Source organism: Coffea eugenioides, chromosome 6 (assembly GCF_003713205.1).
Source record: "Coffea eugenioides isolate CCC68of chromosome 6, Ceug_1.0, whole genome shotgun sequence".
NCBI lineage: Eukaryota > Viridiplantae > Streptophyta > Magnoliopsida > Gentianales > Rubiaceae > Coffea > Coffea eugenioides.
Genome location: NC_040040.1, coordinates 46,422,307 through 46,494,395, shown reverse-complemented (window position 1 = coordinate 46,494,395; position 72,089 = coordinate 46,422,307). Strand labels below are relative to the sequence as shown.

Genomic DNA, 72,089 nt, shown 5'->3' with positions numbered 1-72,089 from the left:
CAGAATTTTCTTAAGCTTCTCAATGTGACATCCGAACACTTAGATTAACATGCAAGACCTTGGACATCATGTTTAGTGGTAAGTAACCGTATATATGAGCTCAGATTACATCAATTAAGCAATGAACAAGTCTGCAATTCTGATTCAGGCTCACGGCAGACTGCATAAACAAAATTCTAGCAGCCTTAAACTCAGTTTTTCCGGATTTTTCCCTGAATTATACGTGGATTTAGATGCTCCAGATTAACATGCGCTAGCTTAGCCTTTGATTAACATTTTTAGTTTAGAAATCGATATATAAAAACATCATCTCTCAGCCAAGATTTTCCAGGACTTAGTCGATCATCTACTGTGGTTTAAAGGTGACCAGATTTTTTTCTAAGTCCATTAGAATTTTTCCTAGCTAATCCCTACTCACTCGACCACTGCACGGCTTAATCAACCTTATAATCATTTTAGATGGAGCTCAGAATTCACCTCTCAGCTACTAAAGTCTCGGACAGAAAGTTTGCAAAGCTCCTTCCTCTCGGCTCTCACTTCCGAAGTAGGATCTGGTTGCAGCTGATGGTTGTTGGTCGAAGATGGTGATGGCCAGCAACTCCTACGACTTCCACTAGCTCTCCCCTTCCTCTCCTCTAGCTCACGAACAGGGATGGAAGGTATTGTGGCTCGGTTTCTTCCTCTCTACTCTGGCGATGATAACAATGTGTGGGTAGAGGGTCATCTGTGGTTGGAGATGTGCAGAAGTTATGGCTGATGCTATGGGGTGGTGCTGCGGTTTTGGAGGGTGGTTGAGTGTTAGCAGAGCTTGTGTGCGGCAGTGGTGAAGTGTGTGATTGGCCGGCTGAGGTGGTTGGTGATCATGCTGTCCGGGAGTTGTTTGGTTGCAGAAATTGGTTATGGCCGGGGGTTGTGTTGTGAGGCTGCGAGGGTGTTGTGGACATTTCACAAATTCTCCAATTAGCCACTCCAGTCCTTGGTCCTAATTAAGCTCCAAAAATTGTCCCCCAAATTGATTTGAACGCCTAATTGAAACGTTAATCATGCAAGGCTTTGGTTGTCGAAGTTTTAGGTCCTGAATATGATTATAGTACTTGTATTATTTTTTCCTGGAAATTTATTGAATACAAATTAGTATTAAGCTTCCTTTAACATTCTTGGTTGGTTAATTAAACTATTAAAATCAAGTTTGACCAATTATATAAACATCTAACATTTATGTTAATACGAGAAGAAAATTTAATCTAGCTCTACAAGTGTTAGCTTAGGTTAGCGAAACCAAGGAGTTCATAACTTAGAAAAATTTATATAAGTTTCCACGTAAACATGTTTTACGTACTTAATTGCAAACAAGTAAAAGTAGTACTAGGAATTATTAAAGAAATAAAAGGATGCAATTGACATACGAAATATTATTTATATATGCATTTTCAGGGTTCTCACAGTAGATGTGTACATAGGTATTCCAACCTGCTTTGAATCTTCCATTTCAAATCTTTTGTGCAGCTCCTCGGTGTATTTGGTTTGATTAATGAATGTTCCTTCTCGGGTTTGAACCACTTGGAGCCCAAGAAAGAAATTTAATTCTCTCATCATACTCATCTCAAACTCTTTTTGCATAATTGTGAAAAAATCCTTACACAAGCTCTCATTAGTAGCACCAAATATAATATCATCCACATATATTTACACAATTAAAGGATCACTTAAACTATGTTTAGTGAAAAGAGTGGTATCAACAATGCCTCAGTTAAAATCATTTTCAACCAAAAAATCATTTAAGCGCTCATACCATACTCTTGGAGCTTGTTTTAATTCATACAAAACTTTTGAGAGTTTAAACACATAATTTGGATAAGTCTCATTTTGAAAGTCAAGAGGTTAATCAACATATAGTTCTTGATCAATAAAACCATTTAAGAAAGCACTTTTAACATCCATTTGAAATAGTTAAAATTCTTGAAACATGCAAAGGCCAAAAACATCCTAATTGATTCTAGCCTAACTACGGGTGCAAATATTTCATCAAAATCTATCCCTTTTTCTTGAGCGTATCCCTTAGTTACAAGTCTGGCCTTGTTTCTTATTACTTCACCCTTGTCATTCAATTTGTTTCTAAACACCCATTTTGTGTCAATGATAGGATGATCTTGAGGTCTATCAACTAATGTCCAGATCTTGTTCCTTTCAAACTAATTTAATTCCTCTTCCATAGCTACAATTCAGTTTTCATCTTTCAAGGCATCAATGACATTTTTGGGTTCAAAAAGTGAGACTAAAGCCAAGTTATCCATCAATTGTTTGGTGGATGAACGAGTTCTGACCTTCTCGGATGGATCAATAATGATGAGCTCCTTAGGATAGTTTTGAACAAATTTCCAAATTCTTGGAAGATCATTGGGTGTACTAACATCCCTGTCATTGTCTTCTAGTGCTGGATTAACTTGAGAATCATCTTCCTTTGAATCATTTTCTGTTGAAGTAATGTTTTGGTCATTGATTGTGAGTTTCTTTAGTTCTTCTTGAACACCTGCATCATCATTTTCAGCACAACTTTTGAAAATATCACCATTAGATTTATCAAAAGTAATTTGTATAACTTCCTCTATAACCAGAGTCCTTCGATTATAGACTCTAAAACCTCTTTTATTTTTACAGTGCCCCAAAAAAATTCCTTCATCAGATTTTTTATCAAACTTTTCAAGATGTTCCTTGATATTTAAAATGAATCATTGCAACAAAAAATTTTGAAGTAACCAACAATAGGCCTTTTATCAAATATCAACTCATAAGAGGTTTTGTTCAAGATTGGTTTTAAAAGAACTCTATTCATTGTATAGCAAGCTGTATTTATAGCTTCTGCCCAGAAATATTTTGACAAGTTTCATTCACTCAACATGGTTCTAGCAGTCTCTTGAAGTGTTTTGTTCTTTCTTTCAACAACATCATTTTGTTGAGGAACTCTTGCAAGAGAAAATTCATGTGTAATTCCATTGTTATCACAAAATTCTGAAAAGTCACAAAAATGAAATTCTGAGCCATTGTCACTTTTGATCTTGATGATTTTCAACCCAATCAGATTTTGAACCTTTGCAAATAATGAAACAAAGTTTTTGAAAGTATCATCTTTGTGTGCAAGAAACATCACCCAAGTGTATCTAGAATAATTATCAACAACAACAAAATAATATTTTTGCCACCTAAACTAGCAGTTTGTGTAGGACCAAATAAATCAAGATGTAGAAATTCCAAAGATTTTGTGGTAGAGACACATTTCATGGGTTTAAAATAAACTTTAACTTGCTTTCCAAATTGGCAAGCATCACAGATTTTGTCCTTTTCAAACTTAATTTTTGACAAACCTCTAACAAGTTCCTTTTTGAAAATTTCTTTTAGCAAATCCATGTTGAAATGACAAAAACTTCTATGCCACAACCAAGGGTTTTCATTTACAACTTTAAGACATTTAAAGTTAGAAAAATCAACATTTTAAAGAACGACTATGTAAATATCATTAACTCTTTTTCCTTTGAAAATAGGATTAAATTTTGAGTCAAGAACAAGACATTCATACTTTTTGAATAACAAAAACAGATTTTTATCACATAATTGACTAACACTTAACAAGTTATAACACAGTCAACTAAGAGAACATTGTGAACAAAAGTTTGACCATCCTCACCAACATCTCCTACTCCAATTATTTTAACTTTGTTGTCATCTCCAAATGTTACTTTTTCACTTGATTTCGGGTTGAGCTTGATGAATTGTGATGGATCACCAGTCATATGCCTTGAACATCCACAATCTATGAAACATTTTGATTCCTTAATAATATTCATCAAATTCACCTACACAAGAGTTCACAAGATAATATTTGGTACCCTTTACTTTTTGAGTCCTTGAGAGTTAGTATTATGTCTAATTATCCGCATGCATTTTATGACATTTCTCATATTCTTCCTTACATAATAATTACTTTTCATGTGACCAATTTGACAACAAAAGTTACACATAGTCAGTGAATTACTTGCATGCACAGGTTTAACAAATCTGATTTGCCTTTTCTTATAAATGGTAAATTCGTTTGCACTAGAATTCAACATTTTCTCATGAAGGCCAAAATGAGGTTTTGTATCATTCTTTTGAAAATAATTTTGTTTCTTATGTTGAAGCAATTGATTAAAATCATCCATTCTTCTTTTCAAACTCCTTTGTTCATTTTTGAGCATGTCACAGAAGTTTGTTTTTCTATCAAGTTTTCTAGCATATGATTCTTTCAAGCTATTATGCAGTCTTTCCATAAATGAATTGATATCATCATTAGATTCATCATCACTATCAAGTTGAGAGTTACAAGTAGTTACATTATCATCACCAATGGCCATGAAAGCCATTTGGCCAGGAAAGCCATTTGGCCAGATTCCTCTTCTTCTTCGACTTCACCTTCTGAGTTGCAATCATTTCATGTAATTTGAAAGTTGTTGAATTTTGGTTTTTGTTCAACCTTTCCTTCCTTCTTTTTCTTCATTGGACACTCACTCACGTAGTGTCCAGGTTGGCCGCATTCAAAGCATTTATTAGTTTGCTTTTTATTGAACTCTTGCTTCCCTTTATTTCTTGAGTTGTTGAACTGATTTGGGAATGAATTGCTAGGTCCTCCTTTTCTGAATCTACTTTTGTTGAGAATTCTTTTGAAACTTCTTGTGATGAGTGCAATATCACTGTCATCAACTTCCATATCTTCTCCATCCAAGGAAGCTGAGTCATCTTCATCTTGCGAGACTTTTAGAGTAATACTCTTTCTCACCTTTGCATCTTCTTCCTCTTGCACCTTGGACTTGGGTTTCAGCTCATAAGAGATTAGAGAATTAATAAGAAATTTAATAGGTATGGAATTTAGATATCTAATTTCTTCAATGGCAGTCACTTTACTCTCCCAATCCTTGGATAAAACATTCAGAATTTTTCTATTTTCTCATCTAGAGAGTATTTCTTTTCCAGCACTTCTAAATCCTTAATGAGATCATTGAATCTACAATACATCTTATCAATATTTTCATGAGATTTCATCTTAAATGATTCATATTTAGTGATTAGTATTGATTTATTTTGTTCTCTTACATTCTCACTCCCTTCATAGATTTCTTTAAGTTTATCCCAAATCTCTTTTGCAGATCTACAGTTTTTGATTCTAATAGATTCATTTGAATCTAGAGCACTGTATAACACATTCATAGTCTTGGCATTCAAAGTGAGGTGGGTTCTATCATCACCAGTCAACTCATTTCTAGTTTTTGATTTTGGTCTGCGAGTGACTTCATCAACTATAGAGGTATCATATGGACTTTCATTGACAATAAACCACTACTCGATATCAATAGATTGTAAGAAAATAATCATTCTTTCCTTCCAACTCACATAATTTGATCCATTGAACATTGGGGGTCTAGTGACGGATCGTCCTTAAAAAAACATGGCATTGTTGGTTGTCATTTTTACTCCAAAGTTGATTGAGCTTAATCTTTAGAAGACCAAACTCTGATACCAATTGTAAGGATCGAAAACAACCTAAGAGCAGGGGTGAATTAGGTAGTTCTAAAAACTGACCAAGTTGTGAGTCACTTTTAGAGAACTTGTCCTCTTTTTCTAAAAGACCACACAATGGAGCAATTAATGAAAAAGTACAAGTGCTTGTGAGTAGAAGAGATGAACAATTTATATAGTAAGATAGTAAGTAAAAGAGATAGAATATCAAACCAAATACCAAACTCCTTTTGAGTTTGAATGTCACTTTAGTGAGCAAACTTTCTTCAAGTTGATCAACTTACAACCAATCTTTGTGTACAAAGGAAGGATCACTTCCTCCTTACCCCAAGCCACACTTGGTCAAGCAAAGAAGCTTTACTATCACTCGGATAACTCTCACAAAATTACACTATTGAAATAATAGAATCACACTAGAAAAACTTATCAAAATTTACACAACTAAGATTACAAATCTTTTTTGAAGAGTATTTTTCTACTAAAATCACTCTTGATCTGATGTAGTCTCAATGTGCAAAAGTTCTTTGAGATGGTTGACTTTGTTCTATTTATATGAGACCAAAAATTTCCTCAGTTAATGCTTCCAACAGATAAAAGGCAGTTGAAGAGTCAACTAGCCGTTAGTAGTGTCGGACGTCCGGTAGACCAATTTCTTGCGTCCGAACGTAGGTAGTGAGTTCAAGAAATTTTTTTGAATTATTTTGGATGTCCGGTACCTTCAATGTATGCGTCCGAGGGTAGCAAATGAAACTGACAATTCTTTTTCAATTCTTTTCGGACGTCCGGTGCCTCCAAGGCTTTACGTCCAAAATATCGCAATGTTTGTCGGACATCCGGTGCTCTGATGTTGTGCGTCCGATCGAAATTAGCGAACTTAGAAGAAATGACTTAACATCTTCAGACGTCCGAGGGTGGAGTTCTTCATGCGTCCGAAGTTGCGCAATGGTTGTCGGACGTCCGATCCAGTCTTTTTGTGCATCCGGCAGCAGCTTCAACATCCTTTGTACTTAATCTTTGAACCTGTTTTGCTCCATTTCTGAAAAGGTCTATTGAGAGAATATTAGTAACATCCTTTTGTTTTGTAATCATCAAAAGTTACGGACTGAGATTAACACACAAAATTTAACAAACTCAAAAAATCAAAATGCATAAAAATGGAATTTTTATGAATTTTTTGCTGTATTTTTTAATTTTCTATTATATATTGATTTTTTGAACCTGTTGTATTTATTTTTTTATTCAATTAATAGTTATTGAATCTTAAAGAAACAAAAAGGAACTAAAATATGATGTTTATGTAGGAGAAATAGCAATATAATAAAAAGTGACACAGGGTGTGAGACAGAAGATCCGTTACATTCAATTGATCACTAACATCCTGTTCAAGTGTTTTCTCATGCATTTCACCAATAATACTTGCATTTGATACTCTTCTACTTTCCGAATTGCCGTTGAATCAAGCCCTAATGAGTTCAAATTGAATCCATTTCGATCCAACGTTAACAATTCACCTCAATTCCTGCAAATATAACCACTTTGCACATTAAGCTGCTCAAATGAAACTCACAAAATTTAGAAATTTAGGAGCATGTTATATCTTAAAACATCCTAATTTGTGCCAAAAATAAGCACAAAATGCTACTTAAAAACACTCATAATAAACGCTTATCAAATTTTCTCACACTTAAATTATTGTTTGTTCTCAAGCAATAAGAAAAATGATCCAACACTGAAGAAGTGAAATTGAACATCAATTTCTCCCAACTCGAAACTTTCATTATGCAACCATTCATATCACCCTCAATACTTATCATATCATGCAAAAGAAAGATAATTATACCCAATATTAAACCTAACAAAGTCAATCTCTATATCTCACCTTGTCTCACAAATAATTAACCTATATAGTCACGTTAGAGCTTCTTCCTTTGATATGAAACGTCAACTTTACAAAACTTAAGAGGGACTATTCACTTTATTTCTCTTTTATTCATTCTTAAAAGTGTGAAAGTGTCTTTTTACGTGAAAATCGATATTTTTAGATGAAGATTCTCAATTACTCAACACTTTACTTATTTCTCCTTAATTCAAATACCTTTTTATGCAAAAGTCGATATTTGTAGATGAAACTCTCGATTACTCAGTACAAGAATTCATTAGGGCTCTCTTTTTTTTTTTGATAAACAATTTCCTCAATAATGTAGATATAAGGAAGAAAACACTTTAGCAACTATATAAATCAATTAGATGTAAAAACAAGTAAAATGAGAGATTTCATTTATCATATAAAATTGTAGGCATAATTTTCCTTATTTTATAAGATATACTTTTTCACATGCAATAGCAGTAATCACATAATAATTGCTTTCAAGTCGAGTGAATATTAACTTTTTAAATTACTTACTTCATCTCACTTACATAGCAAAATTTGAAACAAAAAGGGACTTAATCGTCATGCATCTGTGGATTCAAGTGAAGTAGATATGAAAAACTTGGGGCAAATGTTCAAATGTGGACAAGATTTTGAAACTTTTTTTACAGAGTTTTCCCTTAAAACTGGACAAAACTTCTTGCCAACAAACCCAAGAGTCAACAATTTTAAGCACAAAACAAGTTTCCAATAACATGTTCAAACATCTAAAGGCAAAAGTACCTTCTACTTAGGACATTTCTTCCCCCACACTAAACATACGCATTGTCCTCAATTTGTAGGGAAAGAAAATAAAGAAAATAAGAACAAGTTACTCAACAAATGAATGGTTGAGATCCAGTTCAACCTTGAGTCACAAACCATCAACCAATCTACAATTAAGATCTACTGTGATTGTCACAAGTCCAAGTGAAAAATGATAAGTGCAAGGTAAACAGTCTACAAAGAAAAAAAAAAAGAAAACTACTAAGAAACATGGAAACAATGCAAGAGGCATTTGATATCAAGAGGATGGCATCTTCAATCATCTGCAGCTACATCATCACAGTGAAATGGAGACATGCCCAAATGCTCTTTAATCCGCCGTATGCAAATGTCCATTGAACCCAACTGATATTCAATCGTATCTAATCGACTAAAAAATCTCTGCCAATTGGATTGAGATGGTGGAGGAGGTGGAGTAGAAGTGGAGAGCTCAGATTCTTCTTGGCTATGACGTGCCTTCTGTCATCGTTCCTGAGTAGGCGGAGGAATATGCTCTATAGCAGTTCCCATTCTACGAATTGAAGAAACTGATAACTTTATGCTGGGCGAACAACTACCTGAGTTACTCCATTTAAATTAACTCCCACCTGCTTGAATACTAAAGACAGAAGACGGGAAAATGCAAGCTTGAAAGAAGTAGTGTCCCATCTCGCTGTCGACCTTATATAACTAATGATGATGTTCGGTAGCGGAATGTGAGCGTAGGGAGATTCCCGGCTGTGAAACATATAGTCTAAAAAGTAGATGCTACTTTTTTGGACCTTCCCTTGACCACTCTTCTTTGGGATCACGTTGTCCGCCATCATATAAATAATGAGGCGATGGTGAGTGTCGAAAAAGCTAGCAACCATCACCTCTTTCCTTAAAGAGCGGAAAGGTTGGTACTCGAGACCAAAATGCGCCATAACATATGATGAATCTCATCTCTTATTGGGAGCAACAAACCCCTTCTTCAAATCTATGACTAGACTAGTGTTGTTACAACCAAAAATGCGTGCGATGAGATCACGAATCAAGTAGATCCAAGTACCATACACCCAAGAGTCCACTAACTCTCCACTATGACTTGCCTTGTTGACAATGTTGGCATAAAACTCGCGCACCATGTTCGGGTAGTAGTGAGATGGCAAAATCAGCATAGGTGTCCAACCAAGTTGGGTAAATGCCTTCGAGATACAATAAACCGTCTCAATCTCCGAACTGACATGCTTTTCAATGATGCACTCCAAGTTAGCATGTTTTTTGTGCAGCTCTTGATTCCTCTGAGTTGAGAATGTAGCACTATCATAAACATCGGCCTCAGAGTGGTGAGACGTGCTCCCCCGTCTCGTCACAGGTTGGGGCAAAAGAGACCTCTCTTCTTCACTTTCTTCTATCTCCTCACTCTCGAAAGAGGAGGATGACTCATGAATGATAGCTCTTCGAGTTCATACCATGATGCCTAAGAAAGAATTTTTTATTATGTTCAGATACTTGGCTAAAAATTTCACACTTCACACATTATACATAAAATAAATCATATAAAATGTCTAAAAAAAATCTTTCCACTTATAGTAACTGCAGGCATTGTATAGAATTATCATGCATGTATTGAGAACAAAATTGGTTCAAATAACCACATGTACATATCTTTATGTCATACAAAATCAATTACACGGTCAAACGTATCTTTGATTATGACAATACAAACATGACGTTAAAAGTTGCCAAAAATTATCAAAAACTTCCTAAAAATCACCAATTTATTAAAATAAATAATAATTATGATCAATTTAGTGATTTCAACAATAGTCATGTTCATAGCAAGCACCAATTAGTCACAATAAATAACATTTAGCCATAAACATGAAAATAAGTGATTAATTTAAGCTATTTTTGAATGATATTTTATGTTATTTTTAGTCACTTTAGCAATATTATAGGAAGAAAATGGATTATTTTGGCTATAATTAGTTTAAAATGCTCTTAAGTGATTAAATGAGATTTTTGTCCCTTTTACTTTCATTTTGTCCATAATTTTTATAGGAATTGGAAATATACTTCATTTGGATGAAAAAGGAAGTTGACAGCTTTGATACATCGTCATATTTTGGCTATAACTCGAGCTACAGTGATCAGATTGAGATGATTCTTGAACCATTTGAAGATAAGAGATAGATCTACAATTCTTGTGAAAATATCAAAATCCAGTTTAAAGGTTCTCTAGGTCAAAAAGCTAAATTACAGTAGCCAATTTCTATGGTCGAAACTGAAACAAGAAATTAAGTAGTCAAGGGTATTTAGTCATTTCTCAGCCTACACAAATCCAAATGAGGTGATTCTTGATGCATTGGAAATCTAACTCAAAGCACTACAAGTTTTATGTTTTGGTCAAGAGTTAATTCAGCTTCTATCATTAAGCAAAGTTCAATTGAAATTGAGGCAAAATTGGAGCAACATTGAAGACTGGACAGAAATTGCAAAGAAAGGCAGGGGAGAAATCCGGCTGGATTCTGGTCAGAAATGACTGCTCTCCACTTGCACAACTTGTTTCCTGATCCAATAATTTATAACTATTGATGGACATTTGACAACCACTTAGCAGCTGTAAAAGGGATGTTTGAAGCCTCATTTCTTGACTACATTCATCTATAAATAGCCATGGACTTGCAAAGATCAAAAGAGCTTGGAGAGTGTAAGAAATACCACAAAAATGTAGTTCTTACATGTTCTTAGTGTTAGGTTAGTATAATATAGGATAGTTTAACTAGTAGTTCATCTTTCTTGTTTATTAGCTAGGCAAAGATGAAGAAGGAGATGAACTCATATGACAAGGGTTACATTTCTTTCCAACTCTTTATCTTTTGTATTGAATTCTTAAGTTTAGTTAATAGACAAGTTTTGGATTCTATGTTTATTGTGTTTCTAAAGTTTATGTCTTAAGTTTGGTTGAATTTCCTATGATTGTTAGTGTTTATTGTTTGGCTATTTGATGCTATTGTTTTGAGCAAGTTATTTAGCACTTTAACTCTTTAAATCATTATTAACTTGGTACCATTAATTGTGATTATCTAAAGGTGTTGTTTTTTCAATGAAAATTGAGATTTAACACTAGTTCAAGAAGTGTTAAACCTAGGGAGTACACTCACGAGAGTAGAGGTGCACCTTTATGGCTTTAGTGATTCATTTCATGTAATTTTATAGAAGAAATGAACTTGTAACCAATTTCATAACCATGAGAGTAGGTATGGATTAGTTATAAGTATAGTTAATTCACTACGGGAGTAGGTTTCACATGCATAAGGAAATTATGCCAGAAGTAGCCAAGATAGTAGTACTCAACGATCCAAAAGTAATACTTGCATGAATAGTTAGGGATACCATAGGCTAAGGAGCTTTTATTTACTATTCTCTTGCGCAAGTTTAGCATAGTTTTATTTTTTTTAATTCATTGATCGTCTAAATAATAGAGAAGCTTTAGTAGTGTCGGTAGTTATCCAATCTTCATTGTGGGATCGACCCGATATATATCCTAAACTACTAGTTGACCTGTACACTTGCAGTAAAACGGGTAAATTTTGAAATTAAAATTGTACTTATATTAAAAGCTCGTTCCATGATAAGACAAAAATTATCCCCAAACATCACAAAATTCATTAAAATTACTCTTTATCAACAATGCACATGCTAAAACATTATCAACCAACCACGTCTAGCCATAAACATCCATTCAAAAGGCTCAAACAATAATTTAGGATATGTTTTTAATTTTATCCAAATATAGCAATTTTAAAATTTAAACAACTAATAAAGCATCAAATTGCTACATTTAAATATTGAAACATTCCTTTTAACCTTAATAAGCATATCGGAGGCTAAAAATATCAATAAACATTATCAAAAATTTGAAATTAGAAGATGTCACAAAACTCAGGAATTTGAAAAATACCAACTTCTAAAATTCAAAGAGTTGATGAACAATCTTATCTCAATCACATAGAATGATGTTTGGAGAATAAAATTATGCAAAAGCCCTATGAAAAACACCCCAATTGACCTCCAATTAATGAATTTAAGAGCTAAGACTCCTAACCTCTAATCTTCCTAAAACTGAATTTTTGGATGTTTTTCTTGGATTTCAATTGGTTAAAGTGACTCTATGAGGGATAAAAGATGTTGGATTGATGATTTTTAACAAAGAAATGGAGTGAAAATGCAAGATTGTGAAACATGTGTATGAGTGTGTGCAATATGTGAGGAGAAGAGAAGAAGAATAAAAATGAAGTAACCTGCGTTTTCTTCTTTTAAATAAAACATACCTAGAAAATGCAACCTAAAAGCGCGATTTTAAACTTGCAATTTTAGGTCACGTATTTTGCCTAAAAGTCATAGAAGACAATACGCGGGTGATAGAAAACAGACCTGAGGTCGTGTTTTATAGGCCACGTTTTCAGTGTAAAAGTTATAAATGCAATATGCGGTCATAGAAAATGTGGCCTTAAGTCGCGTATTGAGCCCGCATTTTCTTTGTTCCACAGTTTTTCTATAGAATTTTCCAACTTTCCAAAAATTATCTCATTGCTCCAATTGCTCAAAATGCATTCTAAATTATTCTTTTGTCAAAATAATCAATGCGCGCACATATGAAATGATCAAAGCATACATTTTACCCCTCTTTATGGAATCAAAAACAACATTTACTCAAATCAAGGGGTTGATTTCTTTGATCAAAATTCACTTTTTTCACCTCAAATGGTCATCTTTGCTTCCATTTCCAATTCTTACAAATGAAAAATCACAAAATAACTTAAATTCATGATTTAATCATAGAATCACACCAAATTAATATATATCACAAAAACATTGGGTTGCCTCCCAATTAGCGTTTTTGTTTATAGTCGTTTGTTCGACTCAAAAGCATTGGCTTCTTAGGTTGAAGAAAAATTACCTAAAGGACAAATAAGTCCCTTAAGGATGATTTCACCCACTAAATAGGATTTTAATTTTTGTCCATTGACCTTGAACCTCTCATGTCTTGCATTAACTACTTCCATTGTTCCATAAGGAAATACTCGAGTCATTTCAAATGGTTTCGACCATCTTAACTTGAGTTTTTTTGGAAACAATCTAAGGCGTGAGTTATATAAAAACACTTTTTGCCTCACCTCAAATTGTTTAGGGATAATATGTTTATCATGGCAATATTTGACATTATCTTTATAAATTTTAGTATTTTCATAAGCATGTAGTCGGTGTTCCTCTAATTCACTTAATTCAAGCAATCTTTTTCCACCTGCAAGATTAAAATCTATATTCATTGCTTTAATAGCCCAATATGTTTTATGCTCAATCTCCACAGGTAAATGACAAACTTTTTCGTAAACTAAACAATATGGCGATATCCCCAAGTGTGTCTTGAATGCCATTCGATAAGCCCAAAGTGCATCATCGAATTTTCTCCCCCAATCTTTTCGTAATTTATTTACTGTTTTCTCCATTTGCTTGGGGATAGTATGGAAGTGATGTCTTGTGCCGACAATCATATTTAAATAATAAGGAATCAAGTTGTTTATTATAGAAATGCTTTCCTTTATCACTTACTATAATTCTAGGTATACCAAATCTACTAAAAATGTTCTTTGTGTGAAATTGAAATACTATCTTAGTGTCATTAGTAAGTGAAGCGATTGCCTCCACCCATTTGGAGACATAATCTACAGCTATTAAGATATACTTATTATTAAAAGAACTAGAAAACGGTCCCATAAAATTCATCCCCCAAATATCAAGTAACTCAACTTCTAAAAAAGTAGTAATGGACATTTCATTTTTTTCTTGATACATTTCCAATTCTTTGACAAGCATCACAATTTTTAACATATTTTCTAGCATCTCGGTACATTGTTGGCCAATAAAATCTCTATTGCTATACTTTTGTTATGGTTTTTGAACTACTAAAATGACCACCTATTTCTAAATTAAGATAATAATATAAAATATCACATACCTCGCTCTCGAGAATACATCTACGTATCATACATTTTTTTCTTGATTGCATTTTCTCTTTTGAATATTTGGCACTTTATGTCTTTTTTAAATCACTTCAAATCATCAACAGTCATTCAAATATCTTCTCAACTCATTCCATTTGATGATTGAATCATTAAACCTACAAAAATATGAAGTTTTCACCATTAAAATCCATAGAAATACAAATTTTAACACTTCAATCATAAAATGCAAATCTCATTAGAAACTTAGTTAATTAGATATAAAAATAATTAAAACACTCCAGAACTAATTAATAAAATACAATAAAAACACACAAAATATGCACTTATCAATGACTTTTTAGTGGCAATTAAAATTTGAATATGGAAGTTGAAGATTAATACCTAATTACCCCATGTGTTTTTGAATTAAAAAGGTAAGAAATTTGTTTCCATGAATGGCATTTACACAAGGAGGCGTCACCTAATATTTACGTCCGGCTACAATATTTCAGTTTTACTCTAATAGTATCTTGACTTTTAGAGCAAAACTAGAGAAAGTGTCTTTTTTTTTATAAAATATCATCATTCATTAAATCTATACTAATAGCAGAAGTTACACCGACTATACACAGATACAAATAGAATTGAAGAACAAAACTAGATACTATAAATCTGAAAAGTCAAGCAAATATTATATTGTGAAATTGACAGGTGTCGAGCCTGTGCAATAATGATTACTAAAAAGTTCTAATTACCACCACAATTAATTATAGAACAAATCTAAGTACTGGAGCAGGGACCCTAGGTGTGTAATGGGTTACTTGATTCACCCTGTTCCCGAAGAGTTTGCTTGATCCGATATATCAGAATTATCTATAAAAGTATTAAATTTGCATACTGTGAGGACTCGAAAATTTTCTTATTTTTATAGAATATTACTGGAATATTTAAATGATTATTCACTCATTTTCTCCGAATTATTTATTTCGACCATTTTAAATCCATTTATATGGAACGACGCCTCTTTATATTTTTAAAGCGTTTTGTTGAAAAATTCGCTTTTCGAAAGTTTGTTTAGTCCGGAACGACGGGTGCACGTTTTTCTAGGCTATACTTGAATCGGGAGTGTATTAATATTGGAGAATTAAGAACGATCAATAATAGATTAAGAAAGGTTAATTGAAGAATTAATACTCAATTCACGTGAGGACTCGTAAAATTATTTTTTTTTTGGACCCCTAATTTTGGCTCAATTAATTATCTATTTGAATTTTTGCCCCGAATATTATTTTCTATCCTTATTAGACCTAAATATATGGAATTATAGCTTCATTATATTTTTAAAATGACTTGTTTCAAAAATTAATTTTTTGGAAACTCGTTTAGTGAAAATAGTAAATACGCGACTGGAATAAATAATCGATTCGAGAATACAATTAGCTTGGAAAAATTGGAGACTTGTGCATTAATCTCAAAATAGGTATTTTTATATTTAAGTGTTCAAAGATTAGTTAGTTATATTACCGTTATAGGAATTTCTTAGAAATTTCATTATCTCGCGCTTAAATTGGAAATACGCGTTTTACGCACGCGAGTAATTGAGGAACCTTAGGCCATTATTTTGGGACTATTAAGAGTGAATAATAATAATATGAATGCAAGTGTATTCGAGGTTTAGTGCACTAGTGAAATAAACTCGCGAGGAATCGAGCCGAAACGCACGCGGATGTGCACTAAGTTAGTGGACAGCTTAAGTGCAATTGAGCCACACGTATAAGCTTACCATTAGAAGCTCATATCATCTGCATTTCATTCCTCTCCTACGCACAAACAGCCGAGCAGCCAAGGGAAAGCTAAACCAGAAAATTCCTCCACCCTCTCTCCTCAATTCCTTGCTCAATTTCCTCCAAATTTCACATGCAACTCTCAAATCATTTGGTGATCAAGATCAGCTAGAAATAGAGCTAACTCACACGGTTTTTCTCCAGCTCAAAGTGACAAAAAAATCTCTGCCTTGGCTCTCTAAGAAAGTAAGTAATGATCCACTACTTAATTCTTGGTTTATGGAAGCTAAATTACACTCATGAGCTCTTGAATTCTCATGGGCAGCATTAAATTGTTGAGAAATTGGTGAGTGGGCTCTATGAAATCCCACAATGACTTGGATGATCTTATTAGCTAGGATTGGATGCTGATTGTGTTGATTAAGTGCTGATTTAGTAGAGTTAAGTGGCAAAAATGAAAAGGAAATCAAATGAGGAGCTGCATGTGATGTTGCCGATTCTGCCCTGCTAATTTCATACATTTTAGTGTATTTTCTTGAAGTCCAATTGACTTGATTCTGATGAAAACATGAAATATAGGTTATGTTTAAAGTTTCCTCAAAATTTTACGTGATTTGGGTGAGTGCATGTTGAGTTTTAGAATCTGCCAAAACTGGGAAATGATTCCCGTCACTACTAGACAGCCAGATTGTTTCGGCTATAATTTATTGCTCCGATATCGGAATCGAGTGTCGTTTGCGGCACTGGAAACTAGACATTCCCAGCTTTCATTTGGTATAAAATTCAACCCCTAATTCCACCCGAGTACCCCGTACCAATAGTTTAAAGATGACTGTCCTGTTTCTCTGTTTTCCTGGAATGAAGTTCAGAAGTTACAACTTGAGGCTCGAATTTGAGCTAGTTATGTGCTGAATTTCAAAACTATTTCTTCTGTGAAATTATAGCTGTATGAATGTATTTTCCAAAACCACCAACCATGCTCAATTCCGAGTTGAATTGAGTGATTTGTGATCAAAATACGAAACCTGCTCTGTCTTTGAAAACCCTTAATCTTGGGCAGAATTAATGTTAGACTTGGTATGGACTTGCCAATTGAGTTTTTGGAGTTAAAACACCTACCAAATGTACCATGAATGTTCCTTAGGCTTTTCCTATACAAATGAATCACGTTTTGAAGGATTTTTCTTTGGCCAAATGGTTGGAATGGAAAACAAAAAGCTCAAGACAGTTTTGCCTTAGGATTTTCGAAACTTTGGTTGTTTGGTTGACCACCATTCCGAAGTTATTTCTTCATGAAATTTGGTAGAGAGACAACCCTTATATGGTAGTATTATACTGCTAATTATGGTGTTATTCCGAGGCCGTTTCATGGCTCAAATAAATTACCAAAGTTCATGACTTGAGTTTGAAAAACCTATGTTTCACAAGGAAATTTTGGTAACTTCGAGTTGCCATATCTTAGTACTCAAAACTCCGTTTCTCATTTCGCTTGTTTTGCTGTAAATTTGGATTGCGACTCGAAAAGAGTTCCAAATTTCAAAAGCTAGTTCCAATCAAGTGAATTTTGCCGAATTTTCAAAGTTGGCCAAAAACCAACCTAAATCTGCCTTAGGAACCAAAACAGAGACTTTGAGCTTGTTTTGAATGTTTTCCATTTGGAATCTTAGAAAAGTGTATTCTAGGAACTTTTAGCACCTTGGAAGAGGTTTCCAACGGTACCATGTTTTCCAATTTTCGACTTGTAAAACGTGAGATAAGATTTTCCTAATGTATCATATCAAAACTGAAATTTTTCGAATTCCAAGGAAATGGAGTTTTCAAGTACTCCTTGTTCCTTCGATATTACCTGAATGATTTACATTCGATTTCCAAGATGAAACTAAATTTCTCTTGTACTTTGAAACCCCACTAGAGAGACTCGATTTAGGATAATTTAGGCTCGTTTCACTAGACTTTCTAAGATTGTACTATGGTACGATCTTCTTTAATAGTAGGGGTTTGTGAATGATAGTCCATTATTATTTGCTCAGGCGCACACGAGAACCTTCAAGAGGATCCTACAGTGAACGCCTAAAGCTCCGAGGGACATTTCTTCCTCATTACTTGTATTGGTGAGTGCCAAGTGCATGTTTACTTGCACTTCGCTTGAGATTTGTTGCCTACATGAACTCTACTTGAACCTATTGTTACTTGAACTGTACTTGTTGGGAAAAGTGTGTACTTTACCGCACTTTATCTCCTTTACCTGGATCAATACATGACCTGCTACATGAATTACATGACATTGATGGATTTTACATGTACATGACCTAAAGTCGAGTGCAGAGAAATCTCATCGACAAAAACTTGATTTGTTTCTGAAAACCTGACTTGTGGGGACGCCCAAAACCCAATGGTTATACCTCGTAATATCGCAACCAATCGTGAGGTCTTGGTCGGGAGAACTTGGTAAATCTTGGGACCTGAAACTTGATCTTTTGAGATCTTGCTAGGCATACTGGTATAGTATCGCCTTTACATGCCTGTTGCTTACGGATCCGAGGGGGTGAAATGATGGATGGAGGGAAGTAAGTGGAGAATTACGGATTGGAAATACCAATCCGGTTGACGGAAAGTCATCGCGGGAAGATATACGAATAACCCTGGCAATGCAAGTGGAACTTAGCTCCTGAGAGCTACCATATCCTTGAATTGTTTCTGTTTACATTTCATTTGATTTGGCAATTACTTGTACTTTATTATTTGACCTGTTAATTAGGCTTGTTGTTTGGACTATGTGATTGCATGTGTGTTCTTGGCCTCACGAGCGTTTTGCTCACCCTGTAGATTTGTTTTCCTTAACAGGATTTGGCATGGAATGGTACTTGGAGGAACTCTTTTGATATACTTCTGGCTTAGGGTTTTAATATATTTTGGGTTAGACCTCTTACTGGTTGTACTTCAGAAACCTACTATATGGTTTGAATATTTGATGTACCCGGTTGTAGTATATTTTGGGTATTGATGTATTTTTTGAAAATTTAATGTAATGATTGGATAAGCGTTATGTATATTGTTAAGTTTGGAAGTTTTCCGCACTTTCTTACTTATCTAGTGTTATTGAATGATTTTGCTTTAAGCTCGAATGGATACTGCTTGAGTCCTGGCGAGAGCTGGGCAAACGTCCCGCAGATACCCTCTGGTTCGTCTTAGGGAGAAGTGGGGGCGTCACACATACAATGGCAACTAGGGTCGATTCCACAAGAAATGGATAGGAAGTTGTTCATTTCCAAGTCAATAGAACAAAATTGGGGGATATTTAATGGAATGAAGATGAAAATAAAATAAACAAAATTCAAAAGCTAACTCAACAAGTACAATTTACTAAAAATAGCAATTAAAATTCTACCCAAAGGATCAACTTTTCAGGCACGGTCCAAATAAATGATCATCGATGCAAAGATATTTTATTCATTCGTCACAAGGTTGGTTATAGCCATCAACAAGCTCTAACAGCCTGTTTTTCCTTACTTTTTCGACGGCCAAGGTATGACCGTTGACTGCTTCTCTAACCAGAAAATAACCCTAGATACGACCGTAGGAATTTAATTATCCAGTTGCATTAAAGATAGAAAAATCCAACCCTAACCAATAAACACGCTAAGAGGGTTTATTTAAACTAGATCGTACGTTTCTCCAACACAAAACCAATTATGATGGTTGTCACTAGTTGTCAACTAAACGAATAATTACGGATTCAATTTAGTTAACGTGATAGTAGGCTATTAGATTAAATTAAATATCCGGCCATTGATATTCAATTAATAAAATAACCATGAACAGTTAATTCAGAAAATGCATGAATAGTAACGGATTGGGAGAAATAGTGAAAGTTCGATTATATCTCACAGATGTTATGGACCGCACTTTCGCGTCGACCTTTGGGTAGAGGAGAAACCTAGCCACTCCTCATCGCATCAATCTCACACGATTTGATTGATATCATCCACACAATTGCCAAAGAATTGGGAAAGATGAATTAACGAAGGACCAGACGAAAAGACTTGCTTCTCTTTTTGGATTTTCATGTTCGTACTGGAGCAAAGTCAAGAAAAGCGAAAGTCTAATGGAAGTCGTACAAAAGCCAAAGCAGCGAGTCAATTCGTCTCACAAGGAAAACAAAACTAAAGCTAATCTATTAATCCCACGTGAATCTGGCTTTTTGCCAATTTCTCCCAAAGTAGTTGCCGAAAAGAAAGAAAGCGTCAGAGCTCCCTACTTTCTCTAGGATGAGAGTTTTTATCCTCTGCATCCCCACGGCCCACGAGCCTTTTGATTTCCTAATTTTTCACTTTTTCTACCAATCCCGCGGGGTCCGTCTTTTAGTCATCTTTCTACAGTTTCTGGCGTGGGCACGCCCTGAAATAAAAAGTCTTCTGAAAATTTGCACCGAGATACCATTTTTAACACCAACCGCCTGCAATTTGCACAAATATCAAATATAAGCAAAATCTCAATATTTAGCATAGTAAGCAGCCAAAATTATGACCAAATAACAGCGCAAAAGGTGCTCAATAATTGCTCTATTAAATCCCCCCACACCTAAACAATGCTTGTCCTCAAGCATTTCGAAACTCAGAAGTACAATCAAGATAGCAACGGTTATGTAGTGATCTACACTAACACAAGCATCTTGCATTCCTGACAATGTCGCCAAAGTTAGAACACACCGGACAGGTGATTGTCCAAAGAATATGAACAGTAACACTCGTCACCTTCAAGAAAATGTATAGGTACCAGGAACACTCAAATCAATACCACGGAATGGCATTACCATAGGCTTGCACATTTATCACATCTCCACCACTCAAAAGTGAACTCAATACACAAATCAAAGGGACGTTAATAGGGTTGTAATGGGACTTAGGTAAAAGGCGGGATAAGAAGGTAAAGATAGGGTGTAATGTGTCAAGAGAATATCCGATATCCACTTGCCTAACCTCAACGCATTACTGGAGAAATTCCACAAGTAAGGCATTTCCATTTGCTATACCCACTGTGCAAGTGTCGAAATTCTTTTTTTTTTTATTTTTTATTTTGAGAGGGCATCTTGCAAGGTGTGGGCACGCCCTATAAGCCAGAATCCCATGTTCACCGATTTGTAGACATTTTCTCCCTTTTTTCCCTTCTTTTTTTCTTTTTTTTTCCTTTTCTGTTTTTTTCGATCTCAGATGCACAGAACTAGCACTATACAACTTCTATTATAACAACACTTGCGACCCTAGATTTATTTGTCTTGCGCAAACAATGAAATTCAAACATATTTTAATGACACAAGGTTGAACAAAAAAGTTTAAACAGGTCCTAGGTTATCAAACACGACTAACAAACAAAGGAGAAGGATAAAAGTTCAAATTGATTCACTATTGGGAGACAAGATGAAGGCATGGTTTGTAGAAAACTAAAGAAGGTTAAATCCTAAATGCCCTTATCATTTTAGTTGCATCCAGTTCAACAAAATGTGGTCTCGACATGTATAAAATAGCAAGTTCTAGAATGCCAATACCATGTGTGATACCCACTCAACAACACAAACGAAGCAAACAAGAATAATGTTCTTGCGCATGACTCAAAAGCTCCCAAAAGTTTCAAGAATGGGTCAAATCCAGCATATTCAACATTCAACGATATTGGCCAAGAAAAACAGAGTACATAGCTAGCATAAATGACACATACATGTGCACCTTGATTGTGCAATCCATCATAGCAACATGCTCTAACAGTTAACAAATGTAGAACTAAAGAAGTCAACTAACTACACTTTTTTTTTATGTATTTTTCATTTTTTCCTCTTTTTTTTGTTTTTATTATTATTTTTTTAAGCAAAAAGAAATAATAGAAACCATCCCCCCCACACCTAAAACCTATATTGTTCACGATGTAGCAAAGAAAAATAAAGTGTAAGGATAAAGAGGGCGAAACTTTCCTGACTACCGAGAGGGTGCAGCGAGACACTGAGGGGGAGGAGGATAAGGCGGCTGGAATCTAATATGAGCAAAGAAAGCTGTAGGATGAGGCGCGCGATGAGAGAATGAAGCTGCGACGCGTCGGTGGTGCAGGCTGGAGAGCGGCGGCAGACGAACAGGAAAAGGGAAAAAGTAGAAATTGAAACTAAGACAAAACAATGGAAAGTGAAAAGTAGAAACGAAGACAAAGGAAATTGAAAAGACCAGACAAAACAAGAAGAGAGAAAAGTAGAAAAGTGGGGTTAGAGATGGTCCTGGTTGCGTTTGACTTTCGTTGTCGCAAAGGTTGGAAGGCGTGGGCATGCCTTGGAAGGTGAGGTCATCTGCCTATAATATGCCCAACATGATCTATTATGTGGCGTGGGCACGCCTTGGAGGGCGAGGTCTTCTAATCACCAAGTTTTACAAATGTCCATGCGCTGTGAATACAAGGCGCGGGCACGCCTTGTAACATGAAGTCTTCTGCCCACGAATTTGTGCCCTCATCCCAAAATAAAACTGCACAGAAACACCCATGACCTACAATACAGATTGTTTGTCAGTAGGAACCTAAACCGACTGATCTTGAACACACAAATATGAAATAAAATACAATTGAAATCCTTGGATTGCCTTCCAAGTAGCGCCTTTCTTTAACGTCTTTGGCTAGACGTTAAACACCATTCTTCAGTTTGGATGTAACTCAGTTTTCCTTATAATCAGTGGCCCTCCTCCGGGATCCAAATAGCCATTGAGTGCAACCTTGTCCCTTAATTTTCTATCTATTTTCACCTCATGAATTGCTTTCATCCCATGATACTTGTTCACAGCAACTTTGAATTTACCCCTACAAGCAAACTCAGAAAATTCTTGCACAGAGGGATTAGTAGCATGAATAGCAAACATAGAATGAGAGTTAACAGGATGTTTCATTATATCAAAAATATTAAAATAGACTATTTTTCCATCAAATTCCATCGTGAGAGTACCCTTACTAACATCAATCATAGTTTGGGTAGTACTCAAGAATGACATTCCTAATATAATGGGTGATGGATTTGGGGCACTTCTATCGTCCATGTAAAGTACATAAAAATCAGCAGAAAAAATTAATCTATCTACTTGCACTAAAACATCATCAACTATCCATTTGAATGGCACCGGTGGATAATCAGTGATGGTTTGAGAACCTTGTGCTCCCGGTAAAGCAAAATCTCGCAAAATTCTCCTATTTGATTCATTTTCCGCCATTTCTTCCTCAAATTGTAATTCTATCAAGACATCTTCTATTGGCTGCCAAACCTCTTGTTCCTCTTGATGAAGTGTATTCCTCTTGATGAAGTGTATTCCTCCTTTCTCTGCGTAATGTTCTTTCAATTTCAGGATCAAAATGTGCAACTTCTCGATTTGATCGGTGCATACACTACAAACAAAAACAAGAGAAATTTTGCAGTTTTAATTCAATAACTTGAATAAAAACAATGAAAGTATCTAAATTAATAGAGATGATTAGGCCCTAATATTGCCGCTCCCTGGCAACGATGCCAAAAACTTGACGAAATTTTTATATCAATGCAAGTTTAATTCCGATTTTACACCCGTTGGATTGCAAGCATACAGGTCGCAATTGTAGTACAAGATGTGTATCAGGTCGATCCCACGAGAAGCAATTTAAACAATTACTAAGCCCTTGTTTTCTCTATTATTTAGACTTACAATTAATTTGAGCAGAGAAAGTTTATTGCTGTAGTCTACAAATCTGATATACAAATCTAGTTTAACAAATACTGAATGCAAATAGAGAAATTTCACTTAAAGAAGATTCTAGGGATGTAGATTCCACTTATGGCATAAACAACACAAATGAATGGATTTACTTCTTGTTATTATTCTTGTTTAACCAGAGATTCATTTCCAAAGTTTCCAAGTCTCATTTTCATGATGAAATGGCCTAGAGCAATATAGTTTTCCCTATTTTCATGGTGAAATACTACTACTACTTTGTTTTATTTCATGAAATGCTAAGTAATCCACTTAAAGTATCTCTATTTTCATGAACATACAACTTAAGCTCTACTCATGTGTTTCCATTGTTACTACCAATTCTCATTGAATAATAACAACTATAAACATGCTATTGGTGATCAATCAATAACAAGTAATCACAGCTACACAAGTAAACAAGTCAATACAAGATATAACAAGTGTAAATCACATTCAATTCATATTATTTAGCCATAAGTTTCATCTACTCCCTAGATAAAGAAAATTAGCTACTCATGAATGATTTAACAATCAAACTCACAAGTTTATTAATGCAAAACATCATAAAGTACAAGTATAAGAAAGATAAAAGAAAGCTTAGCCAATTGAAGGTGAAGCTCTCCAATTCCTGCTATGCTCTTGCACAATATGATTACAAGTGAAAAACTCCAAAATGCTTCTCCAAGAACTCTTAACTAGAGAGAAAAATGTTACAAGCAGGAAAACTAGCTATGTATGGTAATGTCCTTCTTCTCTCCTGTGTCTCTGCATAAAAGGTGGTAGAAAGGCAATATTTTCTCCTTCATGATTTCAACCACTTAGATTTTGTAAAGGAAGTCAAAAGATATATTGTTTTGACTTCTCAATAACTCATTTTGTCTTCCTTTTTGTTGCAGAAGCATGTGTGATGCGGATACGGGTGTGCAATAATTAACTTCAACCTTGGGTCAAAGATCCTTTGGTCCACATTGGCGGTCCGATGACAAGATCAAGAACCAAGAAGGTGAAGGAAGCTTTACGAGCCTTGATCATTCACCATACAAGCAAGGAACAAGCTAAGTTTGAAGATTTGATGGACCATGAAGTTACTTTGTTCACTTGTACGTTTGAAGTAAAGGAGTGATCTCATACTTGTTAGCTTAGTTGGTAGTTGTTTTAAGACTGTCACGTTTAGTAGTTGTTAGGCGTTGAGTATTTTATTACTTATCGGACCTTATCGGAAAGCCTTAAAGAGCTAGCTCTTTAAGCTCTTTTATGCGGACCGAATCTCTTCCAGGTTTATGTGGGCCGGATTTTGCCCTAGTTTTAGCCTATAAAAAGGCACCTCTTGTAAGAGTAAAAGGGGATTATTACAACCAGAAATCGTGAGGAATTTTCCTTCAAGTTCTTAACCGAACTTACTCTTGAATTCTTGAGTTCATAGCTTAGGATTCAAATCAGACTTTATCGATTAGCTTGTTCCCTAATCGTGGTGTCGCTTCATCCATCCTTATTTGCTTAAGGTTGCTGATTACCTTTGTGTGTCAGAGGTCTTGAGTTCATGAGAACAATCGAGTTCAATTTCTGTTGGGAGAAAAGATCCAACTCTGATAATTACAAGGTTGGGAGGTTCTAGGAGGGTCTTCCCCTAGGGTTGCCTATATCAGTTGGTAATCAGAGCATCAGGTTAATTCTCTTTTAATTGAAGTTGTTCATATCTTGTTAGTTGTCTTTTTGTCAAAAAAAAAAAACTGTAGCGATTACTGTTCATCGTTACTATTCCGAAATACTGTTCATCATACTGTAGCGTACTGTTCACGTTACTGTTCATCCGAGTCAAAAAAAAAACTGTTTGGGTGTTGTCTTTTTGTGTTTTCTGTCCAAGTTCTTGGGTTTGTTATATTTGTGTTTGGGTTGTTAGGGTTTAAAGACAAAAAAAGAAAAAAAAAAGAGTCACGTATCTTATCTTGTTTTAGTATTCAAGTTGCTAGAGTATTGCTGGAATTTTCTTTTGAGTATTGCTGAAATTCTGTTTTGCCTATTTCTTGAGAATTGGTTGTTGTTCTTGCAAACCCTAAATACCACAACGCAATTTGGGGAAGTTCTTGAGCTTCTTGAACAAATTCTTGAAGTTCTTGGACCACCAAGTCTTATTTTGAAAATTCTTGAACAATAAACCAAGAACTAGGGATTTCTTGGAATTGGCATAACCTTTCATCCGTTTTCTTGAACTTGTTGGTGTGATCTGAATTTGTGTTCCTTGAAGAGCCGGAAAAAAAAAGAAAAAAAAAAGGAAGAAGAGAAGGAATTGGCTCTCATACAAAGGAAATCAAGTTTCCAAAAAAATCGTGAGTTTCCAATTCTTGGTGGGTTCCCAAATCTTGGTTAATCTCCAAATCTTGGTTGATTTCCCAAAACTTGAGTTTCCTAATCTTGATTGGTTTCCAACTCTTGAGTTCCAATCTTGATTGAATTCCAAAGACCCTAAACGACCTCACCAGCCCCAAACACACCAGATTCTGTTTTCAAAACCAAACCAAACACCTTAGCCCCAAACCGCCTTGGGAGTTCTTGAGTTTCTAAAATCGGTTGAGCTAGTTTTGCAATCCGATTTGACTGAAATTTGAGGACTGATTCATAGATTGTTTGAGCACTCCAGAAACACCATTTACCTTCCAAAGTACTGACCAGAAACTCAGCAAAACAACAGCTCAAAAAAAAAAAAAAAGTTCCAGCTTCGGGTAGAGTTTTTCTAAGATTTGTAAAATTCTGCTTTGTGTCTTGTTACTTGCTTATAGGGTAATTAATTCTGGAATTTTTGAGAGTTGAGTTGTCTTAAGAACTTCGAGAAGGAAAATTGAGAGTGAGTGTGTTTTCCTTGAGTGATACACGAGTGCTTTGCAAGGTAGACTAGGATACACTTGTTTTGCAGGTTAGACAATATGTCTCAAGAGGGGAACATGCCTGAGCCGTCTGAGACCAACGTGTCACTCAAACTGGTGCTCCAAACTCTTCAAAAACAAGCGGAGAGACATGAATTTGTGATGGAGAAACATGAATTTGCGATGGCACAAATATCCGACAGGTTGGCTGCCATTGAGATGCGAGGTACCGGAGATACACACCATAGGGTTTCGAGTGTTCAGAGTGCTGATCATGATGCGGATGATGAGGGGTATCATTCTCACACCTCATTTCGATCAAGGAGAAGCCAAGAGGGAGCGAGGGAAGGTCGAGGCCGACCTAGGAGAACCGATGACAATCTTGGTTCCATCAAGACTAAGATGCCTACCTTTCATGGGAAAAATGATCCTGAAGCTTACTTGGATTGGGTTAGGCGAGTTGAGCAAGTGTTTGAAGTCCACAATTACTCCGAAGAGAAAAAGGTGAAACTTGCAGCTATTGAATTTCAAGATTATGCATCTATTTGGTGGGAGCAAGTATGTGCCACAAGAAGGAGAAATAGGGAACAACCGATTGCCACTTGGACTGAAATGAAGCAAGTGATGAGGAAACGATTTGTACCCTTCCATTATACCACGGACTTGTACAATCGAGAAAACGAACATAAACTCAAGCAAAGCAGAGAAAATGAATCTCTCAAGAGGAGGGTCCATGCAATCTACCTCTTTAAAAGCCGGTTTATGCAAGCAGTGATAAGAAGGTTCATTCAGCATTTTCTAAGACTATAACTGTAGAGATTGAACCACCTCATTGCGGAGTCATTTTTTGGGAGACATTCAACGTTTCTACACCAAAAACAAATGGAGCAAATGGATCTAGCAAAGTGATTTCTAAGAAGGAGATAGCTTGACCCTATTCCCAACAACGGAGTATCTCCATCCTATTGAACCATTTAGTTTGAGGAGGTTGATGATGAGAAACAATCGGGAGGGCGTTAAACTAGTAAGAGATGGAAAAATCTGATTGAGATTGTGGGTAAAAAGGAAGAAGAGAGAAAGTGAGACGATTTTGAGCAAAAATGTGAGGGCTTATTGTTTTTCTAACGAACTTACCTTTGCTTTATTTAGTGTTTCTTCATTTGTGCAGATTAAGCAAAGTCAAGTGAAGTTAGTCATGCCATGCTCCATTCCAAAGTCACTTGTACAATTCACTAGTTTCCATGGAGTTTGTCTTTTAGGAATTGAATCTATTTGGAACCATCTCATGGAACAATTTCAATTCAAATCTGTCCATACCAAAGGGGAATCACGTCAAATCCACCATGAAGGGAGAATTCCGAAATTTGACTCTCATTTGCTACCTATGGGTCATTCATCATCTTTACCTTTTTCTGAGTATAATTTCCATCCTAACACTTGTATTTCTTATCCAGATTTTGAAGAAAAGTGTAAAAGGCTAGCAATGCCTTCTCAAGTTGAATCAATTGGTGGAAGGGATAATGAAGTGGCAAAGGGAGTATTCACATTTAAAACTTGTTCTATACCTTCTTACCATTTAGTTGATGATGTACCATTACTTCTTTACCCAATTTCTAATTTGTTTCAAGTTGAAGGTTATTTTGTTTTTGTAGGTTGTAAAGCTGTCCAAAATTTTTCAGTTTTGATTAAAGACTTACAACCTGATTTCGTGCTTATTCCAACTAAAGGTGGTGATCTTTCATGCTTATTCACACAGCCAAAAGCTGGTGGCCAAGTGCTCAATTTGTTAGCTTCAACTTGTGCTAGTTCGAGTAACCCTCATGAAGTGGAATTCAATTGTTTGCTACCTTATATGTTGGAATATGAGAAATTGTGTGTCACGCAAGATCCCAAAGCTGTCCTCCACGAGTTGTTTAGTGTCTCATCCATGCAACAAGTTGCTCCCAATTTATCCATGCAAGATGATTCAAATCAATGTCAACTAGTGCTGGATTTTACACCTTTGCACAATCAAGGTGTCAATGTGAAGCTTCATGACCAAAGGCTAATTAGAGAGTTTTGGATTGCCACTTGGGATTTTCACACGCCTTACACAAGCTCTTTCCTACCTTGGCGCATGTCCTTGTTTGAGCGCTTCCCGAAGCTGACCAAACGACATGCAACATGGCTCGTAGTCATTCGTCTACTTCCAACACTGCTGTCCTTTAAGCGCACCATCGATTTGTGGACAACTCACTTTCAAGAGGAGACTTTGAAGATTCGAGGACGAATCTTTTCGAGGAAAGAGGAATGATGCGGATACGGGTGTGCAATAATTAACTTCAACCTTGGGTCAAAGATCCTTTGGTCCACATTGGCGGTCCGATGACAAGATCAAGAACCAAGAAGGTGAAGGAAGCTTTACGAGCCTTGATCATTCACCATACAAGCAAGGAACAAGCTAAGTTTGAAGATTTGATGGACCATGAAGTTACTTTGTTCACTTGTACGTTTGAAGTAAAGGAGTGATCTCATACTTGTTAGCTTAGTTGGTAGTTGTTTTAAGACTGTCACGTTTAGTAGTTGTTAGGCGTTGAGTATTTTATTACTTATCGGACCTTATCGGAAAGCCTTAAAGAGCTAGCTCTTTAAGCTCTTTTATGCGGACCGAATCTCTTCCAGGTTTATGTGGGCCGGATTTTGCCCTAGTTTTAGCCTATAAAAAGGCACCTCTTGTAAGAGTAAAAGGGGATTATTACAACCAGAAATCGTGAGGAATTTTCCTTCAAGTTCTTAACCGAACTTACTCTTGAATTCTTGAGTTCATAGCTTAGGATTCAAATCAGACTTTATCGATAGCTTGTTCCCTAATCGTGGTGTCGCTTCATCCATCCTTATTTGCTTAAGGTTGCTGATTACCTTTGTGTCAGGTCTTGAGTTCATGAGAACAATCGAGTTCAATTTCTGTTGGGAGAAAAGATCCAACTCTGATAATTACAAGGTTGGGAGGTTCTAGGAGGGTCTTCCCCTGGGGTTGCCTATATCAATGTGCCACTGATTTCTGTCCCTCAAAATAGCTGAAAAAGTTGTGAGAAAGGTAAAGAAAAATGGCTGTGCCACTTGCTGAGAAGAGAGACAGATCCGAGCCTCAGATCCGAGGGGTGATAAATGATCCGAGCTCAGATCAGTGGATCCGAGGACTTCTCATGATGGATCCGAGGTCGGATCGTCCTGACGTCGGATACACTCCGCCAGAAATACAGACAAGGGCTCGGACCCCTCTTGTACACACGGATCCGTGCTCAGATTTGTGTTGAGCAATTTTTCAGTTTTTTCACTTCTTCCCTTTTTCTACATTTTTGCTCCCAATTTCTTGTGTACTTTGTCCTCTGGATGACCCTTACATTTCTTTTAGCTTGTGAATGAATTTCATACATCAATAACCTTCACAATTTCACCAAATTAACGCATTAATCCACTCATTTATCAAATTTTGAACTCTTAAACAATATTTAAGCAATTATCATCAAAAGAGTTCAAATATGGCTTTAATTTTCTCAAAACATACCAAAAATTCATGCCAAATTTGTACAAAATCTACGTTAAATATTCACTTATCAAATTCCCCCACACTTGAATCATTGCTTGTCCTCAAGCAATTTTACACAAAACTTACTTCAATGATTCAATAGATAAAATAATATACGTACTTTTGTCAAATTTAATTCCTCAAAAACCTAGAAACCAATCATTATGACATTTCTCAGATTACACTAAATACTCATAATATTCAATTAAATAAAAATAATTATGCCTTAATTTCAACAAATTCAAATCAATTCTCTCATTTTATCCTAATTCCACAAATAAGTAAATCACATAGTCAATTTTATGGCCTTCCTCATCCCAAAACTTAACAATTTAGAGGGATTTATTCACATTTCATCTTATTTAAATAGTGAAAATGTCTTTTTACGCGAAAATCAACACTTTTAGGTGAAAATTTCCGGTTACTCAACATTTCACTTATTTAAATTGCTAAGCATACTCTTAATTCCAATACCTTTTTACGCGAATGTCGACATTTGTAAATGTCAACCCCCGGTTGCTCAGTATGTGAATCATTGGAGTAAAAAAATAATATTATTATTCTTTTTTTTTTATTTTTTTTATTTTTTTTATTTTTTTTTACAAATAATTTCTTTTTCCCTCTAAGTATAATTAAAGGAAGAATTTGGCCTTGTCTTTGACTATATCAATTACTTACTTATAAAATTAAGTAAAAATGATAAATATCATTAATCTTGCAAAATTCTAAGCATAATTTTTCTTATTTAACCAAATATACTTTCTAAAATGTAAAAATCCTAATTGATTCCAAGCCAAATAAGAACTAAACTTTTCCAAAATACACATAGCATTTTATCCAATGGAAGAATTAGACACTTAAAATTTTAACATTTTGGCCATTTAATTGGAAGAATTGCAATGAAATATTGGAAAATATTTTAGAAAAATTTTGACAGAGTTTCCCCATAAAAAAAATGGATGAAACTCCCTGCCAACAACCTCAATTTCACAAAAATTATCCTCATGACAATATCTCCAAATATAATTCCAACTTTTCTAAGCCATACACAACTACAATCATGCATTTCAAGACACAATCACCCATAAGATAAAGTAATCCCTCCCCCACACTTAAAATCTACAATGTCCTCATTGTAGAGGAAGGTAAAAGAACTGAAACTTCCCTCAAATAGGTTGTGATGCAATTTGAAACCCTTAATCATCGCGATCATCCAAATTCTGTTCAAAATGAAACAACAAGGGTACCAAACGCCATAAGTAAAACAAGATGATTCAAATAAAAGAAAAATAAAATCTACAAAGTTTGTCTTAAAAGAAAAGAAAAATAAAGAAATAAAAGATCTAATCCGCTAAGGAGCATCATGGCTGCTCGGAACGAGGGTCTCTTGCCTCCTCGGCTCCATGAGGACCATGTGATGTACCAATATGGCCCTCCTCCTGCTGAAGTGTCGGAGTAGGGGCCTGGCAGATATGGAAATGATCCTCGATCGCACGAAGACGGCGATCATGTCGGTCGAGGCGCTCAGTCATCATCCGCTCCGTCTGGTCAATGCGCTCGACGACTCGCGTCTCCATACAGCAAATGGCATTGAGAAGTTCTTGCCACTTGGAGCGCGGTTGAGGAGGTGGTCGCGGAACAGGAGGAGGAAGAGTCTGCTGTGCCTCCGTCTCTTGAGTTTCCGCTTGTGGTTCAGTGTGAGGCGGAGGCTGAGTGGAAGTCGATGCCTCTCCTGTGTCCTGGACCAGAGCAGCTCCAAAATCCGTAGAAATACCCAAGGATTTGAGTATCAAAGCATTTACCTCCTTGGCCGACCTAGTTACCACAGCTCTCTCGGTTCCAAGGGGAACTTTGAGTTTCTCAAAAATGAGAGATAGCAGTCGAGGAAATCCGAAGCAAGTCTCGCCGACCCTCATGCGGGTTGTGGTCCGCATATAGCTGCTGATAATGCTGGGTAGAGGAATACCAGTCAACTGCCTACCCACTCCATGTATCATCTTATCCAGAAAGTAGAGATCGCTATTTCGGATCTCCCGTTTGCCACTCCTTTTCGGCACCACATTAAAGGCAAAAAAATAGAAGATCAGGTGGTACCGATGCTCGAAGGAGTCGGCATATACCGTGAGTTTTTTCGAACTTCCTCGCTCATGGTACTGACCCTTTAGACGTCCCACAGCCTCTCCCACTTGCCAAGGGTCTCGAGCTTTGAACTCCTTGGTCAATTTGACATCTTCGCCTTCGTCTTTGAGTTTGACGAATTGTCTCAGTGTATCTCGATTGAGAGCCACTCTCCTGCCTCGAACCCACGAGACGATGAGGTTGCCACTATGGCTCTGTTTGTCTTCCACATTGGCGTTGAACTCCCAGACCAGGTTGGGGTAGTAGTGCTTGGGCAATTGAAGGATGTTCTCCCATCCGAATCTCTTGAATACCGTAGAAACGTGGTAGTGCGCATCCACCTCTGGTGCCAAGTGTTTCTCAATGATGATTTCCTTGTCCAGGCCGGCTTCGTACCACTGTTGATTCTCAAGTAATGTGAATCGTGTGGTACCATAGTCCGGAGGTGGCTCATCACGGCTAGTAGACGCGGTCTTCCGGCGAGAACGAGGTGGCGGCTCTGGCGAAGAAGAATCTTCTTCAGGCGACTCCTCTTGCAAAGAAGGTGTGTGTTTCTCACTTGACGATGACGAAGGTGTGGGAGTCCTAGTCCTTCTTGTGCGAGCCATGATACCTATACAAAATAAGATGAACGTTCATTAGAAATCGTATAAACCTGCTCACACATATTAAATAAGAATTTAAGAAAATTTCGGCAGAGTTTCCCCTTGAAAAAGGGCTAAACTACCTGCCAACATTTACCCAAATTCAAGCAAATAAACTTCTGAACACATTGTCAACTCCACTTTTACCAGTTAGAAGATCTATTTCCAATAAGGATACCAATCCCAACATGATAAATCAAAAAGTTTGAGAGTTAAAGCCATTTGCAAACATATAATATAATCTCAAAGTAAAATGGCTTATCAAAGACGATTTGCTATAAGGTTAAGCCTTACACGTCCAATGAACACAACCACTCGTTATGCAGTACCAACCATATCCTTAATGCAATCAACTCTCAACCTTTGGTAATTTTTTAATCAAAGCAAGACATGACAATGTGCTACAATTATTCATCAATGTGCATAAAAATAAACTTCAAATCTTCCACAACAATTGCAAACTAACTCATAGAGATAAGAGATTTAAAGCAAAAAGGGTTGAACATGCTTAACTCAATTATAAACTCACTATTTGACCCAATGGAATTTGCTCTAATGATAGCATATCATTTTTTTTTTATACAACAGTGATTCATACTCCTCGGAACAAGTTCATATATTAAATGAAAGCAAACATTCACAAGTTTAAATCACTGAAATGCTCAAGCCCAAAAATTGAGAGAAAAAAAATTTCAAAAAAATATCACCAAATCCATAATTCACTCAATACTAAGCATAAAAATAATTATAACAGCTTATTTTAGCACAATGTAGCACAGTTGTATCAAGAAATTTCAACAATTATGCATTTATTGCAATATACCCAAAAACTAAAAAAATTGCAAAATAAGAAATTATAAAATGTCAAAGAAATTCGCAAATTGTTACCTCAAATGCGTAGAAAGATGATAGAGGATGGAAATGATGCACAAAATGAAGCCGAAACAGCCCAAATTAGCCCCCAATTTGAAGAAATCAGGTGCGGCCCTAACTGAAGTTTTGAAGATCAAAACCCTCGAAAGTGATGTTTTTTATTTGAATTTGTTGAGGGTTAATGCTCACAAGAGGTTGGGGAAGGTTTTTGTTGGGAAGAATTGGAAATTTTATGGATGAAATGGAAGATTGGAAGAAAGGGGAAGGGTTTCGGTGAGAAGAGGGAAGAAGAATTTTGAAAAGTGCAGAAACGAAGCCTCGTTTCTGCTATATCCGCGAAACGATCCGAGCTCGGATTGGTTCTGAAGGGACTCGGATCCGACAGGACCCGGATCAGTCCCAATAGAAACACAGACGATCCCTCGGATCTATCTGGGTTGGAATGGATCCGAGCTCGGATCATTGAATCCGTTGTCGGATCTGTCTGGGCTTTTCGGATCCGAGCTCGGATCCGTATTTCTCTGCACTAATTGCAGAAACTGCAATTTTTCAAATTTTTTCTCCCTTTTCCGGCCAATTCCAAATCACACATTGGACAAACTTTTTATCAATTCTAACCTCCCACGCACATGTAATATACCATAAATACAATATCCAACCTCTCAAAACACAACAAACACATCTACATTGAAAATCGAAGGGTGAGGTTTTTTGATCATTTTTTTTACTTTTACACCAAAATGGCATGTTTGGGCATTAAATGCACATCAAATGAGTCCATGAGCCTTTATAACCATGATATCTCCAAAACTCACTTAAATATACTTGAAATGCACACTGTATATATTTGCATGGGAATTTTAAGCACTTAAAACACAATTTGGTAAGAAAAACTCCCTTTTTACACATGTGCTTCAAGTGCACGTCCAAGATGGATGATAAAACTCCTGTACCTCCTACAAACAAGTGAAATACATCTAATTAGTCAATTAAATCACACCAAAATATAAGAAACACATAAATACACACAAATACACTATTATTATTGGGTTGCCTCCCAACAAGCGCTTTTGTTTATAGTCGTTGGCTCGACTCTCCTATAACTTCTTTAACTCTCCATTGCATTTCCTAAGGAGTAAATTACTCCTTTAGGAACTTTTTCTCCGGCCAAATAGAGCTTCAATCTTTGGCCATTTACTTTGAATGGAGCACCATTTTCTCCTTTTATTTCCACTGCTCCATAAGGAAACATGCGAACCACTTCAAATGGACCGGACCATCGAGACTTAAGTTTTCTAGGGAATAATTTAAGCCTTGAGTTAAACAACAAAAACTTTTTGTCCTTCTTCAAAATGCTTAGTGTAGACACCAAAATTTTGGTGTAATTTCATTTTTAGTTTATTTGTCACGTTCGTTTTTTAGTTTTTAGTTTCTAGTTTTTATTTTTAAGTTTTAGCATAGAGTTTCTTGAAAAAATGAAAAAATAGAAATTTTGTTTTATTCAGCTTTATTTATCTATTTTAGTCATTTCTACTTAATTTATCTTTTATTTGGTTCATTTAGAAAAAAGAGGAAAAGTGAAAAATGAGGAAAATGGAAAAAGGAAAAATGGAAAGTTGCATTTTGTTGTTTCTAGTTTATTTATTTTTCATCCAATATTGATTAAAGTGTTTTTAGTATTTTTAATTTTGTTTCAAAAAAAAAAAAAATGAAAATGAGGACCGCGGCATGCAAGCTGCGTTTTGGTCGCAGCTTGCAAGGGAACTTTGAGGCAGCTCCTTCAGCTGCAAATAAGAGAAGAAAGGACAGAGGGTTTAGGGTGTTTGATTCCAGTATATAAAGAAAGAGATGGCAAGAAAAGAGGGAGATTTTTTGACAGCCGCAAAGAGGGAGAAAGATTGAGAGGGTGACAGCAGAAAACAGAGAAAGGCTTCGGGCAAGAGGGGGCAACAGGGAGGAACGGCCAAAACAGCAATGAAACTAAGGGTTTTGAAGGGGGCTGAGGGAAAAAAAGAAACAGCAGCGGGAGTCTGAGAAAAGGGAGTTTTCAGGCTAAAAAGGAAGGGAGGTGATTGCTGGAGTTTGGAAGAAACAGAGGTTTGACGGCTGGAGAGGTTGAGATTCTGGGGAATATAGGAGAAACGGCAAAAGAAAAATCAGGACAGAAGGATAGAGGGGAGGACGGACGAAGAAGGAAAGGATACAGCAGGGGGATAGGGTCAAGCCAAAAGAAGGAGAGGAGCTGCTGGACTTTTTACACTCGCTGCCAACCTTCCATCGAAACAGCGTGGTAAGGTATCCTCACTTTTAAGCTTTCCCTACGGATAAGTTCCTGTGAGATTCATGGGGTTGCTTGCTGTCCCTCATGGCTATGTGTTCGAATGATTGGGCTATTCTTGTTCGGTGATGAATCTGCAAGTCTGATGAGGGATTTGCAGTAGCCTTTTTCTTTAGCATCATAGTTTAAAGCTGCTGCCTTTTGTTGATTATTTTGCATGACAAGCTTGCTGGGTTCCCAAATCTGATTCGTTGTTGTTAATTTCATCCTTAAGCTGTAGTTTAGTAGTAAAGATCTCAACTTTGAAAAGAAAATTACACTTCCTTGACTGATTCGTTCGATTCAGCGCCTGAAATCACATGTCAGATGGTTCTTAAGCCTTCCAGTTTGTACGTGTTCCCTATTCTGATTTTCATGCTGAAATCTCAATGTCTTACGTTCGCAAAATTCGAAGATTGTTTGAGGGTTTTTGCTGGTTGAATTTAAACGAGGTTTGACTGTGTTTGCACATGAAATGGAATCTGCTGCAACAAAGTCAAAGCCTTCGGCTTGTTGCAGCAATGTCGATGAAGCTTAAGTTCAGCCGTGTGCTGTTTTCTTTGCCTTTAGGTTTTCATTACTTGTTGGATGATATAAATAGGACAAAGGTGTTGGGTGTGTGTGTTTGGGGGCTGTAATACCTGAATTAGAATCCCATGCTTGCTGGAAAAACACAAATCATTTTTCGCATGAGTAATTTTCCAGAATTTTGCATCAGTACCTTTACCGTCTCTTGCATGTTTGAAGTTTGAGGTTATGTCAGTGTTGTTTAGTTTTGAAGTTGTGGTGTTGGTTGAAGGAATTTGGACCAAATGCTTGCATGCTTGGGTCGGAGATAAGCATCCGGAAATTAAAAGAAAGCAGCGAAAGAAATTGTCGAAATTTATTTCCTCCTGGTTGCCATGAAGACTTGCATGAAATGTTTTTCTAAGAATTCTACGGTTAACAAGTGTTTGTCCACGCTTAATGGGATGTAGCTAAAATGTTGTGTAAGTTCTGTTTGCCGAAGGTGTACTTAGGACCGCAGAAACTTGGATGAAATTTGCAGCAAACATGAAAGCAAAAGAAAGCATGCATGAAGTTAGAGACTCACGTAGCTTGCATGAATTTGCATGAAATAGTTTTCAAAAAATTAGGCTTTGACCCCCCCCAAGTCTCCCCTTGTTCTATTATGGCCCAATCAATTGCATCATTCTCTCAATTTGGTCCTTGATAGCTTTTAATTTTACAATTTCGTTGCTTGTTAGCTTCAATTGACTACCTGCTTTGTTTCAATTGCACTTAATTCATGACTTTGGGGTTTTTATGACCAAGCGAGCTTGTGATTGCTTATTTCCTTTAATTTTCCCAAATAAATTGGTACCTTGACCATTTCTTTTATTTTGGAGGATAAATAAGTGATTTCACTTCATTGAGGCCCAATTTCAAGGGAGGTACACTCTACCCTTTTATTTGCACTTCATTTGACCTTATGTGCTCCTATGTGCTATGTGGATATGCATGTCTACTTCGCTTTCCTTGCCTTGTCTAAATTTCTTTCAATTAGTTCATTTACTTTTCGCTTTTGTTTAAGTTATTCGTTATGGGGTATGTGTACACCTCTTGGCTTGTAATAGATAGGGCTCGAGAAGCGATCTGGTCCATTTCCCCTTCCCCTTGGTTGCTTGCTTTTGTTGCTACATGTTTAATTGCTTTATTAGGCTCTTGCATCTAGTCGAGCATGCTAAGTGTTACGTGTTACGTGTTTACGAGTGTTTTGGCATGTCTACTTGCTTTCATAGCCATGAATGAATGGAATGGATGAATGTACGTCACCACACTAGTCCAACGCTAGTTGTGGTTCCTTGTTCCGTTTCCACTAGTCCAATGCTAGTAGGAATTCATAGAAAGGGCTAGTCCAATGCTAGACCCAATAGGCCGTCCCTTTCGATAGTGCATATTTGCATGTTCACTACATGTCATGCATTTTTCTTAGTTTTATCATTTGGCATGCTCTTCGAGCCCCTTTTCCCCTCATTTTAGGATTTTTGCATCTCATGCTAGTTATAGGGTTCATTTGCTTGAGAGTCCCCTTAAATATGGGATATAGACGAGTGTGGCTTTTTCTAAGCCTTAGCACGCTTGTATTCCCTCTATCAACGGGTAAATTGAGTCACGATTTAGGTCTCCCCGTACCCAAAATGCATGCATTCCCTAGGATCATGCACTTTCAATCCATCCCATCATTTTATCCTCATTACACTTTCATTTGCACACAAACACTTTTATCTTCACTTGCACACGAACACTTTTATTTTCACTTGCACACGAGCACTTTTTCATTTACACACCGACACTTTCACATTTTTCTCTAAATTGCACATATGCATTTTGCCCACTAGCACTTGGAGTATATTTTTTACATTCAAGGATATTTTCTTTGCACACTTCCACTCACATTATTGTTTTTATTACTTTTTCACACAAACTCACATTTTTTCATGGCATGCATTCATCCACTCATTTTTCACGTCATTTAGGTTTAGGTGTGACCTCTCCAAAAGGATCATTGTTGGGCTTCACAATTAATGTGATTGGCACCCCTCAACCTTTGAAGAGAAATTTCCCCCATGTCCCCCTAGGTCTAGGTTTTTGCATTCATATAGACATATCCAATACGCGATACATACCTTGGGTAGAAAAATTAGGAAAAATTGGTTTAAGTCACGCAACTAGCCTTGGCTAGGTCGAAGGGGTGCCTTGGATTTTTATCCTTGCCTTCCCCTTCGTCAAATGTGACCCCCGATCCCTCTTTTGGTTACGTAGACCCAAAAGTTCTCTAAAAGGGTTTATTTACTTTTTCATTCAAAAACAAAAATCATTTTTTGGGTGACTTGGTACACCCTAACTCTATACCAAGTGGCGACTCCGTTTTGATACAAAAAACCCTTTTTGAACTTTATATGGCCAAACCGTCGCATTATCAAGCCCCATGGCCTTTATTTTCATTTTGTACACGTTCACACACACACTACACACTTACACACACATCCCATTCAAAAAGTGGGGCGCGACACTTAGGAAGAATGTGTTTATCATGCCAAAATTTCACTTTTTCTTTGTAAATCTTGACATTCTCAAACGAAGTCAACCGCAATTCCTCCAATTCTCTTAACTCAAGCATTCTCTTTTCACCTGCAGATTTAAAATCAAAATTAATAGCTTTAACGGCCCAATAAGCTCTATATTCTATTTCCACAGGTAAATGACACGCTTTCCCATAAACAAGCTTATATGGAGACATTCCCAACGGCGTTTTAAATGCCGTTCTATACGCCCATAAAGTATCTTCAAGCTTGTTCGACCATTCCTTTCTTGATCGATTTACCATTTTCTCTAAAATGATTTTAATTTCCCGGTTGGCCAACTCCGCTTGTCCATTAGCTTGAGGATGATAGGGGAGTGACTTTTTATGCCTGCATCCATATTTAAGCAACAAAGTGTCAATAATTTTATTACAAAAATGCTTACCTTCGTCGCTTATTATTGTCTTTGGGACTCCAAACCTGCAAAATATGTTCCGCTTAAGGAACTTAAGCACAACTTTAGCATCATTAGTTTGTGAAGGAATGGCCTCCACCCATTTAGAAACATAATCAACTGCTAATAGGATGTACTTATTATTATATGAACAAGGAAATGGTCCCATAAAATCAATGCCCCAAATATCTAATAATTTAACTTCCAAATATGTAGTCAAAGGCATTTCATTCTTTCTTGAGATATTACCGGATCTTTGGCATTGATCACAACTTTTAACCCAATTTCTAGTGTCTCGGTACATAGTAGGCCAATAAAATTCGGATTGCCATATCTTTGCTACGGTTTTAGTAGTACTAAAATGACCTCCAGTTTCAAGAGTATGACAATGCATTAAAATACTATGTACCTCCTCCTCCGGAACACATCTTCTAATTATTCCATCTGCACAATGTTTGTAAAAGAATGGTTCCTCCCAAAAGTAATGTTTAGCATCATTTAAGAATTTTTTCTTTTGATGAGAATTCAAGTCATTTGGTATCACTAGCTATAAAGTTAACTAGATCAACATACCATGGTGACTTATAAATTGCCATTAAAAACTCATCTGGAAATTCTTCTTTAATGGACGAATGGTCTTCTTGCGGTGTCGCGCCCCACTTTTTGATGTGTGTGGTGTGGAAGTAGTGTGGTGTGTGAGATATGAATGTGAACGTGTGTGAAAGTGAAAAATGAAAGGCCGTGGGATTGTGAAATGCGACGGTTTGGCCATATAAAGTTCAAAAGGGTTTTTGTGTATCAAAATGGAGTCGCCACTTGGTATAGAGTTAGGGTGTACCAAGTCACCCAAAAATGATTTTTTTGTTTTTGAATGAAAAAAGTAAATAAACCCTTTTAAAGAACTTTTGGGTCTACGTAACCAAAAAAAGGGATCGGGGGTCACATTTGATAAGGGAGAAGGCAAAGGCAAGGCCTAAGGCACTCTCTCACCCTAGCCAAGGCTAGTTGCGTGACTTAACCCAACTTTTCCTAATTTTTCTACCCAAGGTATGTATCGCGTGTTGGATATGACTATATGAATGTAAAAACCTAGATCTAGGGGGACATGGGGGAAATTTCTCTTCAAAGGTTGAGTGGTGCCAATCACATTAATTGTGAAGCCCAATAATGATCCTTTGGAGAGGTCACACATAATCCTAAATGACGTAAAAATGAGTGGAATGCATGCCATGTGAAAATGTGAGTTTGTGTGAAGTGAGAAAAGTGATAAAAATAATAGGATGTAAGTGGAGGTGTGCAAATGTATTTACAAGGTAAGGTGAGTAAAGAATGATAATGTGAAAATAACATAAAGTGTATGTGTGCGAGTGATATGGTATAAAGTGTGAGTAGTTAAGTGAAAACGTCCAAAAGTAGTGTGAAGTGAGAATGTGAAAAAAGGGATAGAATATCAAGTAGAAGTGTATAGGATAGCGAATAAATGAAATGCATGAATCCTATAGGAATGCATCAAGACGGGAACGGGGAGTCCTAACTTTGTGACTTTAATCTTCCTTTTGATTAGAAGGGGGAACTAGCGTGCTAAGGCTATTTGTGGAGCCACACTCGCTCGTTTCCCTTATCGAAAGGGGACTCTTCAAGCAAATGTACCCTACAACTAACATGAGGTGCAAAAATCCTAAAATGAGGGGAAAACGGGTTCGAGGAGCATGCCAAATGATAAAACTAAGAAAAATGCATGAAATGTAGTGAACATACAAGTATGCACTAACGAAAAGGGATGGCCTATTGGGTCTAGCGTTGGACTAGCCCTTTCTATGAATTCCTACTAGCATTGGACTAGTGGAAACGGAACAAAGAACCACAACTAGCGTTGGACTAGTGTGGTGACGGGAAAAGGGGCCACTACTAGCGTTGGACTAGTGTGGTGACGTGCATTCATCCATCATATTCGTCCATGGCTATGGAAAGCAAATAGACATGCCAAACACTCATAAACACGTAACACGTAACACTTAGCATGCTCGACTAGATGCAAGAGCCTAATAAAGCACTTAACACATAACACATAGGCATGCAACCCAACTAATGAATCTATTACATTTGCTAACTAAAACAAAAGGGAAAGGGAAAATGGACCAAATTGCTCGCCAAACCCTATCTATTACAAGCCAAGAGGTGTACACATACTCCATAATGAATAACTTAAATAAAAGCAAAAGTAAATGAAATAAATGCAAGGAATTAAAGAAAGGCAAGGAAAGCGAAGTAGACATGCATATTCACATAACACGTAGGAGCACGTAGGGTCAAATGAAGTGCAAATAAGGGATAGAGTGTACCTCCCTTGAATCGACGCCCTAATGAAGTGAAATTACTAATTTACCCTCCAAAACAATAAATGGGTCAAGGTACCACTTTAATTGATAACTAAGTAACACGAGACAAAATTAAATGTAAGGATAAAAATCAAACACGAAATAAAATTAATCACAACGGAAAATACCTAACAAATCATGTATGTTAAAGAAATTAAGGCAAACAAAACCTAATTGAAATAATCGAGGAATTCTAAAACGAGATACTAACATTGGCGACTCGAAGTGAAATTCGCCAAATTAAACGCTAAATTTATAAAGGAGGAGATGAAACTTATTTATTTGAATTAAACGATGAAAATAGCCAAGATTTGGATCAATGGAAATCAAAACGATAAATTCCAAGAAAGAAAGGAAAAAGAAAGAAAACCATTAAACTTTTCCTAATTCATCCTAAATTCATAAAATCTGTTCACAATCACAATGAAGACACATCAAAGCAAGAAAAACATTTTTTTTTGAAGGACAAAATCGATCAAATTATTCAAATACTTGGGCCATAGTGCAACAAAAGGGGACTTGGGGGGTTAAAAAACAATTTCCTTAGACATTTTCATGCAAAAGCATGCAACCCACGTAGAAAGCTTTCATTACTTCTGCAATTCATGTATGAAGCTTGCTGCAATCCTATCTTCTGTTATAGCAACAACAATAGCAACCAGAACAAAACACGTGATCTTGCATAAATGAAGTCTTTTCATGTAACTCTAATGCTTAGCCATCATTATAACTAGATAACATAGGATTTGGAGCCCAACATAAGATCATGCAGCTGGATGAGTCTACTCTATTCTACAACAAAATCTGGAAATTATCTAACAAAGACAAACAGCCATAAGCCACGGCAAACTTTAAACAACTATCTCAACAAAGATCCCTCCCCAAGTTCCCATCAACTTCATCATCCCCAAATACTTCATCATACATGCAAGAGCCAAAACGAAGATGATTTCTATGCAAATTTGGTACAAAAACCATTCCAGCAACAAAAAGACTTTCAGCAACAACGAATGAAGCTTGCTGCAATTTTCTTACCAATTCAGATTTTTATCACAGCTTTGATTAGATGTTTTTAAAACCCAACATCACAACCCTAAACCAAGCCACTAACTATACCACCACCATGACCCAAACAAGCTGGAAACTCAAGAAGATATCATGCAAAATTCTGGAACACTTGTACAAATGATTCAGCAGTTTCGATGGTTCATATTAGCCAGTGTTCAAGCGTAATTCAAATATTTCTTTTGACCCAAATAGGCAAACTCAGCACAAATCTTTCCTTTTCTTACCTTCGGCATGAGATTAAGCATGCAAGTCATGTATGAAAGCCCAACAAACCAGTCACGGAAAAGAAAACATCACAGAAAAATGTGACAGCTTTGCTGCGAATTTCATAGCTTCAAACTTGCGTAGGTTATGTTAAACTCACCATTGTTACCACAACCCACATATCGGACTACCAGCCAATAAGCAAAACTTACCATTTTGCTCCATTTAATCCTAAAGCCAACATCAAACATTACAGAAACAACCAAAACAGCTAAGCAACACATAAGGAAATCATCCGAAATAGACTTGTTCAAAGTCTTTATACCATTTTCTGGATTCTGCTCGTTCATCATACGAACAGAAATTATAAGCTTAAACAAGCATTCATGACACTAGCTTAAAGAAACTAAATTTCTACCTTGAAAATTGATCTAAAATAAACCCTACTACAGATTTGTTTCTGTCGGAAAAAATTCTGGATGAAGATTAATCCAAGTTGGAAAACTTTTCTGCAATATCTTTTCGGCCAAGACATAAACAAGCAGAATACCGACTCATTACCCCAACTTCAGATTTCTCATGACCCAAATAAGGACCCTCAAACGCATTGAAGCTGAGACAGAACCAGTAAACAACAAAAACATGCAAGCTAACGACTAAAGATAGCAGCTTTTAGGCTGTACAATAAAAAGGGAACTCCTGAAACATCATCTGTCCAACAACCAGATTTCGTATGAAATGAAAAATAGGCAAGAGAAAGGGTCGAAGGCTACCTGTTCACCATCTTTGGATTTGCAGCTTCAGTTTGAATGCAAAACAGATTTGGATGAGGTAGCTACCTGGGCTTCTATCGGTCTCCCTCCTGTTTGCCTCCCTGATTTTGCTGCTCTCCACCGTCAACTTAGAACCTCTGTAGCCCTTTCTTTCTATAGCCGCCAACTGCCCCTTTCCCACCTTGCTTTCTCTCGCTTTTTCTCACTTCTCCGTTTGCAGCCTCACCTTAGCTCTCTATCCGTTCACTCTCTACCCAACTCCCTCGTTCTCTCTTGCTTTCCGTTTTTCTTCCCGTTAGCTCCCCTCTAAAAACCTTGCGGCTGCTGCTTTATTTTCTCTTTTATATCCACTCACCAACCTTCTAAACCCTCACCCAAATGGTGAGGATGAAAGCTTACCCTTGCCTTCACATCTAGCCTTCCAAAGGGCATCCGTGGCTGTCCTTTGCAAACTACAAAAAAAAAAAATGCAGCTTGCATGCTGCGGCTATCTATCTTTTTTTTTCTAAGTAAAAAAAATTAATAATAAAGCTAAATAATAATAAAAAACTACAACTTAAGTAATATCACATCAAAATATACGAACTAAAACAACAAAATTGCCATTTTTCAAAATTTTTCATTTTTCACTTTCCATTGCTTTTTCCTCTTTTTCTTTTTCTCTTTTTTTTTTTATTTCCAAATGAACTAAACAATTAACAAAATAAATTAAGTAAAGAATTGACTAAAATAGAAAAATAAAAAAAAAATGCTAATTTTAGTAATAATTCTCCTTTTTTCCCCTTTTTTTTTCTCAATCGAATTAGTAGATAAAACAAATGCTTGTAAACTAATTAAAATACAATAAGAGACACGAAACAGGAATCAACCAAAATAAATCTAAAATTGGAGCAAATAAATCCAAAATTAAACTAATTTAAAAGATAAAATTCGAAACCAAAAATTTGGTGTCTACAGTTTGCCCCTCTTTGTCTGAGTTTTGAAAAAACTTGAGACAAAGAAGTAGACACCAAATACTTACCTGTGTTATTTGGCTGTGAACGACTCGAACGATGGGGACTGACCCCTTTTGATGAGACTGACTCGGACGAGAAGTTTAAAATTGATCGGGGGACTGACCCGAACAAAAGTTTAAAACGGACGACCGAGCAAAAATTTAAAACGGACTGACTCGAACAAGATTTTAAACGGGATGACCCGAACAGGAATTTTAACGGGACTGCGGTCCGAACAAGAATTTAACGGACGGCCCCCGAACAGGGGAATTTTAAACGACGACCCCGAACAGGATGAAACGATGACACTCCGAACGAATTTAAACGGACTGCCCCAATATGAATTAAAAATCGGAGACTGACCCGAGGACTGCCCCAACACTGAAAATTTAAAATCGGGACTGACGCCCAAACATGAAGTTTTAAAATCGACTGACCCGAGGACGACCCCAACATGAAATTTAAATTCGGAGACCCGAACAAGAAATTAAACGGACTGACCGAACAGGGAATTAAAACGGGACTGACCGACATAAAATTTAAATCGGGATGACCCGAGGGGACTGACACCCAATATGAATTAAAATCGGACTGACCCGAACAGAAGAATTAAACGGACTAGTCCCGACAGGGAAATTTAAACGGATTGACGCCGAACATTGAAAATTTAAAATCGGGAACTGACCGAGAGTACAAATGACCCAACATGAATTTTAAAATCGGGACTGACCCGAGTAGGAATTTAAACGGGACTGACCCGAACAGAATTTTAAAATCGGGACTGACCCGAGGGGACCAACATGAATTTTAAAATCGGGACTGACCCGCGTTAAACCGGAGAATTTCCAGTATACTTACCTGGAAATAGCCTAAATTTAAAATTTTCAATTTCAAGGTTACGTCTTTGCTTCTAGGTCAAAGGTGGATTCTACATCACCGTTTTGTTGTGCCTTTGATCAAACCTGCTTGCAACTTGTCCGACCTGCCTTTATTTGCCTTGAATGCGAGATGTTATTGTTTTCCTTTATGCATGAAATTTTTCTGCAGAAAAGAAAAAAAAATAAGAAAATTGCCGCCATCATTTGACCCGGTTCCCTTTGAGAATCGTATAAACATGAGTCCTTTAATGCCTTTTGTCCAATTCGGCTGTAGTATCTGATTTAGCTGGATTTATCACTTCAAAACCCTCTGATTCTTCTCAAACTGACCGGGAATGCCTTCAGCCATATTATGAGATCTGTGTAATGGGCTCCGTTGAATCCCGACCATTTTCAAAGATGACTGAATCCGAACGTATGCTTTGCACAAATCATGGGGAAGTGTCATTTATTAAAGCTCAATGGTTAGAAAAATGATGTATGATAAATTCACATGTCATGCAAGGATGAATATGCAAAAATTTGAGGAATATGAAAAATGACATGAGTACAAATATTTGAGGAAAAAATGAATTCCACAGGAATGTATTTGCAAAAGAGTATCTAAAATGAAACAGTTGTGGCCAACAGACACCATATTCGAATCTCAGGATATCTTTGTTCCGGAATGCAATATTGACGAAAGTGGCGCAAAACGAAGAGAACCCAAACAAACCCAGTCACCAGCTGTTCCTTCTCGTGCTCGTCTTGTAAAGAAAACCTGCCTTGGCGCCCTTTCAGGTTTTCACCAAGGTTGCCCCCACCCTTTTTGTTTTTGTTTTTTTCTCTTTTTGTCTTTCTTCCTTTTCCTTTCTTTTCCTTTTTTCTCTTCTTTTTTTCTTTCTTTCTTTTTATTTTTCTCTTTCTCTTTTTTCTTTTCTCTTTTTAGAGGCGCCCTTTCGGGTTTTCACCTAAAGAACAAAGAAACATCTCGACCATGATCGACTCAGAAATATGAGTTAAAGATTTCAGGCATCAGTAAAATGCACTTCTCTTGTAGATTAGGCGAAGGCATTACGGACATCACTTGCCAGTTGATTATCAAATTTTGCTAATAGAAATGCGACAAATGACGGAAGCCAGGACTTTGGGCTTTGTAATGAGGTCAGGTGGGGTGTTGTTCAAGAAAAGTTGAGGCTTGAAAGCAAATTTGATGCGAGGTGTGAAATAACCTGAGATTGTACTATTTTGAAATCATTTCCGATTTTGAACGATATCGAGGAAAATTTGCCCCAGTTTGATCGGATTTTCACTCTTTGCATTTTCTTCATTGCATTTTCCTCACTTTTTGCATTTTTCTTTAAAAACTAAATTTGCCCCAGTGTGGGGTTTTTTTCCTTTTTTTTTTTTGATCATCTCTCTTTCAAAATAAATTTGCCCCAGTGTGGGGTTTGCAATTCTCAGGGGTTATCAAACTAACATTTGTCAATTCTGATGGCTCAAAGGGGACAAATAGAGATAAAATGTTTTAAGTGTAAAAGAAGATAGCCCGACTTGCACTTCGCCATTTGCATGAATTTCTAAAGCAAATTTGCATGATCAAATGAAAAACTTTTTGCACATGTCTGAGTTGATGGGTTGAGGAAATGCTCGTCCATCCATTTCTGCCAAAATAAGTGCTCCGCCAGGTAATACTTTTTGGACAATGAACGGCCCTTGCCAATTCGGAGCGAATTTGCCTTTGGCCTCATCTTGCATTGACAAAATCCGCTTCAACACTTTGTCGCCTTCTTCAAATGTGCACAAATGGACATTCTTGTTATAGGCCCGGGCCATGCGCTTTTGGTAACATTGGCCATGACAAATAGCATTTAGCCGCTTTTCATCAATCAAGGACAGTTGTTCAAAACGCTGTTTTATCCAATCAGCCTCTTCCAACTGGGTCTCCATTAAAACCCGCAATGAAGGGATTTCGACCTCGGCAGGCAGCACAGCTTCCATTCCATACATGAGCGAATAGGGGGTTGCCCCAGTTGAGGTTCGAATAGAAGTCCGATATGCCATCAGTGCATAAGGAAGTTTTTCATGCCAATCACGGTGCTTTTCAATCATTTTGCGGATGATCTTTTTCAAATTCTTATTCGCGGCCTCCACGGCCCCGTTCATTTGCGGTCTATAGATGGCAGAATTACGATGTCTGATTTTGAACTGTTTGCATAGCCCGTCCACCATGTCATTGTTGAGATTCCTGGCATTGTCTGTGATCAGTGTTTCTGGCACCCCAAATCGGCATATGATGTGATCTCTTAAGAAATTTGCCACCACCTTCTTTGTCACGTGCTTGAATGATTCCGCTTCTACCCATTTGGTAAAGTACTCAATTGCTACCAATATAAACCGATGTCCATTTGAAGCCGGAGGGTCGATTGTGCCAATCACGTCCATTCCCCACATTGAGCAGGGCCATGGGGCAATCATGCTATGCAATTCGGTGGGAGGAGCACGTATAACATCGCCATGCACTTGACATTTAATACATCTCCGGACAAAATTTATGCAATCGCGCTCCATGGTAAGCCAAAAATATCCCGTCCTCATATTTTTCTTCGCCAACAAATGTCCATTCATGTGAGGTCCGCAAACACCGCTATGCACCTCTTTCATCATGTATTGAGTTTCATCTTCGTTGATGCACCTTAAGAGGTTCAAATCCGATGTCCTTTTGTATAATACCTCTCCATTTAGGAAAAATTTCGAGGCCATTCTGCGCAGAAAACCCTTGTCATTTGCAGTAGCTTCGGGAGGGTAAGATCCAGTTTTGAGAAATTCCTTAATATCATTGTACCAAGGACTATTGCCAGAAGAATCGTCTACGACCCAACAATGAGCAGGCTTGTTTTGAAGTTGAATCCGGATAGGCTCGATCCCTAATTCGTCCGGATATTGTATCATAGAAGATAAGGTGGCCAAGGCATCTGCAAACGCATTTCGGGCTCGTGGGAGATGTCTGAACTCCAAACTTTGAAATTGTCTAGCCAGATTGAGCAAATTACAATGGTATGGCAAAATTTTGGAATCTTTGGTTACCCATTGTTTCAACGTTTGATGTACGAGTAAATCTGAATCACTGAAGGCTATCAACTCTTTAACTTCCATTTCCAAGGCCATTTTAAGACCAAAAATACAAGTTTCATACTCGGCCATATTGTTTGTACAGGCGAATTGCAACTTAGCAGCTCCGGGGTAATGCTTCCCTTCTGGAGATACAAGAATTGCTCCGATTCCAGCTCCGACAGAATTAGCGGCACCATCAAAAAACAACCTCCATTCGGGGCACCGCTCGCTCATATCTTCGATGGCACTCACAAATAAAACCTTTTCATCAGGGAAATAGGTATGGAGTGGTTGATACTCATCGTCCCTTGGATTTTCTGCCAAATGATCGGCTATAGCTTGCCCCTTGACGGCCTTTTGTGAAGTAAAAACAATGTCAAATTCTGAAAGAATCATCTGCCATTTGGCCAGGCGCCCAGTTGCATCGGCTTCTCCAAGAGGTATTTCAAAGGATCGGAGCGGGATATGAGATAAGTGGTATGACTTAGCAAGTAGTGTCTCAACTTTTGAGCTGCCCAAGCCAATGCACAGCAGCTTTTCTCCATAAATGAATAATGAGCCTCATACTGGGTGAATTTCTTGCTAAGATAGTAGATGGCCTGTTCTTTCCTTTCAGAATCATCGTGTTGTCCCAGAACGCACCCTACTGCTTCGTCGAGCACAGATAAGTACATGATCAGAGGCCGGCCCGATTTGGGTGGCACTAGGACCGGAGGCTGCAACAAATAATCTTTAATCTTGTCAAAAGCCTGTTGGCACTCCTCATTCCAATGCAACGGCACATTCTTTTTTAACAACTTGAATAGTGGCTCGCATGTAGTGGTTAATTGGGCAATGAATCTTCCAATGAAATTAATCTTCCCTAAAAAACTTTTCACGTCTTTCTGCGTTTTTGGCATTGGCATGTCTCGAATTGCCTTGATTTTTGCCGGATCTATCTCTATGCCCTTTTTGCTAATGACAAATCCCAACATTTTCCCAACTGGTGCTCCAAAGGCGCATTTCGCAGGATTTAGCTTCAAATTGTACTTCCGCAACCTTTCAAACAACTTTCTTAAATCGATTAAATGGTCCTTGGCTTTCTTGGTTTTGATTATAATGTCATCCACATAAACCTCCATCTCCTGGTGGATCATATCATGAAACAAAGTAGTCATAGTCCTTTGATAGGTAGCTCCAGCATTTTTCAAACCAAACGGCATAACTCGATAGCAAAAAGTTCCCCAAGGGGTGATAAAAGCAGTCTTTTCCCTATCTTCTTCGGCCATTAAGATCTGATGATATCTAGCGAAACAATCACAAAAAGACTCAATTTCATGTCCGGCAATGTTGTCTAGAATGATGTGGATATTTGGCAAAGGAAAGTCATCTTTCGGACTGGCTTTGTTAAGGTCTCTAAATCAACACAGACTCGCACTTCTCCATTTTTCTTCGGAACAGGGACTGGATTTGAGAGCCAAACAAGGTAATGAGATACAATGATAATATTAGTCTTAAGCTGCTTTTCAATTTGTTCTTTTATTTTGAGGCTCATGTCTGGTTTGAATTTACGGGACCTTTGTTTTACTGGTGGAAAAGCTGGGTTTGTAGGTAATCTGTGCACTACTACATCTGTTGAAATGCCAGTCATATCATCATAAGACCATGCGAACACATCTTGGAACATAGACAAAAATTCAATCATTTCCTCTTTCTGCTTTCTGTTCAAATGAATGCTGATTTGTACCTCTTTAACCTCAGTCTCAGTGCCAACATTGATAATTTCTGTTTCTTCTAGGTTCGGTTTAGGTTTCTCCTCATATTGTTCAAGATCTTTTGAAAAAGAATCAAACACTTCCTCACTATCGCTCTCGTCTTGTAATTCAGATTGCATGACTTCCAAGTCGTGAGTGATATAGAGATTGTCATCATTGGATTCCAGAACAGTGATATCCATGGGGTCAAATAATTTTATTTTTGGCCATCTGAAAGAATTAAGAAATTTGAGACAATAAGCAAATAGACACATGGATGAATGGCGTGATAAAACAAACTATGCACTTTCATAAAACTTCAAATCAAAGCGGAAACAAGCTAAAACATAAGTGCAAAAGATGTTTTCATTGAACTATTTACATATGCAAGAAAAAATTTTCATGAACTTTAGCAAATGCCAACCCCCTGTAGATTTACCGAAACTCCTTTTGCTCGAGAAAGTACTCGGCGGTCCAGTTGTGTATAGCTCCTTCGGGAATGTCTGGGAATTCAGCATCATCTGGCAGGCCATTTTCGGATATTGCTCCCACAAACAAATGAGTCAAGCTTGTCTCCACTTCGCCAATTGGGCTAAACTCAGATGTAATGACTTCAGCTGGCTTTGGAAAGGTATATCGTAATGGCGGAATGTCTAGCGCACCTACCTTGCCTTCCTTTTCTGCTCTTTTACGCGCTTTCATCTCTTCTATATCTCTAGCAGTCGGACGAAATCCCAACCCAAATTGATCCTTCTTTTCGATGAGTTCCACGGGCTTCAGAATGCCTTGCAGATTGCGCCCCAATCCCTTATCGAATTCATATCCTCCACGAATCATCTCTTTGGCCATCATAACACTGGCCATTGGCAGAATCCTTTCATCTTTTGACTCCTCACTTGTTATCCAACTCACAGAGACAATATCAGCTGTACGATAAGAAGACACTGAAGCATTTCGGTTACCATCCCCCTCAGGCTCGGAATCAGCGATTATAATGCAGTCTTCTTCAGTAAAAATAGTTATCAGCTGGTTGTTCACCATAAATTTCAGCATTTGATGTAGGGAAGAGGGTACAGCGCCTGAGCTATGGATCCACGTCCGTCCGAGCAAAACATTATAGACACTAGGAAAATGCATAACTTGACAGGCTATCTGAAATTGAGCGGGCCCCATTTCGACCACCAAATTTATTTCCCCTAGGGACTCTCTTTGGGCTCCATCAAATCCTCGAACTACGGTCTCTGAGGGTCTTAATTTGACATCTTGCAGCCCTAATTTGACCAATGTGCTCCAAGGACAAATATTAAGGGCAGACCCATTGTCGATCAGTACCTTAGGCAACATTCTTCCATTGCACCTCACAGCTACATACAAGGCCTTGTTATGACCAGTTCCTTCCGCAGGCAGCTCTTCATCAGAAAAGGTGATTTGTTTGGAAGTCAGTACATTCCCAACTATGTGCGAGAAATTGTCAACCGAAATATCCTTGGGAATACGAGCCTTAGTCAACACTTCGAGTAATACATCCCTATGCAAGTCTGAGGTGAAAAGCAAGTCTAGGATAGAAATTTGGGCAGGCATTTTGTTTAATTGCTCAACCACATTGTATTCGCTTCTCTTAAGCCTCTTGAGAAAATCCCACGCTTCTTTTCCGGTCACTGCAGGTTTGGTAGTTGGTTCACAATTGCTTCCTTGGACTGGGGTACTAGCGGCGGATGGACTGGTAATCCTCCCTGACCTCATAACAGCAGACACTTCTTCCTTCAAAATTGGTTTCCTCCGATTTGCAAAATAGGCTCACTATAATTCCACGGCACTTGTCGCAGGCTTAGAACTGGCGCTTGTTCTGGGAATTCAATTACTACAGGCTCTAAGGCCGCACTTTCAGATGGGGTTAGGTCTCAAATGAAGGGCTTTTTATCTTCCTCATACGATGCCTCCTCTATCACAAACGGTTGGTCTATTATTCCAAATACGTCTGTCTTATTTGACATGCTTCGAACAAACTCCTCAAATTCCTCCTCATCCGTAATAACTCCCCCAGTATCAGCGTGCTCCGGCAAGGGGTTCTTGCTCACATTCGGTCCCTGCTCTTCTCTTTTCCTAATCACGATTTTCCCTGCTTCTAACATGTCTTGAACTCTATGTTTAAGGAGTCGACAATTGGCCGTGGGGTGACCAGGTGCTCCTGAGTGATAAGCACAAGTAGCTTGTGGATTATACCCAGCCGGCATGCCATACGGGTAAGTTGGAGGGGGAATCACGCCTATTTTACCGGCAGCCTTTAATTGTTCATACAATTGATCCAAAGGTCTGCCAAGGTTGGTGAAGGTTCGGGTGCGATTTTGATTGTAGGCTTCAGTAGGTTGGGGATAATTATAGGTGGGTCTGTTCGGTGGGGGAACTCTTTGATAGTAAGGGGGTCGAGGACGGGCTTGTTGAAAGCTAGGTTGGGATATTTGGAAAGGGGCTGTAGGCGGGTTGGTGTAATTTGGGCGAGGTCTAGGATGGATAATATTGGTGTTGTAAACAGGGTGAGGACTTGGATAGTAGGGATAAGGTGAATATGTTGGTTGGCGTTGAAATCGGGGTCTTGGTGTAGGGTTTTGGTCCCAGATGAAGGCAGCTTCCCCCTCTTTCTTCTTAAATTGCAACTTTTTCCCACTACTCCCTTGTCCTTGTAAAGCATCCAATTGGGATTGAGGGCAGAGACATTAACAATCTTCCAGCTCTTACAAAGTCACAACTCAAGGTTTATTGACAATAGCAAACGAACATCCAGTCATGCGGAAAATTTTCTCAAAGTACGGCGGATCATGTGCTTTAATGAAAGTGCGTATGATTTCGTCCTCGGTCATTGGTGGCTCGACTTTTGCGGCTATTTTTCCACCTCTTGGCATAAGTCTTGTGATCCTCGGAGGGTTTTTTTTCTCTTCCTTCCAACGTGGTTCGTGTCGGAGCCAGCTCGCAGTTATACTCATACTGTCTCACAAAAGCATTGGACAAATCAATCCAAGTTTTCACTTCTTCGGGCTTCAGGTTGGAGTACCAATCAAGTGCATCCCCCTCCAGACTTTCGGGGAATAACCTTAAAGGCAAATTCTCGTCGTCTACGGGCTTTCCCAACTTGTTAGCAAACAGTCGGAGATGTGTTTTGGGATTACTAGTTCCATCATACTTGTTAAATTTAGGGATTTTGAACCCCTCAGGTAACTGCACATGCGGGAAAAGGCAAAACTCGTCGTAATCCAGAACTCCTTGCTTGTTTAACCCTTGACTTTTCCTCTTAAATTCATCAAAACGGTCCAGGCGCTTAAGCAACCTCATATCAATCTTGGCTTTTCCGGATGAACTCATCGAAACGGTCCAACCGCTTGAGTAACTTCAGATCAATTGGGGCAGATGACTCCCCCACTTCCGGCTGGGTTTGAACAATGTTCTCCGGCACAAAAGGCTCTGCAGTAGTCTGATAAAAAGCGTGTGGATCTGGAGGCATGTTTGGACCACCTTGGCCACCTTGGGTTTGAAATCCCTGCCCATAGGGAGGATAGAACGGAGGATTTTGAGTGTAAGCATATTACGGGTTGACAATTCCCTCAAATGTAGTTTGAATTGGAGGAATAACAAATGGTAACGTGGTTTGAATTGGCGGAATAACAATTGGTTCGGATTGTGGTTGTCTGACGGGCGGAGACTCGGGTTGCACTCCGCTACTAACGAGCTCATCGATCAATTTCTTTTGGGCGGCCATTTCAGATGCCATCTCCCCAAATTTGGTGAGTAATTCGGTCAATTGAACCCCCGGACTTGCGGCTTCCGGCTGGGTAGTTGCAGCGGTCTTATCAGACTGTTCTGGCTGAGTACTCATGTCTACACGATTCCTTTGGGCTCTACTTTGGGATCGCGCAATAATGGGGCTTCGTCGAGAAGCTATGTTTAAATGTTACCTGAAAACACGAAATGGCGCGCTTTTAGATTTAGCCCTGGCTTAGCCTTTTTAATAAAAATAACACAAAGAAAAAGAAAAAGACAAGAGTTAGTAGATATTCCAAAGATTCGGATGCATGTCCTATTGGGGGGGCCCTTTTTGTGCCAAGGGTAGGCCTAGCATGATGCAACCTTCGGGGTAAAATCCCATTTCCAAACCTGTAAGTGAATTTAGAAATTTGAAATGGAAAGCTTCTCATAAAACGTGGAAGAGTTCAATCTTTCTTTACAACTTCGTCAATGGTCTTAGTAACCATGTTTACAAAATCCCTATGTCTCAAGAGACTTGTACTTTGTGACTCTCTAGAACTCCCTAAACTGAGCTTACGCGCTCCTTCCCTAATTCTATCAAGGGCGTCTATGGCTTCCTCTAGCTTCTCATTCTTCTTCTTCTCCCTCCTCAACTGCACTTGGGTATCTTCTAGAACTTTGTTGGCCATTATAAGCTGGGCTTGAGATTCCTCTAATTCCTTCCTTAGCCTCTCCATTTGCTCTTCGGGACTGGCCGATGCTGATTGTTGCCTTGCCCTATCATGTTCTACCCTTTGTCTGATCCATTCATTGTACCCAGGCATAATTGCAGGTGCCACCTTGCTTACCAATTCCAAATGCAAATTCTCGAGACCTTGCAAATTTCCCCAAGCCTCTAATACCACGCTTCGACTCTCGGTCACTGTACTCAATCTGAAATCTTCAACCCCTTGTACCATAGGAATGCTTTGCGGGTATCCAAACTGTCTCATAACCCTTTGTGGAATATAGGCGACTAGACCATTAACTCCAGCTAGAGGGATGAAATCATGTTGAGTGGTCCTAAAAGCGGGGTCCCTAATCTTGGTCCAATCTAGAACCCACTGTACCTTTTCTGGTGTCAAACTGTTGAATTCCTCAATAAACCGGCTTGACGACGTCGTGCGGTAGTAGCGGCCGACTCTCTCTCGATGTGAATCAATCCAATTCTCAACTGAAAGGCAAGAACCCAAAGGGTTCAGTGATCTCTTCACCAAATGCTCCATGATCCACATTTGAAGTAGCAAGTTTGAAGCGTAGAAGAAACCCCCTTTCCTTTGGCAATTGGTAAGGGCCGAGAAGATGTCCGCTATGACAACGGGTATCAAAGTTGGTGTTGTTCCACGAATTCCTAGAAAAAGCCCTTGAATCATATTGATTGTTGCAAATGTCACCATCCCATGCCTTTGAGGGAATAGCAACAAGTTGATCAAAACCAAACCAAAAGCTTGCACACGCTTCTCCTCCTATTGCCCCTTTGTTATAAAGAAATCGATCTGATGGCGCTCAAAGGACTCCTTTTCCCCGAACCGGTCATATAAAAACTTCAGTGGACAAGATCCAGCGTCGGGGTGTTGGTCTAAGCTATTGTTTCGCAATCCCAGAAATCTGCAAAACTGCTCTTTCGTTCCTCTGCTCGGGTATATCATAGGACTGCCTTTTCCCGGTACTTGCAACAATCCCTCTAACTCTTCTAGTGTCGGGGTGAGTTCGCACATTCCGAACCGGAAAACCGAGGCATCTGGATCCCAATAATTGATCAATGCTTGGATAGCAGATACATTGGGTATTATATCGACCAAGCTCGGTAGATGTCCCACATATTGGAAAAGCCCCCCAATTTCATAGGACAGGTTGTTCCTCCACTGATTCAGCTCTCGGGGAACTTGGTTGAGCATTCGACACTGCGTCATCTGGACGGAAAATTCACTTAGATACCGTTACCTTGGGATTTTACCCCTTAGGTTAAATTTGCGAAAAGTAAACGTGCAGATCCCAAAATAGGGTTAAATACCCATGGGATTAGGGTTGGCTTCCCTAACATGGAAATTGCCTAATTGGCGTTCCTTCTAAGGTTTAATGCATGATGCCATTTATTAAAGTGATATAAACATGTGACAAATATGGCCTAAAGGATATAAATAATGCAGCGGGGGGAAAGGTCTAAAAATGAAATGTATTTATTGAAAATTAAGTGTAATGACTAAAATTTAAACATGCGAGTTATCTAGTAGGTAAGTCGCTAAAAGAGTGCCAAAAGGGCCTCTTATTGCTAGGCACATGAATGCAGACCAAGAAAATAATGAAAAGGTTAGTGCAGTTGATAGTACACATAACATATTGGGAGCAATTAAGAAAAGAAATACAATAAAGCGAGTAAAAGGGTGGAACCCCTTCCCTCGTGCCTAATGTGCTTAAAAAGGGTGAGGCTGACTCTATCCTAGGCAAACTCTAACATGGATGCATGAGGCTGGGGCTCACTAATGCGACTAGACTCGATAAGGTTTAAAAAGGTCCCCAAGCCTTCAGACCTACGGGAATGGATCATCAATTCCAAGACCCTCGGTCGGTGGCTCGAGCGGTCCCCTAGGTATTGCTATGGGCGCAAAGCACACTATCCACATACCTAGAGAAACCATTCCTAGTCCTACAAGGCGGTGTGGGAAAGAGCCCACGAAAAATAAAATAAAATGGGATAACAGTAAATAAACGTGCACGTATGAAGTGTTCCCTATTTTGAGGGAAGGGGTTGAGAACCACGCGAGGCTCTAAAGATGACACACACCTCCCCCAAATGCAATGCAAGCGCGAGATAAACAAGTAAACATACATCCAATCAACCAATCATACATTCGTGAGCGAGGGAGCAGTTTGAGACGTACGTGAGACAAAAAGGTCCTAAAAATGGAAGATGCAACCCTAATATCCACATGCCACGCATAAAAAGGGTAGAAAAAGGAAACGAATGGCTAAGTCAAATGCTTGGACCCACTTAGGAAGTCCCCAGTGGAGTCGCCAACTGTCGCGCCCCACTTTTTGAATGTGTGTAGTGTTGTGGTGATGTGAGTGTGTGTGAGAGTGAGTAGTGTGTATGATATAATGTGAACGTGTGTGAAATGAAAAAGTAAAAGGCCATGGGATTGTGAAATGCGACGTTTGGCCATATAAAGTTCAAAAAAGGGTTTTTGTGTATGAAAATGGAGTCGCCACTTGGTATAGAGTTAGGGTGTACCAAGTCACCCAAAAATGTTTTTTGTTTTTGAATGAAAAAAATAAATAAACCCTTTTAAGAACTTTTGGGTCTACGTAACCAAAAAGAGGGATCGGGGGTCACATTTGATAAGGGAGAAGGCAAAGGCAAGGCCTAAGGCACTCCCTCACCCTAGCCAAGGCTAGTTGCGTGACTTAACCCAACTTTTCCTAATTTTTCTACCCAAGGTATGTATCGCGTGTTGGATATGACTATATGAATGCAAAAACCTAGACCTAGGGGGACATGGGGGAAATTTCTCTTCAAAGGTTGAGTGGTGCCAATCACATTAATTGTGAAACCCAATAATGATCCTTTGGAGAGGTCACACATAATCCTAAATGACGTAAAAATGAGTGGAATGCATGCCATGTGAAAATGTGAGTTTGTGTGAAGTGAGAAAAGTGATAAAAATAATAGGATGTAAGTGGAGGTGTGCAAATGTATTTACAAGGTAAGGTGAGTAAAGAATGATAATGTGAAAATAACATAAAGTGCATGTGTGCGAGTGATATGGTATAAAGTGTGAGTAGTTAAGTGAAAACGTCCAAAAGTAGTGTGAAGTGAGAATGTGGAAAAAGGGATAGAATATCAAGTAGAAGTGTATAGGATAGCGAATAAATGAAATGCATGAATCCTATAGGAATGCATCAAGACGGGAACGGGGAGTCCTAACTTTGTGACTTTAATCTTCCCTTTGATTAGAAGGGGGAACTAGCGTGCTAAGGCTATTTGTGGAGCCACACTCGCTCGTTTCCCTTATCGAAAGGGGACTCTTCAAGCAAATGTACCCTACAACTAACATGAGGTGCAAAAATCCTAAAATAAGGGGAAAACGGGTTCGAGGAGCATGCCAAATGATAAAACTAAGAAAAATGCATGAAATGTAGTGAACATGCAAGTATGCACTAACGAAAAGGGACGGCCTATTGGGTCTAGCGTTGGACTAGCCCTTTCTATGAATTCCTACTAGCATTGGACTAGTGGAAACGGAACAAAGAACCACAACTAGCGTTGGACTAGTGTGGTGACGGGAAAAGGGGCCACTACTAGCGTTGGACTAGTGTGGTGACGTGCATTCATCCATCATATTCGTCCATGGCTATGGAAAGCAAATAGACATGCCAAACACTCATAAACACGTAACACGTAACACTTAGCATGCTCGACTAGATGCAAGAGCCTAATAAAGCACTTAACACATAACACATAGGCATGCAACCCAACTAATGAATCTATTACATTTGCTAACTAAAACAAAAGGGAAAGGGAAAATGGACCAAATTGCTCGCCAAACCCTATCTATTACAAGCCAAGAGGTGTACACATACTCCATAATGAATAACTTAAATAAAAGCAAAAGTAAATGAAATAAATGCAAGGAATTAAAGAAAGGCAAGGAAAGCGAAGTAGACATGCATATTCACATAACACGTAGGAGCACGTAGGGTCAAATGAAGTGCAAATAAGGGATAGAGTGTACCTCCCTTGAATCGACGCCCTAATGAAGTGAAATTACTAATTTACCCTCCAAAACAATAAATGGGTCAAGGTACCACTTTAATTGATAACTAAGTAACACGAGACAAAATTAAATGTAAGGATAAAAATCAAACACGAAATAAAATTAATCACAACGGAAAATACCTAACAAATCATGTATGTTAAAGAAATTAAGGCAAACAAAACCTAATTGAAATAATCGAGGAATTCTAAAACGAGATACTAACATTGGCGACTCGAAGTGAAATTCGCCAAATTAAACGCTAAATTTATAAAGGAGGAGATGAAACTTATTTATTTGAATTAAACGATGAAAATAGCCAAGATTTGGATCAATGGAAATCAAAACGATAAATTCCAAGAAAGAAAGGAAAAAGAAAGAAAACCATTAAACTTTTCCTAATTCATCCTAAATTCATAAAATCTGTTCACAATCACAATGAAGACACATCAAAGCAAGAAAAACATTTTTTTTTGAAGGACAAAATCGATCAAATTATTCAAATACTTGGGCCATAGTGCAACAAAAGGGGACTTGGGGGGTTAAAAAACAATTTCCTTAGACATTTTCATGCAAAAGCATGCAACCCACGTAGAAAGCTTTCATTACTTCTGCAATTCATGTATGAAGCTTGCTGCAATCCTATCTTCTGTTATAGCAACAACAATAGCAACCAGAACAAAACACGTGATCTTGCATAAATGAAGTCTTTTCATGTAACTCTAATGCTTAGCCATCATTATAACTAGATAACATAGGATTTGGAGCCCAACATAAGATCATGCAGCTGGATGAGTCTACTCTATTCTACAACAAAATCTGGAAATTATCTAACAAAGACAAACAGCCATAAGCCACGGCAAACTTTAAACAACTATCTCAACAAAGATCCCTCCCCAAGTTCCCATCAACTTCATCATCCCCAAATACTTCATCATACATGCAAGAGCCAAAACGAAGATGATTTCTATGCAAATTTGGTACAAAAACCATTCCAGCAACAAAAAGACTTTCAGCAACAACGAATGAAGCTTGCTGCAATTTTCTTACCAATTCAGATTTTTATCACAGCTTTGATTAGATGTTTTTAAAACCCAACATCACAACCCTAAACCAAGCCACTAACTATACCACCACCATGACCCAAACAAGCTGGAAACTCAAGAAGATATCATGCAAAATTCTGGAACACTTGTACAAATGATTCAGCAGTTTCGATGGTTCATATTAGCCAGTGTTCAAGCGTAATTCAAATATTTCTTTTGACCCAAATAGGCAAACTCAGCACAAATCTTTCCTTTTCTTACCTTCGGCATGAGATTAAGCATGCAAGTCATGTATGAAAGCCCAACAAACCAGTCACGGAAAAGAAAACATCACAGAAAAATGTGACAGCTTTGCTGCGAATTTCATAGCTTCAAACTTGCGTAGGTTATGTTAAACTCACCATTGTTACCACAACCCACATATCGGACTACCAGCCAATAAGCAAAACTTACCATTTTGCTCCATTTAATCCTAAAGCCAACATCAAACATTACAGAAACAACCAAAACAGCTAAGCAACACATAAGGAAATCATCCGAAATAGACTTGTTCAAAGTCTTTATACCATTTTCTGGATTCTGCTCGTTCATCATACGAACAGAAATTATAAGCTTAAACAAGCATTCATGACACTAGCTTAAAGAAACTAAATTTCTACCTTGAAAATTGATCTAAAATAAACCCTACTACAGATTTGTTTCTGTCGGAAAAAATTCTGGATGAAGATTAATCCAAGTTGGAAAACTTTTCTGCAATATCTTTTCGGCCAAGACATAAACAAGCAGAATACCGACTCATTACCCCAACTTCAGATTTCTCATGACCCAAATAAGGACCCTCAAACGCATTGAAGCTGAGACAGAACCAGTAAACAACAAAAACATGCAAGCTAACGACTAAAGATAGCAGCTTTTAGGCTGTACAATAAAAAGGGAACTCCTGAAACATCATCTGTCCAACAACCAGATTTCGTATGAAATGAAAAATAGGCAAGAGAAAGGGTCGAAGGCTACCTGTTCACCATCTTTGGATTTGCAGCTTCAGTTTGAATGCAAAACAGATTTGGATGAGGTAGCTACCTGGGCTTCTATCGGTCTCCCTCCTGTTTGCCTCCCTGATTTTGCTGCTCTCCACCGTCAACTTAGAACCTCTGTAGCCCTTTCTTTCTATAGCCGCCAACTGCCCCTTTCCCACCTTGCTTTCTCTCGCTTTTTCTCACTTCTCCGTTTGCAGCCTCACCTTAGCTCTCTATCCGTTCACTCTCTACCCAACTCCCTCGTTCTCTCTTGCTTTCCGTTTTTCTTCCCGTTAGCTCCCCTCTAAAAACCTTGCGGCTGCTGCTTTATTTTCTCTTTTATATCCACTCACCAACCTTCTAAACCCTCACCCAAATGGTGAGGATGAAAGCTTACCCTTGCCTTCACATCTAGCCTTCCAAAGGGCATCCGTGGCTGTCCTTTGCAAACTACAAAAAAAAAAAATGCAGCTTGCATGCTGCGGCTATCTATCTTTTTTTTTCTAAGTAAAAAAAATTAATAATAAAGCTAAATAATAATAAAAAACTACAACTTAAGTAATATCACATCAAAATATACGAACTAAAACAACAAAATTGCCATTTTTCAAAATTTTTCATTTTTCACTTTCCATTGCTTTTTCCTCTTTTTCTTTTTCTCTTTTTTTTTTTATTTCCAAATGAACTAAACAATTAACAAAATAAATTAAGTAAAGAATTGACTAAAATAGAAAAAATAAAAAAAAAATGCTAATTTTAGTAATAATTCTCCTTTTTTCCCCTTTTTTTTTCTCAATCGAATTAGTAGATAAAACAAATGCTTGTAAACTAATTAAAATACAATAAGAGACACGAAACAGGAATCAACCAAAATAAATCTAAAATTGGAGCAAATAAATCCAAAATTAAACTAATTTAAAAGATAAAATTCGAAACCAAAAATTTGGTGTCTACATGCGGCATGTTCTCCAGTCTAGAAAGATGATCAGCAACTAAATTCTCGGATCCTTTTTTATCTTTGATCTCCAAATCAAATTCCTGCAATAATAAAATCCATCGAATTAGTCGCGATTTTGCATCTTTCTTATTTAACAAATATTTGAGTGCTGCATGGTCGGTATAAATGATAACTTTAGATCCTACTAAATACGATCTAAATTTATCCATATGCAAAAATCACTGCTAGCAACTCCTTCGCTATTGTTGCATAGTTGACTTGGGCTTCATTTAATATTTTACTTGCATAATAAATGACAGAAGTCGTTTATCACGTTTTTGCCCAAGAACAGCCCCAACTTCAAAATCACTTGCATCACACATCAATTCGAATGGCACGCTCCAATCCGGTGATGCTATTATGGGTGCAGAGACAAGTTCCTTCTTCAACCTATTAAAAGCAAATAAACACTCATCATTAAAGTGAAAAGGAACATCTTTTGCAAGTAATTCACATAAAGATTTAACAATTTTTGAGAAATCCTTAATAAACCGTCGATAAAATCCCACATGTCCAAGAAAGCTGCGAATGCCTTTCACATTGGTCGGTGGAGGCATTCTCTCAATAACCTCTATTTTGGCTCGATCAACCTCAATACCTTCTGAGAAAATTTTGTGGCCTAACACAATACCTTCACAAACCATGAAGTGACATTTTTTCCAATTGAGTACAAGGTTTGTTTCTTCATATCTCTGCAAAATTAGACACTACAAGAAATTTGGTCATTAGTGACAACATTTCTCAGCGACGAAAAAAAATTGTCACAAAATGGGGTCCTTTAACCACAATACAGAAAGTTGTCACAATTGAGTCAAGGGAACCAACACATCAGTGACGACCTTGCATTGTCGTCACAATTCGATTCCCGCCAAGAGCCATGGAGAGAGCGGGAACTGCAACAGTGACAACTTTTTAAAAGTTGTCAGTATTAATAGCACTTTCTTTGACAACTTTGCAGTTGTTGTCACTGATAACATTGTATAGCCATTAGTGACAACCTAGTCTTGTCACTGTTTGATTTAAAATATTGATTGCTTTTTGCAACTATTACTCCTAATTTTTTATAATCATTATGTGTTCTCTAATGGTTTTTAACTGTTATATACTTATGAGCCTCCTTATTAGTTTAATTGCCTTGTATATGTAATAATTTCATTAGAATAAAAATAATTAAAAAATAAAAAATTCATTAGTGTAAATAAACTGATGACTACTTAATTTAGAATGATTATTAGTTAATTTGATATGAATATAAATAAGAGTTTTCAAATTGAACTAGCTATCGCAGTGGATAAATCCTAAACTCCATACTTAATTACCTAATACACTTTATGTATTAGTTTAATTGTGCATTTTTTTCTTATTTGAAGATAATGGATAAATAGTGAAGTTTTGTATTGAATGTTACTTGAACGTGCGCTATTTAAAATGTGCTTTGTTAATTGAATATGCTCTATTTAAAATTTCTACCAATTACAATTTTGACACAGTATGATTAATAATTTTTGAGACAGTATGGTTAACAACAAATGGTTAATAATACATTAGTAAATTATTTTCAAAAAATTTAATATGTTAGTAAATTCAAATAAAAGTTAAAGTTACAAAATTGATTGAATTAACTAGTACCGAAATTTTGTGACGACAAAATAGTAAAAATGTTGGCGGGGACTCTTTTGTTGAAAATTGGGAGAAAGCAGCACTCTTTAACTCATAGTACTCTCCAGACCGTTCCTTTTCCCAAACTCCCCACTGACTCTTCACTTTTCTATCTCACATCCCTCAAAGAAGAGAAAACACTCTCCATTTTCCATAAACTCTCGACCAAATATGGATTCCCCAAGCTGAAATCGATTCATTCTCCCCTAACTCTAAGGTAAGTCCTCTCATATCTCTCCTTGTTTTTCTTATTTTTCCCCCAATTACGTTGCCCTAATTTTTTTTCTTTTAGATTGTTTGAGTTGTGGGTTCAATAATCTCATAGAAAGATTTAAGTTGTGGGTGCAATAATCTCCTTCTCCGTTGCATTAGTTCTTCCATGTATTAGAGCTTCCATCCTCAATTCTCCAGATTACCGAAAAGCCCATAGACACTAAGAACTTAAAAAAAAATACAGGAATGGGATTAATCAGGACTGTTTTTCATTCTTGGTAGGTATGTTTTTGGGGTATATTTAGCCCAAAACTACAACGTCCCCACTGTTCTAAAGCTCCGGACTACTAGTTTGGTAATTATCAACCACATTGAAGAAAATTACCGTAAGCCCAAGAATCGACACATGGGTGAGTAGTTGGTCAGCATTTCTGGCGTTATGTTTAGTCCACCAGGTGTTTGATTTGAGTTTGTTTTTTGTTTAGGGGATACCTTTTGGGAGGATTTTTTTGATATAGAGAGAAAGGTGTTTTGCAGGTCTGGGGTTTATAAAATTTAGTGGAAGGATTACGAATTTAGTTATAGATGTTGGAAGAGGGAAATAAGAGAATTTTAAAGAATAAGACACTTCAAATTTTGCAAGTAGAAATGTCCCCAAAGATGGTCAAATGTTTTGTTCAAGTATTCTGCAATCTGTCCAGCATCTTGTATGGTCTATTTTGTCTCATTTAATCCTGTTACTGTCTTACTGTTGTATTTTTTGCTTGTTAAAAAGTCATCTTTGGATCATAGATTACTTTTGATTAGCTAAAATGATCTCTGGAACATAGTCATCCCTGGTTGTTAAAAATCATTTACCACTAATTAGCTGAAACACAGATTACGCTTGACTATGCTTGATTGTAAACTATGCTTGATTGTAACGACTATGCTTGACTATCCTTTAACTTTTGAGCAATAATGTTCTATTTAAATTCATAGTTTCAGGCCTTATTAGATCCATCTATATATGTACAATTTGATTTGAATTAGACTCCAAAACCTTAAATTGTTTGTCCTATGATTTGTATTTTTTTTTTCAATGCTTGAAGCTGCTGACTTGGGTTCGGTGTCCCAGTAGGAGGTTGTCATTTAGCTACTTATACTGATTATGTCTTTGTATACATGGCTAGAATATATGGGTTCATGCTGCATCAGCTAGTCAAAAAATTGCTGCAGCATCATCAAGGGATGGATTGGCATCTCCTACATCTGTTGAGATGCAAACATATGAGCCTCCCACTGCAGCAGGTTGTATCTAACCAGTCCGTTGGTGGAAATAATACACCTAATGAGAGCAAGGATCTTCATGACAATGGAAATGGTTTGTAAGATCTACTTGTAACTGCATTACAACTTAATATATCTCATGTCATGTTTCATTATTTATATTAATAATCTTCTAAATTGTGACAACTTGCTGTATTGTGGTTAAAGGACCCCATTCTGGTTGTTGTCGTTGGTAGTGTAAAATGTTGATCGCACTTTCTGCTTCTTTCCCTCATTAGACAAACCTATCCAACAAACTTAGAAAACATTAAATTAGATGTGTTTTGCTACTAGTTTTTGGGGTTGGTTTAGTTTATCTAACAAGCTAATTGGGGCTTTTGTATGGGTACGCAGAACAGGAATAGATGGGATGTTATGTGCTTGATTTGACCCAGTTTTTTTCCTCCTCAAATTGAATATGATTGAGTAGGCTGGGTATGTGTCATATGGAGGGGTTGTTCATGACTAGAAATCTGCTTCGGTTATTCTTTTTCAGACTTGGGAGTTGATGTTGTATAGTTTAAGATGTATAATTTTAGGAATGGCTTAAATTAATTGGAGCTTTCTTTTGCATCTTTTGTAATGGTACATAATCTATCTTGTTTTTAATGAATTGTTGTTATTTGTTCCTGACATGGACTTTAGTGAAAATGTGTTTTATTTGATTGGGTTTTCATTGTTGGTATTTGGCAAATTTAAGTTTCCATACATAGTGCTCTGTCTTCGGTATAATATTACATGTTCTTATTCTTGATGTTAGGATAAAGGGCTGCATAAACATGGATAGGAGCTGGATGTCAATTAAGAATTACCTAGATCCTAAATATTTAGATGGAGTCAATGAACCTAAATATTTAGGATGAGAGCTGAATGAAACTCAGGTCTGCGTCAAGCTGCAAAACCTGATGCATAGCAGCCTGCGAACCTGATGTACAACAAACAATAAGTGTCCATCAACGTTTTCCAGCAACTTTATACCAAGAATCCCATCGGTTAAGCTAGAAAGTATTTTAACAGTGGTGCGGTTTACTACCCAAGTTCCAGCCATTAAAAGTAGATTTTTTGCCCACTCTAAATTTCACATGCAACTCCAGATAGTGAACATGCTAACATACTTCCTGAGTTCAGTTCCTTTACACTTGATCAGGCAAGAAAATTGAAAGGAACTGCCTTTACACTACTTTGGTCCAAGCTGATAAGTTTCTAGGAAAGAAACTAGCTTTACTACCTAGCTTTACTTCGGTCCAACCTCAACTCTTCCATGTATCAGAATTCATCTAGAATATATACGTAGAAGGTGATGGTGTTTTAGCTATATTATCTGGTCTTTTCTACCCGACACTTCAAGCGTAGATCAGTTCACCCCTCAACCTTCTCCTCGGCTGGAAAAGAATGAGAATTTCTGGTGTCTTTTTGGCTGCAAATGGAGCTGGACTCTGGTTTCCTCTCTTGGTTGAAGTAGAAGCAGAAGCTTTGTTTTCTCTCTTTCTCAAATCTTTCCCTCAGGAAGACAATTTTCCTCCACTCCCTTAGCTCTCTCTCTTGTTTATCTCTCGGCCTTAGTGTTTAGGAAAGCTCAGATTACTTCTTTTCGGTGGGAAGTGGTAGACAGGAGGTTATAAGGTGCATTCCCTCGGTTCTACTGCCTAAACCGACCTTTATTCATTTCTCAATGCACCGCTTCTACTAGCAGCTTTAGGAGCTGTTTCCATTGTTTTTTTTTCCTTCACTCACTGCCCCAAATTCAGCTAACTTCCACACTTCACTGCTTAGCTTCTATTAGGTGTTTGTGTTCGGTTCAATGAAATGCATTCTTTTCTCTCGTGGTTTCTACATTCTGATAACTCAAAATGACCGCATGGTAGTTAGTCTAGGATTTTAAGGTTAGTTTGGTCTTTTAGTTGTAGTTTAATTGCTCTTCAAGGCCTAAAATTTTTATGATTTCATGTATGAATTCCTAACTTCATTTGAATTTTCATGGAAAATTTCTTACGTTAATCTAGTCGATTTTGACATATTTAGTTTTAAGAAATACTTATTAGACATGTTCTAGTTAAACTTCTAATGTATGTTACGTGCCTAGTAATATTTGCAATTAACACAATTTACGATATGTACGTCATATATTTATTTAATTTGTAAAATTTTTTTCTAATATCACAGTAAATAAAATATAATATTTTAGGGTGTACACTTAATTTCTCGGGTTCTCACAGCTTTTGCCAATACTATATTGTTTCAATAGCCGTTTGCAATGAACTTTACTTGAATTGAAGCTATGTACACAGCCAATTGATTAACAATGATTTATTATGTACTTAATTTGTTATGTTCATGTGAATCAACTGCATTTTTGGGTAGATAAGCTAACCAAAGTTACTTTTACTTTGATGTTTTGCTCGTCTCCATATTTACAACTTATTTTTCTTCCTTAATGCAGAAAATGGCTGTTCATTCAACCTTTTTGGAAGATCAACGAATATTACTGAAATTTCCAACACTAGAGTCCATGCCTTTGACTGACCGACATTGGAGATGAATATGTCTTTTGTTCATGCAGCTCACTTACAAGTTTTCTATTTCTTTATTTCAGTAGTCTTTTGTAAAACGACCTTAATTTGATGTGAAATTTGGGATGCTAGACCCCTTATAGAAACATTTATTTTGCGATGTAAAACTTATATGACATTTGGAGATAATTTGTGGTATATTGGCATGCAGCTTCTAATGCAATTACAATTTTTATTTGTTTTTTAATGGCATGCAAGATATATTATTTTTCATTTTTAGATATAATTGTAGCAGGAAAATCTTCAAAATTCATGGTGATAAAGTGTTGCCACTGAATCAGAATTCTCCATTGATAACAACCTGTTGTTATAGAATTAAAAAGTGTTTAGTGACAACAAAAGTTGTCAGTAATTGGTCTATACCAATGACAACTATGAATTAGTTTTAGTGACGACATTGCTTTGTACATCATTGACAAGATACTATGTCATCACTAAAAGTATAATAATTATTGACGAAACCAGTTGTCACAAAACAGTCCCATTCACTGACGACTTTTAGAATCGTCACTATGTACTTTTACCGACGGGCCTTCAGTGACGACTCTGTGACAACTAGAAAGTTGTCAATAAAAGTTATCAGTGACGATTTTTTATTTTTTTGTGACAAAAATGGCTTGTCACTGAAGACCAATTTTCTTGTAGTGAGATCTAAATTGTTAAGACAATCATCATAAGTAGATCCAAATACAGAAAAATCATCCATGAAGATTTCCATAATTTTCTCATTAAAATCAGAGAAAATTGTCATCATGCATCGTTGGAAGGTGGCCGGTGCATTGCACAGTCCAAAAGGCATCCTTCGAAATGCAAAAGTGCCGTAAGGACAAGTGAATGTAGTTTTCTCTTGATCTTCCGGTGCAATGACTATTTGATTGTATCCTGAAAAACCATCCAAGAAACAATAAAATTCATATTTGGCCAACCTTTCTACCATTTGATCAAGAAAAGGAAAAGGAAAATGATCCTTTCTAGTAGCTGCATTCAGTTTTCTGTAATCAATACAAACTTGCCAACCAACCACAACTCTAGAGGGAATCATTTCATCATTTTTACCATGTACTATGGTTATCCCCCCTTTCTTTGGCACTACATGAATAGGAAAAATCCAAACACTATCAGAAATTGAAAAAATTATACCTGCATCCAACCATTTAAGGATTTCTACTCTTACCACTTCTTTCATGTTTGGATTTAACCTTCTTTGAGTTTCAACCACTGGTTTAGAATTCTCTTCCAATAAAATCCTGTGCATACAAATAGTTGGACTAATTCCTTTGATATCAGAAATTGTCCATCCTATAGCCTTTAAATGCTTACTCAAAACACGTAAGAGCTTGTCTAGTTGTTCCTCATCTAATGCTGAATTTACAATCACAGGCAGTGTCTCTTTTTCTCCAAGAAACGCATATTTGAGATGCTTAGGTAGCGGTTTAAGCTCAAGCTGCGGTGCTTGCTCACATGATGGTGGAGGTAGCCCTTTGCTCAGTCCTAACTCCTCATATGCATTTCTCCTTTTATAAGGAACCTGTGCCTGTAAAAATTCAGTCATTTCTTCAATTTGTTCCTCTTGTATACCTATACCATTAAGACAAAATTCAAGAGAATCATTATCAAGATTAATTTGACACATTTCTAATGCCAATTCATCACATATGTCAACCGAATAAACATGGTCGGTAAAATAGGGATATTTCTCCACTTTACTCAAATCAAATTCCACTTCCTCTTCACCGATTTGAAACTTAAACTTACCTCGTTTGACATCTATTATTGTACCTGCAATGGCCAGAAATGGTCTACCAAGTATAATAGGTACATTTACATCTTCCTCCTTATCTAAAACAACAAAATCGACAGGAATAATGAATTTCTGCACTTTAATCAGCACATTCTCTAATATGCCCATTGGATGTCTAATAGACCTATCAGCCAATTGCAAGGAAATGTTAGTACGTTTCAACTCTTTCAACCCCAATTGCCTAGCCACAGTTAAAGGGATCAATGACACACTTGCACCAAGATCACAAAGTGCTTTAGAAAATAATACATTACCGATAGTGCAAGGAACTGTGAAACTCCCTGGATCTTTCAACTTGGGTGGCAATTTATTTTGTATGATTGCACTACATTCTTCCGTTAATGCAATTGTCTCACTATCTACCAACTTCCTTTTCTTGGTCATTATCTTCTTGAGAAACTTTGCGTATGAATGAATCTGCAAAATAGCATCTACAAAAGGAATGTTAATAAGTAATTGTTTAAAAATGTTGACAAATTTCTCAAATTCTTTGTCATTTCTTGAAGGCTTCAATCTTTGAGGGAATGGCACCGGTGGAGGAATTGGTGTTGCATCTTCCATTTGTAGTTCATTTTCCTCCATCTTTTCTTTCCCTTTTTCTTCCTTGCTTTCCTCTCCTAACTCACTCAATTTCTTATTTTCTCTTCTTTCAAACTCTCTTCCACTTCCAACTACCGGCGGCTCAACTAATTCTTTACCACTACGGAGGGTTATAGCCTTCATATGCTCCCTTGAGTTCACCTCAGTCTTACTAGGTAAATCCCCTTGGTTACGATTATTAACCGCATTAGCAATTTGGCCTAATTGGACCTCAACATTCCTGTACATATTGGTGAGTTGGTCCATTCTTCCCTCAATTCTTTCAAACCGTTGAGTAGTGGCACTAGCTAACTTTTTAATTTTATCATTTGATACATTGGCTAGCTTTTCAATCGCCAATTCCTAAGCTGGTTTGGACTCATGCAGTGGTTGCTTTTATTGAAAACCCGGTGGATTAACTGGTCTTTGTTGGTTCCCTTGATCTTTCCATCCAAAATTCGGGTGATTATGCCATCCTGGATTATAAGTATTGGAGTATGGATTGTTTTGGGGTGGCGGTTGTAATTGTTGAGATATTGAACCTGTTCACTGCTAGAACACATAAAATCATCATGATCTCCGCCGCAAGTGGTACAACATGCAACAACTACTCCTTGATTAGAACTAGAACCAACTTGCCTATTAAGTATCTTAACCACATTGTCCATTTTTGCACTTAACATATTCAAGGTATCTACTTCGAGCATACCTGCAGTTCTCCTTGAATTACCTCATTCGTTTGCCCATTGGTAGTTGTTAGCAGTCATTTCTTCGATCAATTGCTGAGCTTCCTCAGCTGTCTTTCCCATTAAAGCTCCTCCCGCTGCAGCATCTACATGCGTCTTTGTTGAATAGGTGAAACCATTGTAAAATGTTTGGACTACTAGCCAATCGGGTAGACCATAATGAGGACATCTTCGTTGCAATTCCCGATAGTGCTCCCAAGCTTCATACAATGTCTCTCCTTCCTGATAAGAGTTTATTTTACGTATTTTTAAGTGCATTTTATTAGTTAATTTTGAGTTGATTATTTAGTTTTATAAATAAAATAAAGAGGTTTTTGGTAAAATTATATATTTTTGGTAAAAGTGGATAATATTGCATTTCTATTGATTTTAATGGTAAAAACTTCATTTTTATGCAGGAATGATGATTCAATCACCAAAGGATGTCAAATGAGGTAAAAAAATAGAGATTTGGTGATGAATTCAAGTGGCAACAAGAAGAATGAAGTGAAAAATGTTCAAGTGAGGAAATGCAATACAAGTCAGTTTTGACACTCTTCAGTATTTTGACCATATCTGGAGCTACACTTATCGGATTGAGGTGATCTTTATACCATTTTAAAGCTAAGAAAGAGACCTACAATTCGTATGAATACATCGAAATCCATTTCTGCCATCTTCATGGGCAAAACGTTGGAATACAGAAGCTGCATTCTGTGGTCGGAAGTTAAAACAGAGGTTTGAACAGGTGACAGTATTTCGATCATATCTCAGGTTACAATGCTCCGATTTGGATGATTCTTGAAGCATTGGAAAGCTAACTCAAAGGGCTACAACTTTTGTGTTTTGCACAAAAGCTAGTTTGGCCTTTATCAT

At 37.3% G+C, this 72,089-nt stretch overlaps 1 protein-coding gene and 1 long non-coding RNA gene across 2 annotated transcripts; one reads left to right on the top strand and one right to left on the bottom strand.

Annotated features, from left to right (window-relative positions):
- Positions 1–42,888: 42,888 nt before the first annotated feature.
- Positions 42,889–49,431, bottom strand: LOC113774252. The gene is made up of 4 exons (XM_027318808.1): positions 47,642–49,431; positions 43,858–43,909; positions 43,509–43,634; positions 42,889–43,044 (listed from the first exon to the last, which is right to left on the bottom strand). The coding sequence occupies exons 1-4, from the start codon at positions 49,429–49,431 to the stop codon at positions 42,889–42,891; spliced, it is 2,124 nt and encodes a 707-aa protein (XP_027174609.1).
- A 14,631-nt stretch (positions 49,432–64,062) lies between these two features.
- Positions 64,063–68,290, top strand: LOC113775513. Its single transcript, XR_003468892.1, has 3 exons — positions 64,063–64,234; positions 65,403–65,593; positions 67,979–68,290. It is a non-coding gene; the product is annotated as an uncharacterized LOC113775513 (long non-coding RNA).
- The last annotated feature ends 3,799 nt before the right edge of the window (positions 68,291–72,089 follow it).

What these genes read in the sequence shown, in the direction of transcription:
- LOC113774252 (XM_027318808.1), bottom strand. Translation starts at nt 49,431, where the DNA reads ATGATTCTTTCAGAATTTGACATTGTTTTTACTTCACAAAAGGCCGTC. An exon ending in GGCAAATTCGCTCCGAATTG is followed by an intron (nt 43,910 to 47,641) that starts GCAAGGGCCGTT and finishes GTTCTGTCTCAG; the next exon opens with CTTCAATGCGTTTGAGGGTC. An exon ending in ATGAGAAATCTGAAGTTGGG is followed by an intron (nt 43,635 to 43,857) that starts GTAATGAGTCGG and finishes ATGAACGAGCAG; the next exon opens with AATCCAGAAAATGGTATAAA.